The sequence below is a fragment of the Papio anubis genome, unplaced genomic scaffold (genome assembly GCF_008728515.1).
Source record: "Papio anubis isolate 15944 unplaced genomic scaffold, Panubis1.0 scaffold151, whole genome shotgun sequence".
Lineage (NCBI taxonomy): Eukaryota > Metazoa > Chordata > Mammalia > Primates > Cercopithecidae > Papio > Papio anubis.
This window is the reverse complement of record NW_022161481.1, coordinates 59,752-131,840: the sequence shown is the minus strand read 5'-3', so window position 1 is coordinate 131,840 and position 72,089 is coordinate 59,752. Positions and strand designations below refer to the sequence as shown.

General features: G+C 37.6%; 1 protein-coding gene and 1 non-coding gene across 3 annotated transcripts; one reads left to right on the top strand and one right to left on the bottom strand.

Annotated features, from left to right (window-relative positions):
• Positions 1 to 7,567: 7,567 nt before the first annotated feature.
• LOC116272668 lies at positions 7,568 to 7,696 on the bottom strand. The gene has a single exon (XR_004181297.1). It is a non-coding gene; the product is annotated as a small nucleolar RNA SNORA31 (small nucleolar RNA).
• Positions 7,697 to 15,864: 8,168 nt separating this feature from the next.
• Positions 15,865 to 70,624, top strand: LOC116268492 (embigin-like). 2 transcript variants are annotated; one of them, XM_031661428.1, is made up of 10 exons: positions 15,865 to 15,979; positions 29,046 to 29,129; positions 46,937 to 47,123; positions 47,358 to 47,446; positions 58,208 to 58,335; positions 60,612 to 60,888; positions 61,723 to 61,756; positions 64,117 to 64,171; positions 64,747 to 64,805; positions 68,901 to 70,624. In XM_031661428.1, exons 1-9 carry the CDS (start codon positions 15,865 to 15,867, stop codon positions 64,762 to 64,764), a joined length of 987 nt encoding a protein of 328 aa, XP_031517288.1. In that variant the 3' UTR covers positions 64,765 to 64,805; positions 68,901 to 70,624. The 2 variants fall into 2 exon arrangements, with proteins under 2 accessions (XP_031517288.1, XP_031517287.1); XM_031661427.1 differs by having other exon boundaries at positions 64,747 to 70,624.
• The last annotated feature ends 1,465 nt before the right edge of the window (positions 70,625 to 72,089 follow it).

Genomic DNA, 72,089 nt, shown 5'->3' with positions numbered 1-72,089 from the left:
ACCAGCAGAGGTGGGGCCAATGACAAAACATTCTTAAAGAAAGAATTTTCAACCCGGTACCGCCTCCAGCCAAACTAAGTTTCATAAGTGAAGGAGAAGTAAAATCCTTTACAGATAGCAAATGCTTAGAGATTTTGTCACCAACAGGACTGCCTACAAGAGATCCCTGAAGGAAGCACTAAACATGGAAAGGAACAACGGTACCAGCCATTTTACAAAAACAGCCAAAATGTAAAGACCATCGAGGCTGGAAGAAACTGCGGCATCAACTAATGAGCAAATTAACCAGTTAATATCATAATGGCAGGATCAAGTTCAAATGGACTAAAATGCTCCAATGAAAAAAAGACACAGACTGTGGAAACTGGATAAAAGTCAGAAGACCCATCAGTTTGCTGTATTCAGAGACCATCTCATGCAGAGACATACATAGGCTCAAAAAGAAAGGGATGAGGAAGATCTACCAAGCAAATGGAGGAGAACAAAAAAGCAGAGTTGTAATACTAGTCTCTGATAAAACAGGCTTTAAACCATAAAGATCAAAAGAGACAAAGGAGGCCATTACATAATGGTAAATGGATCAATTCAACGGGAAGAGCTAACTACCCTAAATATATATGCACCCAATGGGAGCACCCAGATTCAAAGCAAGTCCTTAGAGACTTACAAAGAGACTTAGACTCCCACACAATAATAATGGGAGACTTTAACACCCACTGTCAACATTAGACAGATCAACAAGACAGAGAAAGTTAACAAGGATATCCAGGAATTGAACTCATCTCTGCAGCAAGCAGACCTAATGAACATCTACAGAACTCTCACCCCAAATTAACAGAACATACACATTCTACTCAGCACCACATCACACTTATTCCAAAATAGACCACATAATTGGAAGTAAAAGGACTCCTCGTAAATGTACAAGAACAGAAATTATAACAAACTCAGAATACAGTGCAATCAAACTAGAACTCAGGACTAAGAAACTCAATCAAAAGTGCTCAACTACATGGAAACTGAATAACCTGCTCCTGAATGACTACTGGGTACATAACAAAATGAAGAAGGCAGAAATAAAGATGTTCTTTGAAACCAATGAGAACAAAGATATAACACACACCAGAATCTCTGGAACACATTTAAAGCAGTGTGTGAAATTTATAGCACTAAATACTTTTAAAGAAAAGCAGGAAAGATCTAAGAGTGGCACTCTAACATCACAACTAAGGAGAACTAGAGAAGCAAGAGCAAACACATTTAGCTAGCAGAGGCAAGAAATAACTAAGATCCAGAGCAGGGAACTGAGAGGGAGATAGAGATATAAAAACTCGCAAAAATCAATGAATCCAGGGAGTTGGTTTTTGAAAAAGTCAAGTGATAGACCATTAGCAAGACTAATAAAAAGAAGAAAGAAGAATCAAATAGATGCAATAAAAATGATAAAGGCGATATCACCACCGACCCACAAATACAAAAAACCATCAGAGAGAATACTATAAACACCTCTACTCAAATAAACTAGAAATCTAGAAGAAATGGATAATTCCCTGGTTACTTACACTCTCCCCAAGACTAAGCCAGGAAGAAGCGGAATTCCTGGACAGACCAATAGCAGGCTCTGAGAGTGAGGCAATAATTAATAGCCTACCAATGAAAAAAGTCCAGGACCAGATGGATTCTGGCAGATTCTACCAGAGGTACAAGGAGGAGCTGTTTTGTTCCTTCTGAACTGTTCAATCAATAGAAAAGGGTCTCTAACTCATTTTATGGGGTAACATCATCCTGATACCAAAGCTGGCGAGAACACAACAAAAAAAGGGTACTAGACCAATATCCCTAGTGAGCAAAACGATGCAAAAATACTCCAGTAAAAATACTGGCGAGCCAAGATCAGCGTAAAGCTTATCCCATATGTAGTGGGCTCATCCCTGGGATGCAGGTTGGTTCAACACATGCAAATCAATAAATGTAATCCAGCATAAACAGAACCAAAGACAAAAACCACATGATTATCTCCATAGATGCAGAAAAGGAAGGCCCTTTGACAAATTCAACGAGCAATGTTGTAAAACAAATAAACTTCGGCATTGATGGAGCGTATCTCAAAATAGTAGGCTGACCGTCACGGCAATATCATACTGAATGGGCAAAACTGGAATCATTCCTTTAGAAACTGGCACAAGACGGGGATGCCCTCTCTCCACCACTCCTATTCCAACATAGTGTTGGGAGTTCAGACAAGGCATTAAGGTAAGAGAAAATAAAGAATTCAGTTAGGAAAAGAAAGAGATCAAATTGTCCCTCTTTGCAGATGACATGATTGTATATTTAGAAATCCCCATTGTCTCAACCCAAAAATCTCCTTAAGCTGATAAGCAACTTCGCTGTAAGTCTCAGGATACAAAATTAATGTGCGAAATGCAAGCATTCTGCTTACTATTAACAGACAAACACAGAGCCAAATCATGAATGAACTTCCATTCACAATTGGCACAAGAGAATCAAATACCCTAGGAATCAAGTGACAGTAATTGATGTAAATGACCTCTTCAAGGAGGAGACTACAAACTACTGCTCAATTGAAATAAAAGAGGACACAAACAAATGGAAGAACATACCATGCTCATGGATAGGAAGAATCCAATATCGTGAAAATGGCCTTACTGCCCAAGGTAATTTATAAGGTCAATGCCATCCCATCAAGCTACCAATGAGTTTCTTCACTGAATTGGAAAAGAAACCTGCTTTAAAGTTCATACCGGGACCAAAACCCGCGTGCCGAGACAAATCACAAATCAAAAAGAACAAAGTTAGGGCATCAAGCTACCTGACTTCAAACTATATTACAGAGCTACAGTAACCAAAACCGGCGCGTGCTGTTTTTCAAAACAGAGATATAGACCAATGGAACAGAACACAGTCACTCGAAGTAACCCGCACACATCTACTGCCATCTGATTTTGACGAAACCTCAGAAAAACGAAATGGGAAAGGATTCCCTGGCCCCAATAAAATGGTGCTGGGAGAATTATTTAGCCATAAGTAAGCTGAGAGCACAGTTTCTTTCCTTACACGCCTTGCGAAAAATTAATTCAAGATGGATTACAGACTTAAATGTTAGACCTAAAAGACCATAAAGGCCCCTAGAAAGGAAACTGGTAATACTATTTAGGACATAAGGCATGGGCAAGGACTTCATGTCTAAAACACCAAAAGCAATAGCAACAAAGCCCAACATTGACAAATGGGATCTAATTAAACTAAAGAGCTTCTGCACAGCGAAAACTTCCACCATCAGAGTGAACAGGCAACCTACAGAATGGGAGAAAATTTTTGCAATCTCATCTGACAAAGGGCTAATATCCAAGATTTACAGAGCTCCAGCTGAATTTACAAGAGAAAAAAAACAACCCATCAAAAAGTGGGCAAAGTATATGAACAGACAGTTCTCCAAAGAGACATTCATACAATAACAGACACACGAAGTAGCAAGTAATGCTGGCATGTAGAAATGCAAATCAAAACCACAATGAGATTACCATCTCACACCAGTTAGAATGGCAATCATTAAAAGTCAGGAAACAACAACAGGTGCTGGAGGGATGTGGAAAAGTAGGAACACTTTTCTGCAGCTGTTGGTGGGATTGTAAACTAGTTCAACCATTATATGGGAAAACAGTATGGCGATTCCTCAAGGATCTAGAACTAGAAGTACCATATGACTCATGTGCCCATTACTCAGTTCATACCCAAGGATTGCATAAACCATGCTGCTGTAGAGACACATGCACCACATTATGTTTATTAGGCACTATTCACAATAGGAAAAGACTTGAAATCCTTAAATGTCCATCAGTGACAGACTGGATTGAAAATGTGGCACATATATACACCATGGAATACTATGCAGCCATAAAAAAGGATGAGTTTGTGTCCTTTGTGGGACATGGGTGCAGCTGGAAGCATCATTCTCAGTAAACTATCGCCCAGGCAGCAGCATGTTCTCACTCATAGGTGGGAATTGAACAATGAGATCACTTGTACTCGAGAAGGGAACAGCTATCATACACCAGGGCTATCATGTGGGGAGGGGGAGGGAGGAGTTGCGCAGGTTATACCTGATGTAAATGGCGAGTTGATGGGTGCTGGCGAGTTGATGGGTGCAACAAGCCAACATGGCACAAGTATACATATCATGACAAAACCTGCCGCGTTATGCATGCCGAGAACTTAAAATTATATGGCAAAATGCGAAATTTCCTTCGGAAAAGGTAGTATCCTGTCATTTGAATCAATGTTTAGAAGATGTTCATAAGCTTTCACCACCTACTATGGGCTTTAGCTTTGTGCTTATGAAGAAAACAATGATTGAAAATAAGGTGGCTGTGCTTCTTTCAAATACCGTGGTGTAACGAAATAAGTTTAATATATATGCCAAGTGAGCTCCACTAACACTGCGATGATAATTTGATGTGAGTCCTTACGAGGCGCGAAATTGCTGCCATGATAGGTAGTGCAGTGCTGTGAAAGAATGTATGGTTTGTGCGCAGAGCACTGAATTTGACGACTAAAACATAACACAACTGTTATTAAATTTTGTAGTTTTATTTTTCTTCACAGTAGTGGTTCATTTGTTACCATTAAAATGCCCACTTTGTTCAAAAATAAAATAAAATGATAAACACGATGTTTAAATTCTCTCATTTGATTAAAAAAAGAAAGAAAGAAATGATGGTAGGATGGTGCATACTGACCTACAGAAAGAAAAATAGATATCAGAAACTACTAAAACACCACTACACATTACACAAACTAGAAAACCTAGAGAAAGAATAAATTCCTGGACACATGCATCTTCTAAGACAGGACCAGGAATAGACATTCCCAGACAGACAGCAAGGAACAAATTGGATCAGTAATAAATATTACCAACAAAATCCCAGCACCAAAGATGAATTCATGGCTGAATTCTACCAGATGTGAAAAGAACTGGTACCATTCCTACTGAAACTATTTCAAAATTAAGGAGAAGGACTCCTCCCAACTCTCCTATGAAGGCATCATCCTGACACCCAAACCAGGCAGACACAACAAAAAAGAAAACTTCAGGCTGTGTATATGAGTAATTATCATGTAAAAGCCCTCAAAAAGCAAAGCACACCAGAGCCAAATCAGCAGCACCACGAAGAAAGCTATTTCATCGTATAAAATAGGGCTTCATCCCTGGGATGCAAGGTTAGTTCAACATATACCAAATCAATAAATGTGATTGTGCAACAAAACTAAAGACAAAGCCACATGCTCACATCTCAATAGAGGCAAAAGAAGCTTTTAATAAAATTCAACACCCTTCATGTTAAAAGCTCAATAAACTAAGTATGGAAGGAACGTACTTCAAATAGTGAAGCCATCTATGACAAATCCACAACCAACATCATACTGAATGGGTCGTCAAAGCCTGAGCGTTCCTTTTGAATATTGGCACAAGACTTGAATGCTCTTTCTTACCACTCCTATTCAACTATATCATTGAAAGTTCTGGCCAGATCAGTCTGAAATAGGGCATCAAAATGGAAAGTGAGAAACTCTAAATATATCTCTTTGTAGATGACATGATTTTAAATCTAGAAAACCCCATAGTTTCCGTAGAAAACTCCTTCCAGCATGGTACTGGTATAAAACAGTCACATAGAAAGTGGAACAGAATGGGAAGGCCCAGAAAGGCAGCACCTGACCATCTGATCTTCGACAAAACTGACAAGAAGCCAGCAATGGAGCCTCTGAAACTATTCCAAAAAGTAAAATGCAGGGACTCATAGCAATTCATTCTATGAGACTGACATCATCCTGATATCAAAATCTGGCGGGAATACAACAAAAAGAAAACTTCAGGCCAATATTCTTGATATACATTGATGCAAAAATCCTCAACAAAATACTTGAAAACCAAATCCTTGGCACATCAAAAAAGCTTATCCACCACAGTCCAAGTAGGCCCTGGGATTCTAGGTTGGTTCAACATATGCAAATCAATAAGTGTGATTAATCATAAAACAGAACTAAAGACAAACAACCACACATGATTATACTTAAGAGATGCCAGAAAGGTACGTGGCTCTAACATTTCGCTGTGAAGCCTGACCAGCCGCTGTGAAGGAACAAACCTCAGAAATAATGAGAGCCATCTGCGTGACAAATCTACAGCCAGCATCATACTGAATTGGTAAAAGCTGTATGCATTTCCTTGAGCTGGCAAACTAAAGGATGCCCTCTGTCATCACTCCTATTCAACATAGCATTGGAATTTCACAGCCCAGCCCGGGGCAATTAGGCAAGAGAAAGAAATAAAGTGGCCTCAAATAGGAAGAGGAAGTCAAACTATTTCTCATTGTGGATGACATGATCCTATATCTAGAAAACTCCCATTATCTCAGCCCAAGCTGTAGCTGATAAACAACTTCAACCGAAGTCCTAGATCCAAAATCAATGTGGAAAAATGCTGTATTCGAAACGCAAAACAGTGAGGCAAGAGTCAAATCATGAATGATATTCCATTCTGAATTGCCACAAAAGAATAAATACAAGGAATACAGCTAATAAGGCAGGTGAAAGATTTCTACAAGGAGAATCACAAACCATATCTAATAAATCTGAGATGACTTATGAACAAATGGGAAAAACATTCCATGTTCATGGATAGGAAAAATCAATAATAAGTAAAGAATCTATTCCCCTTAAGCACCGTAAAGCATCCTTCACAGAATTGAGAGAAAACTATTTTAAAATTCATATGGAACCAAACAAAGAGCCTGAATATCTAAAGGCAATTCTAAGCAAAAATAACAAAACAAACAAACAAACAAAAAAGCAAAAACAAGCAGGGCCATCACTTCCTGACTTTGCCACTACAGGATACAGTAACCAAAGCCAGCATGAGCCACTGGTATAAGAACAGGCAAATAGACTAATGGAACAGAACAGTGAACTCAGAAATAAAACTGCACACCTACAACTATCTGATCTTTGACAAACCTGATGAAAACAAGCAATGTGGAAAGGATTCCCTGTTCAAGACTGGCTAGCCACATGCAGAAAATTAAAACTGGACCCCTTCTTTTACGTATAGAAAAATTAACAAGATGGAGAAAACAATTAAATGTAAAAACCAAATCTATAAAAACCTTGGAAAACAACCTGGGAAATAACGATGGGACATGCAGCACTGGCAAAAGATTTATGAAGAGGCACCAAAAGCAATTGCAACAAAAGCAAAGCGACAAATGAGACCTAATTAAAGAGTAAATATCTCCTGCACTGCAAAATAAACTATCAACAGAATAAACAGAAAACCACAGAATGGGAGAAAAGAGTACTTTGTAAATTATGCATCTGACAAAGGTCTAAGTATCTAGAAAAATGGAACAGAATGTAAAAATTTGTTGTATTTTTTAGTAGAAAGTAATTATAAATTTATGTAACTGTAAAAACAAAACTACATTAATATTTTCAAACATTACATTGCAAAATTACATTATCGATAACATAGCCTACGGCTACAGGCTATAGATGTATTCCCAATTCAATCTGGGCTTGCCCACAAGACAGACAGAAGTGCAGGGGATTTTCTTTTTTGCATCCTAGTGCAAACCAAAACACCTTAACAATATTAACCTTAAGGTGGTAACAAATGGACTAAATGGTCCAATTAAAGACATTGTAGGTGGATAAAGTCCAAGATTACATCAGTTTGCTGTATTCAGGGCCATCTCACATGCAGAGACACATATAGGCTCAAAATAAAGGGATGGAGGAAGATCTACCAAGCAAATGGAGAACAAACAAAAAAAAAGCAAGGATTGCAATCTAGTCTCTGATAAAACAGGCTTTAAAGCCGCAAAGATCAAAAGGGACAAAGAGGCCATTACATAATGGTAAAGGATCAATTCAGCAGGAAGGCTAACTACCCTAAATATATATGCACCCAATACAGGGGCACCCAGATTCAAAAGCAAGTCCTTGAGACTTACAAAGAGACTTAGACTCCCATACAATAATAATGCAGGAGACTTTTAGCACTGTGTATTAGACAGATCAACAAGACAGAAAGTTAACAAAGATATCAGGAGATTGAACTCATCTCTGCAGCAAGCAGAACTAATGAACATCTACAGAGACTCTCCACCCCAAATCAATAGAATATACATTCTTCTCAGCACCATTGCACTTACTCCCAAAATTGACCACATATAGTGGAAGTGAGGACTCCTCAGCAAATGTACAAGAACAGATATTATAACTAACTGTCTCTCAGACCACAAGCGCAATCAAACTAGAACTCAGGACTAAGACACTCAATCCAAAAGTGCTCAACTACATGGAAACTGAACAACCTAACTCCTGAATGACTACGAATTTTTTATAATGAAATAAAGGGGCAAGAGATAAAGTGTTTTGAACCAGGGGCTTCAAGCATCATGGGGGAGGGGGAGGGAGGATACATTAGAGTTATACCTGATGTAAATGATGAGTTGATGGGTGCTGACGAGTTGATAAGGTGCTTGCCACCAACATGGCACAAGTATACATATCTTAACAAACCTGCATTGCCGCACATGTACCCTAGAACTTAAAAAGTATAATAATAAAAAATAAAAAAATAAAAAGTAAAGATATTCTTTGGAAACAATGAGAACAAAGATACAACATACCAGAATCTCTGAGACACAGTTAAGAAAAAGCAGTGTGTAGAGGAAATTTATAGCACTAAATGCCCTACAAGAGAAAGCAGGAAAAGATCAAAAATTGACACTCTAACATCACAATTAAAGAACTAAGAAAAGCAAGTGGCTCAGTCCAAAAAGCTAGCAGAAGGCAAGAAACAACTAAGATGAGCAGAACTGGAAGGGAGATAGAGACACAAAGACCCTCAAAAATCAGTGGAATAGGGAGTTGGTTTTAAGAAAAAGATCAACAAAATTGATGGACTGCTAGCAAGACTAAAAGAAGAAAAAGAGAGAAGAATCAAATAGATGCAATAAAAAATGATAAAGGGATATCACCACCGACCCCACAGAAATACAAACAACCATCAAGAGGAATACTATAAACACCTCTACATAGATAAACTAGAAAATCTAGAAGGAATGAATAAATTCCTGGAAACTTACATCTCTAAAAGACTAAACCAGGAAGAAGTTGAATCCCTGAAGAAGGACCAATAGCAGGCTCTGAAATTGAGGCAATAATTAATAGCCTACCAACCAAAAGAGTCCAGGATTCCAGATGGATTCACAACCCGAATTCTACCAGAGGTACAAAGGAGGAGCTGGTGCTTACTCCTTCTGAAACATTCCAATCAGCAGAAAAGAGAGAATCCTCCGTAACTCATTTTATGATGCCAACATCATCCACAAGTACTAAAACCTGGCAGAGACACAACAAAAAGGAATTTTAGACCAATATCCCTGATGAACATTGATGCAAAATCCTCAAAAATACTGACAAACCAGTAAGCAGCACATCAAAGAAACTATCCACCATGATCAAGTGGAAGCGTATCCCTGGGATGCAAGGCTACAGTTCAATATATATGCAAATCAATAAATGCAATCAGCATATGAACAGAACCAAAGAGACAAAAACCACATGATTATCTCAACAGATGCAGTAAAGGCCCTTTGAGAAAATTCCAGCAGCCCTTCAAGCTAAAAAGTCTTAATAAACTAGGTATTGATGGAGCATTATCTCAAAATAATGAAACTGTTGAAACCAAAATCACAGCCGGCTCATACTGAATAGGCAAAAAACTGGAAGCATTCCCTTTGAAAACTGGCACAAGACAGGATGCCCTCTCTCACCACTCCTATTCAACATAGTGTTGGAAGTTCTGGCTAAGAACAATCAGACGAGAGAAAGAAATCAAGGGTATTGGTGGAAAGAGGGTAAATTGTCCCTGTTTGCAGATGACATGATTGTACTCTTTAGAAAAGCTTCATCATTTCAGCCCAAAATCTCCAGGCTAATAAGAAACTTCAGCAAAGTCTCAGGATACACAAAATTAATGTGCAAAAGTCACGGCAGTTCTTATACACCAGTAACAAGGCAACAGAGAGAGCCAAATCATGAATGAACTGCATTCACAATTTAAAGAGAATAAAATACCTAGGAATCCAACTTAAAGGGATATAAAGGACCTCTTCAGGAGAACACAAACCACTGCTCAGTGAAATAAAGAGGACACAAACAGATGGAAGAACATTCCACACTCATGGATAGGAAGAATCAACATGCGTTAAAATGGCCATATTGTGCCCAGGTAATTTATAGGTCAATGCCATCCCTCAAGCTACCAATGAGTTTCTTCACAGAATTGGAAAAAGAAAGCTACTTTAAAGAAAGTTCATATGGAACAAAAAGAGCCCATATAGCCAAGACAATCCTAAACAAAAAGAACAAAGTTGGGCATCCGCGGCTACCTGACTTCAAACTATATTACAGGCTACAGTAACAAAACAGCATGGTACTTAGTACCAAAACAGAGATATAGACCAATGGAACCGACAGACGCCTCAGGAAATAACACCACACATCTAAAACCATCGATCTTTGACAAACCTGACAAAACAGAAATGGGGAAAGGATTCCCTATTTAATAAATGATGCTGGGAAAACTGGCTAGCTATATGTGAAAAACTGAGCTGGATCCCTTCCTTACACCTTATACGAAAATTAATTCAAGATGGATTACAGACTTAAGTGTTGCCATGTAAAACCATAAAACCCTAGAAAGAAAACCTAGGCAATACCATTCAGGACATAAGCATGGGCAGGACTTCTTGACTAAACACCAAAGCAATGGCAACAAAAGTCAAAATAGACAAATGGATTCTGAAGTAAAGCCTTAAGAGCTTCTGCACAGCAAAGAAACTACCATGAGAGTGAACAGGCAATCTAGAGAATGGGAGAAAATTTTTGCAATCTACCCGTCTGGGGAAAGGGTTAATATCAGAATCTGAGAGAAATTAAACAAATTTACAAGAAAAAAATCAAACAAGCCAATCAAAAAGTGGGCAAAGGATATGAACAGACACTTTTCAAAACAAGACATGTATACAGCCAACCAGACACATGAGAAAAATGCTCATCATCACTGGTCATAGAAATGCAAATCAAAACCACAATGAGATGCTATCTCACACCAGTTAGAATGGTGATCATTAAAAGTTAGGAAACAACAGGTGCTGGAAGGGATGTGGAGAAATAGGAACAACTTTGCACTGTTGGTGGGAGTGTAAACTAGTTCAACCATTGTGGAGACAGTGTGATGATTCCTCAAGGACCTAAAACCAAGTACGGCTTGACCCAGCTGATCCCATTACTGGTATATACCCAAAGGATTATAAATCATGTGACTACTGAAGACACTTGCACATGTATGTTTATTCTTTGACACCTATCCACAATAGCAAAGACTTGGAACCAACCCAAATGTCCATCAATGATAGACTGGATTGAAAATGTGGAATATATATACACCATGGAATACTACATGGCCATAAAAAAAGATGAGTTCATGTCCTTTGTGGGACATGGATGAAGCTGAAACCATCATTCTCTCAGCAAACTATCATAAGAACAGAAAACCAAACACCGCATGTTCTCACTCATAGGTGGGAACTGAACAATGAGAAAACTTGGACACAGGGTGGGGAACATCACATACCAGGGCCTGTCATGGGGTTGGGGGATAGGAGGGATGGCATTAGGAGAAATATATGTAAATGATGAGTTAATGGGTGCAGCACACCAACATGGCATAAAATATACATATGTAACAAACCTGCACGTTATTACATGTACCCTAGAACTTAAGGTATAATAATAATTAAAAGATATAGTAACCAACTAATGCAATAATAAAGACATGGGAATCTATCAATTGCTTATCAATTGGTAGACTGGATAAAGAAAATGTTATTACATATACACCATGGAATACTATTAGTTCATAAAAGGAATGAGATCATCCTTTGTAGAGACATAAACCCGGGGGCTGGAAGCTGTTATCCCTCAACAAACCAAGCGCGGGACAGAAAACCAAACTGCATATTCTCACTGGATAGGCTGAATAGTGAGACCACGTGGACACATGATGGGCCTGATATTGGGGTGCGGGTGTTGCAGGAGGAGAGCATCAGGAAGAATAGCTAATGCATGCTGGGCTTAATATATCTAGGTGATGGGATGATGTGACAGCCACCATGGCACATTTACCACTTAAAAATCTGCAGGGTCTGCATGTACCTAAGACTTTGGCAAAAGTTAAAGATAAAAAAACTGCAAGTAATCAGGTATAGAACTGGCAAGAAAACAGACACATAGACCAATGAAACAGAATAGAGAACCAGATATAAATCAATGCGTTGACAACCAATTCATCTTACAACAACAGTGCAAGAGCATGCAATGGAAGAGCCAGAGTCTATTTAATAAATGGTGCTGGGAAAAGCTGGGTAATTACATGTAGAAGGATGAAACTAAACCTCTATATCTCACCATACACAAAAATACGGTTAAAATGGATTAAAGGTTTGAATCTAAAGGCCTGCAACTATATTTCTGAAATGATTAGATGAAAACTTCAGGAAAGTGTTCAGGACGTTAGTCTGAGAAACAATGTTTTGTGTAAGACCTCTAAAGCACAGGCAACCAAGAAAGAATAGACAAATGGGGGATTGAATCAGGCTAAAAGCTTCTGCAGCAAAGTAAACACTCCTGGCGTTTAAGGTCCTGTATGGGGTTGTTAAAGTAGAGTCAAAATGGAGGACACATTATATCCACTGGGTCAACCACTCATAGCCACATAACAAAATTTAAGCTATCTGATTTCCCTGAAATGCAATTTCACAAACATTAACAAAGTTAAGCTTTCCTTTCTTGTTAGTATGATGAAGTGAACAAACTGTTAGAGACAAATAGCTTATACAGCTCTACTTGCCCAAAAGGAATGTAAGTTTTTAATAGCCAGCCACAATGAGGTCAATGCACTTCCCTTACTGATGTTTATAAGCTGCACTGTGACTCTCATGTCAAGTTTCTTACTACTTTTGATTTGAAGTCTTCGGTTTGTGAACTATTCTTTTGTATGTATAATAAATCTTCATACTCCTTTTTTACTTGACCTGACTTTATTTTTAGGGGGTTCCTCCATGGCATTTGGGTTTCTCTGGCGTGTAGTCATAAGGAGTAATACAGTAGTACTTTTTACCAGAGAACTGTCTTCTGTGAGCAAGGTCTCCAAGAAAGGAAGTGGAAGCTCCTGTGGTCTGGAACAGAAAGCCCATACAATCTCTCTCTCTTTTTTTTTTTTTTTTTTTTTTTTTTGAGATAGAGTCTTGCTCTGTTGCCCTGGCTGGAGTGCAGTGGGCGATGGCTCACGCAAGGTCTGCCTCCCTGGATTCATCCAATTCTTCTGCGTAGCTTTCCCAAGTAGCTGGGATTACAGGTATGTAGCCACCATGTCCAATAATTTTTATTTTTGCATTTTTAGTAGAGACAGGGTTTCACTACCATATTGGCCAGGCTGGTCTCGAGCTCCCTGACCTTGTGATCCACCTGCATCCCAGCCTCCCAAAGTGCTGGAATTACAGGCCCTGAGCCACCACACCCGGCCAGCCCACAATATCTCTTCAGCAATATTCAGTAGGGACAGGGGAGTCACAGAGCTCACTAACTCAAGGGGAAAAGCAAGGACACTTATTCCCTTTTATACACTTTATGATGATAGGTGTCAAAGTGCTTGTTGCAATATTTATTTCACCAAGGAGGGAAAGGTCAATTTGGACCAGAAAGGTCAGAAAAAGTTATATAGGAAGAAGGTAGTTGATAAGCTGTTTTAAAGGATATGGAGCATTTGAAAAAGTGGAGTGCAGATAAGGCTGGAGAAATATCAAATATCTCAATATAGAACAGGAACAATGATGAAAAGACTTTTAAATGCTTAGCAAAATAGAAATTATATTTCTTTCTCAACTTTTTGTTCTAACAGCAAAAGCAACGAAGTGGGATCAGCAGCATCAACCTGGGCAAGTAAGTTTTCTGGTCATGTCAGCTGATTCGACTGAAAAATGTTTATTTAAGTAGAGTTCAGCTCATTAGAAGAAGGGTGAATTTATTATTAAGGATTTTAAGAGACTAACTGGGAAAAGTCAGTCAGAGTTTGGTTGAGGTGAGAAGTGCTTACTGTGACACTCTACCTAATTATAGGGAAATGTGTTCCAGTTAGTTTGAAGGACCAGATGCAGGGTAGAAAGAAGTGATGTAGTTGCCATTGATTTAGGCAATTTGGGTTTGGCAAAGAGTCCCTGTGTCAATGCCCTGAGAGGGTCAACAGTGTATTAGATTTAGTCCTTGAAGGCATGCTAAAATTTCATTTGAACAATATTGAGCCGCCTTTTCTGAGAAGGGGCTTTCTGAGATTTGTCATTCACTGATAAAGCAGTTGTCTAATTTGTGTGTGTGTGTGTGTGTACATGTGTGCATGCATGCATTTTGTGCATGTGTTCCTATCCAGCCTCTTTTGAACACAATGGCTAGCCTGGTAGATGATATTGTTGTTGAATGAATTGTATTATTCATATTCTCACTGCCAATTTGAAGAATCTACATTGTTTCCAAGTTTTAGCATATATTACTAAACCAAGCGGACATGTTTGTGTCACATTACCAATTAAAAGTCAGCATTCTGCTGGAGTAAGCATAGGTTTTGTTAAATAGTTCTATTTTCAAAATTTGTCTCTACGTTATTTCCAATCCTTTTTTTTTTTTTTGGCTGATATACTTTAGTTTCTGAGAATGTGAAAGCTGAACTGAAATACAGGAGGAGGAAACAAAGCTGTTGAAAAATCTATAAAATATCTTTTAATGTGTTACATCCGAGAAGTAAATCAATGTGTTTCAATGTTATAACATAGATTTCTCCTTCCCTCCTAGGATGGCATAATTGTTCAGAGCTTTTATTTAATTTGGTTCAAACACTGAAATTTCAAACTACAGCCTTATTGGGTAGAGAGAGATAGCATTATCTTAAACGGTAACAGGTTGTAAGATTCAGCGTCTTGTGCAGTTTACATAGTATCTACTCTCAGTAGCTTTGCTTCTTGAGCTCTAGGTGACTCCCTCAAGCTGTTAGGCTTAACAAACAAAAATAAAGTAAAAATCAGACACGGTATGGGGCCGGGACTCAACCACTCACCCAGAAAACCGGTGAAGCCATTGAGAGGCTGAAGAGAGGTGTGTGTGATTGGTAGGCAAAACAAAGTATTAGTACAAGTTGTCTGGCAGCTGGATGGGAACGCTACACCTGCGTAAAAAACAAGCCTCCCCTCATAAGAAAGTCCAGAAGATGTCTGGGGTCGGGGAGGAGAAAAGTCTTCTATACTCTCATGTGTCCAGTAAAGCAAATTAGTGAAACACCTCAGGTGAAGTGCAAAGGCCAGCCTGCAGGGAGGACAGCCTCTCCAGCAGATGGGCTGAGGCACAGCCTGCCCAAGCTCTCCCGACCTGGACCTGCTAGAGCCGAGAGGGGCTGGAGGCAGAAGAGCTGCAGCCGGGAAGTAGCACCGCACATCCGGGGCGCCAGCAGCAGCCGGCTGGGGGCGCCGCCGGTGGTGGAGGGCCGGGCGCGGTGAGCCGTCTCGAGGGAGTAGACAGGCGGGCCTCCCAGTTCCGTCTTTGGCACCGTGCGCAGGCGCGGCCGCGGGCGCCCGTGCCCGGCGAGAGTGTGCACCGGGACCCGGACACCCACGGCAGCAGCTGAGAGAGCAGTCTCCCACGAGGACCGAGGCGGACCCTCCCGGCGCCATGCGCGCCTCTCCCGGCCTGCTGGCAGCCGGGGCGCCTACGCCCCAGTGCTCCCTCCTCCTCCAGTGCCTTCTCGCCACCGCGCGCCGCAGCTCGGCGGACGGCAGTGCCCCAGGTGTGATGGCTACAGGGGCCAGGGTAGGGAGGGCGGAGGGCGCGCAGGGAAGGGGCGCGAGGGGTGCAGGAGGGAATAGCGCTGGCCCCGCCGGGCAAGGGTGGCGGGGAGAGGCGCCGGGATGCTGGTAGGGTGCGTTGGCGGTGTGGCGGCGGCTCGGTGGCCACGTTTGTGGCCGCTGGCTGGGCCTGGGCGGGCAAGCGCTCCTGCACTTCTTTGGGGCGAGTCTTTGAACAAACAGCGCCCTGGTCGGGGAGCGTAGGTAACGGGGAGAGTGTGGTTTTTCCTGGGAAGAGGTCAGTGGGGTGTGTGGGTGATTGCAGGGACCAGCTGGCGAGGCAGAAGCGTGCAATGGCAGATGAATTTTGAAGCCACATTTTCCCCAAGGCCTACTCCCTTTCTTGATTCCAGTGGAGCTCCCCACCTCCTTCCCTCCTCTTGGCAGGTGGGTTGGCTTTGAAAATTTTTTTGAGACAGTTTTGCTCTTGTTGCCCAGGCTGGAGTGCAGTGAGTGATCTCAGAAGCTCACCATAGCCTCGCCTCCGGGTTCCAGAATTCCTCCTCTCTCCAGCTCCAGAGTAGCTGCGATTACAGGCATGCGCCCACCATAGAATTTAATTTTATATTTTTAGTAGAGGCAGGGTTTCTCTCCCACATTGGTCAGTCTGGTCTCAAACTCACACCCTCCAGGTGATCTGCCCGTTCGGCTCCCAAAGTGCTGGGATTACAGTGAGCCACCTCACCTGCCAAGGATGTTTTAGGCAGAGGGAAAAAACTTCCTTAACCAACCAACCAACAAGATCCACAACTTACAGGATAGCGTGTGTGTATCTTCATTTTACACTGTGATCTTTGAAAACAAAATATTATTATTATTAGCGTGTGATTATTACTTGCTGTTTTATTGTTTAAGACACTTTGACAGAGGGATTACATTTGGTATTTACCAAAGCCAACGAAGTTGCCGTTTTACCTTACCTGTTTATAATTACTTTTCTGTTGAAGAATTCCATGCAACCCATTGCAGGTTTCTGTGTCTAAATGTTAGCAGCCAGTAAAGGTGTCAAACACCCACCACCACTCAAGCCTCTCAAGGTAAATATTGGCCACCAGTAACTAAAATTGGGACATTATTCTACAAAAGTTTCAAACTCATGGGAATTTATTTTAGGTGGGCTTGTAATATGTGGAATTTTGTAATACACTATAGAAAGAAGGATAATCAAAGGTAAGACTATTAATTTTATAAATGCCTTTTAAAGGTCTAAGTTGTTAACAACTTGGACAGAACATCTTAGGTTGCTCAATTCTAAATTTCCTTATTGCCACATCTCTTTTCCATCATACCACTTATTGTCCAGGCCTGTAATTCCAGCACTTTTGGGTGCTGAGGGTGGGAAGGATGGCTGGAATCCCAGGAGTTCAAGACCACCCTGGGCAACATAGCAAAGGGTCTTTCTTTATTAAAAAACTTTTTAAAAAGTGTGGTTGTGGTGATGTACACTTGTAGTCCCAGGTACTTGGAGACTCCAGAGACAGAAAAAGATTGCTTCAAGCCCAAAGTTTGAGGCTGCAGTGAGCTATCATGGTGATGGTGCCACTAAAAGCTCCAGCCTGGGTGACAGCGCCAAAACAGTCTCAAAAAAAAAAAAAAAGAAAAGAAAGAAAGTAAATGAAACAAGAATTGTCGGGACATTTTCCCCTTCTGGGTATCTCAATTCTTCTATCCCTGGTTCACCTCAGAGTGTGCAGTTCCTGAGAACCAGTGCATTCTGGATTCATTGTAAGTTTGCTTCTCTACTTGACTGTATGTCAGAAACACCAGAGCTTGAATTCTGATACCTGGATCTTTCCCTCTGAGAACTCTGGTTCATTTGGCTTGATATTCAGTGTGGGCATTAAAATTTTATCAGCTCCCTGTGTAGCTTTAAATGTGATTTTAAACGGTTAAAACCACAACTTTAAAAATGATATGGTCTAGAGTGCACTGTTAGGTAAATACTTATTCCATAGGCATCAGGGTTAGGGTGAGTATGCAGAGAATATCTCTAAAGAGAGAGAGAAAAAAGGAAACAAATGAAGTGGAATAAATGAAGGTGTAAATCAATAAGATTAATGGGGGAAAGGATGTCCCTCTATGTATATGGTGTAAGTTCTGTCCTTTTAGCTCCACTTAAACTAAGTATGTCTTTACAAGACAAAGTTATGATATTGCTTGCTCAATTTAAGCCAGAATTAAAATTGTCAGGCACTCTCAGCTTGTTTTCTAGGAACATGTTATTGATCTCTGTGAAGTGTAGTTTCTCTTTGCCAAAGGATATTATGAGGTTTACTGGATATTTTTACCTAGATGTATAGACCTACATGCGGACATGGGTTTTCTGTTAACTAAGACTTTCAGTCAAATTTTAATAATAAGAATAGTTATATATATATATAGCCCTATGAGTTAGCATTTTTTAGTTCCAGCTGGGAAAAAAAAAAAAGAATTGTCAGGACGTTTTCTCTCCCTTCCTAGTTATCCTGATTTCTTCTATCCCCTGTTTCACCTTTCAAAATTAGGTCTGAGAGTATGCAGTTCTGAGAACCTCTGCACTCCTGGGGGTGTAACTCTGTAAGCTCAGGCTGGAGGGCAGAGGCACATTCACAGCTCACAGCCTTGACCTTCACTGGGCTTGATGAGAAATTGGGGCTTAAGTTAATGTGCCAAATGCAGCATGCTTAGTTAAGCAGTAGAGAAGGAGATTTGTGGTCCATCCAGTGCCCGTTTCTTAAACACAGTGCTTAGAAAGCACAATATCCAGTTGTCTCTCTCTGAGCTAATTGGAAATGTCTATGAAAGTTCAAACTGCCCAGCAGCATAGCCTATGCATCTAAATGTCTGACTTGCACTGAATGGCCGTTGCTGACACAGTTTGAGTCCTAGAATAAGAGTGGGGTACAGGGACTCTTTTAAGGTTTTTGATTAAATAAGACATGTAGCCTATGCTGTAAAAGTTACATCAATTGGGAGTATTTACATATCATTGTGTACTATTACATGTACGAATTGGAGAAAATGGGTCATGTTTATCTTTTTGAAGAAATGTTTGCAGTAGAATCATTTAAATGATCGCTTAACTTCCAGAGGGACATGGCTTTTGCATTCCCTTTATGAACCCCCTTCCCTACTAACCCCTCACCCCAAACACAGCAGCTTTCTAGTAATAAATATTTTTGAAGCAAATATTGTTGAAGCACCCACATATGTCTGACATTGTTAGTCCATATCTCAGTAGAACGTACTAGCAGTTCTATCTTTAAGAATTTATTTAAAAGGGGTTCCCACTGGACAAATCTGGGACAAATTGAGCATCAAATAAATGATAATATTAGTGAATTGCAACTCATTTTGTAATAACATGGGAATTTATGAGTACCAACTGATGTAGATTAAAAATGAGTCAATGAAAAGTTTGATGGGGAATTTTAGTATTGAAGATTCAAAGTAACTCTTCAGAATGTGCTTATTAATATCAAAGGAAAAAGTAACTTATGGTGGAAGCTTGGCAGATTAGCACTTTGATCAAATGATCAAGACCAAAATCTGTTTAAGGAACAGATTAGCCATAAGCCACCTTTATTTATTTATTTATTCATTCATTTAATTTTGAGACAGGGTCTCATTCTGTCCCTCAGGCTGAGTATCAAGGCACACTCATGGCTCACTACAGCCTTGACACTTCTGGGGTCAAGGGATCCTCCACTTCCAGCCCCTCCCACATGGCTGGGACTACAGGCATATGCCACCACACCAGGCTAATTGTTGTATTTTTTTGTAGAGATGGATTTCACTGTGTTAGTAGCCTGGCCTTGAACTCCTAGCTCAAGCAATCTTCCTGCCTCGACACTCCCAAAGTGTGTTGGATTATAGTGAGAGCTACTGGTAACCCCAACCCTATAAGCCTACCTTTAATAGTGATGTTTCTGATGCATGAACATTTTTTGCCTAAGTTTATCATCACAAAAAATTATATGTTTAAAACATTTTGTTAGGAGTGGGGCCAATTGACTCTTTCCTCATCTTCTGTCACCCTCATTCTCTTCCCTCTTCGTCTCATCTTTCCTCGATAGATCCTATGGTTATTTGGTGGGGAAGAGCAGGGGAGACATCACTTACTAAAGTGGATGGAGCCCAAAGGGGCTCAGATCCAGAATATCTGAGGCTGACCCTGGTAAGGATGGCATCCAGGCAGGAGGGCAGCCTGAGTGCTTGGTGGTAGGGCCTGAGCATGAGGTGAATGGGGTGCTGCAACTGGCAGCTTGACACAGGGTCCCAGAGTTGATTTAACAAGGCTTGTGCAGGGCAGCAGATAGGGTGATATTTGATCCCAAACAAGATGTGGAGAAAGCATGTAGGAGGGTCAGACCAGCGATGGAGGTTGGAGCAGTGGGTAGGAAGACATCTCTGTGGGGACAGGTGTGGCAGTGGCAATGAGAGTTTAGCCATATACAGGGGTGGTGGAATAAAATAATTAAATCTAGGAGCGATAATAGGATCCTACAGGTTTTTCACTAGAAGAATGAAATAAAGATAGGGAAAAAGTAGAATGAACCCTGTGGTGTTGGATTGCGATTTGGCAGTATCCCTGTGAACCATGACATTAAATCCCTGTCTCTTTACCTATGTCTATATAGGTATATAGATTTAAACAAGTATATGGTAAAATATATGTATGATGAATACATATGCATGTCATATACATATATGTGTATGATATACATTATAAGTTGTATGTGTGTGTATCACGAATGTGTGCACATGTATTCTTAACAGTGATTTCCAGTAGTGATAGGTATACTTAGCCCTCAGATCTTGGATTCTAAATACCATTCTTTACTAATAGTAACCAAGGCTTCTTGGAAATGGCTGATTTCAGGCCTTGGTGGGAGAAAGTAGCAGATAAGCCTAGAACATCTTGTGCCCAGAAAGCAATGGGTGCTCAAGGATAATGAGTCATGTCAAAGATACAGGAGCCGACATGAGAAGGGGTTCCTACTGGACAAATCTGGGACAAAATTGAGCATCAAAATAAATAATAATATTAGTAGTTACTGACATCTAATAATATGAGGATTCATGATTACCGACTACTGCAAATTAAAAAAATGAATCAATGAAAAATTTGATGGGGTACAAAAGTACTAAAGTTCAAAGTAACTCTTCAGAATATGCTTAGTAATATCAAAGGGAAAAGATACGAGCTTGGCGGGTGGCACTTTAATCAAGCGATCAAAGGCCAAAAATGGTGTGCCATCTGGGGTGATCTGGTGAGAAAGAGTACAGCATCACTTCCTATATTCCCTGCCGTGTTTCCTCAAATATAATCATATATCAAGCAGGCTGTCTTGGAATTTTTAATAAGTGTCAAGGTTATGAGATCAGAAGAGACTGTCCACAGTTCCAGAGTGAAGCCACATTAGAGAGAAGGCATGTGACAATGTTTGATTCTGAGCTGGAACCTTTTAAGTGCATTATAGGGTTTTGAAATTTAGATGGGGTATAGGGACGAGATAGTTGCTTCATATATATTCATTTCTTGATTTTAATGGCTGTATTGGGATGGTATGGGGGAATGTCCTTTGTAGGAAATAGATGGTAATGTTTTTATTGGGGCATGAAACATCAGGTCAGAAACTTACTCTCACATGGTTCAGAGGAAAATGTTCTGTTCTTGAAATGTTTCTGCTACTTTGAATTGTTTGAAAAGAAACAAAAAGAATTAGTTTGCGTGAGAAAGGTTCGAGTTTACATAGGCATTAAACTAAAGGCAATAGTTGAGAAATCTGTTAATGTTGTTGTTATCATTTTCCAAAGGTGTATATGCCCTCCAACGAAACCAAATCACATGTGTTGAGGCTATTTGTCTAGGTGTAATCTTTGACATTAACTTTGTACAGCTGGTCTCACGTGTGCACAATATAAGGTGAATGTTAGAAATTAACAACACCTGACATATGCTGATGTAGAGACAAACCTCACAGCACTTTGCTAAAATAAACTCTACTCCTGATAAAAGTGCCACTATTTAAACATAGAATATCTCAAATAATGTTAGAATAGAAATAATGGGCTGTTGTGGTGGCTCAAGCCTGTAATCAGCACTTTGGGAGGCCGAGGCAGGGAATGGGATCACGAGGTCAGGAGATGAGACCATCCTGGCTGACCGCGGTGAAACCCGATCTCTACTAAAAATACAAAAACCCGAGGCCGAGGTGGCCGAGCCTGTTGTCCCAGCTACCGGGAGGCTGAGGCAGGAGATAAGAAGTGAACCTGGGAGGTGGAGCTTGCAGTGAGCTGAATCCGGCCACTACCTCCAACCTGAAAGGCGACAGGCGAGAACTCTGTCTCAAAAAAAAAAAAAAAAAAAAAAAAAAAGAAAAGAAATAATGATGTTGCTTTAAAAGTTGTTATTCTTTTTTTTTGAAAATAGCATTTTCCTGGCATTTTTGAAGTTATTGAGGTTATTGTACTAATGTGTCTCTAATCCCAAATAATGTTAGAATAGAAATAATGAATGTTGCCTTTAAAGAGTTGTTATTCTTTTTTTTGAAAATAGCATTTTCCTGGCATTTTTGAAGTTATTGAGGTTATTGTACTAATGTGTCTCTAATCCCAAGCCAGAAGCTTTTAATAGCCTTACAATTATATACTTCTGAGAAACTGAAAGGGAATTTAGATACTTCGTTTGATTGATCTTGAAGCCCAAAGTGCTTTTCTAACTTAGCCAATAGCAGTGAGATAGCTAATAACTATAACCGTTTTCCTGGTTTGCATTTCAGCGTCCATCCAGCATGTGGTTTTCCTTCATAAAAAGTCCTCAAAATAGACCCCTGGCAGGAGGGTGTTCATGGGAGGGAAAGGTGGCAAAAAATGTTCACACTTTAAAATGTCTGCACCTAAACTATGCAGCACAGGAATTTAGGGCCACAGGGCCATTGAAAGATTATTAAGAATCATAACATTGAAGAATCAGGGTTGCCGATTTACCTGTTCAAAATCAAGGTTTTTCAACTTTGGTACTATTGGCATTTTCCGTTGGGTAATTCTTTGTCCTGGCAAGCTGTTATCCTAAAATGTTTAGCAGCATCCCTGGCCTCTACATATGTGGTGGGTGAATTGTACACCCCAAAAAGATATGTTTAATCCCTGATCTTTGGTACCTGTGAAAGTGACCTTATTTGGGAGTAGAGTCTTTGCAGATGTAATGAATGAAAATAAGGTCATACTGAATTAGAGTAAGCCCTAAACCTAATGACTGTGGTCTTTATAAAAGAAAGGAAAGGGAGATTTGGATGGAGACATACACAGAGGGAAGATGATCATGTGAAGACAGAGGCAGATGTCAGACTAATGCAGCTACCACTAGCCAAGGAATGCCAAGGTTGCCAGCAACTCCCAGATGCTAGGCAGAGGCAAGGAAGGATTCTTCACTAGAGAGTTCAGAGAAGGAAGGCCCTGCCAACACCTTGATTTCAGACTCCTGGCCTCCAGAACTGTGAAAGAATATACTTCTGTTGTTTTTGCCACCAAATTTGTAGTCATTTGTTATGACACCTAATTTGTGGTAACTTGATGTGGAAACTAATGTAACCTACTAAATAAATGTAGTAATCTTCCCCCAATTGTGACAAGCACAATGCTTTCAGACATTGCCAAATGTCTCCTGTGGGGCAAAACTACCCTCAGTTGAAAGCCACTGAACAAAATCCCAACTCTTACCGAATAGACTAACAATTGAAACATTTAACAAATCTACAGTCTTTAGAAAGAACGGAAATCTTAGTAGTTAACTTTTGGGGTTTATTTTTTAATAAGTTTTTATTTGGCATAAGTTTGACTGTTAAAGTATCTTAGTGACCCATGTGGAGGTGGTTTGAAACATGAGAATTTTTACATTGCCCTTTGAAATGTATATTATTGCCAAAATTATATATTTTTTAAAAAGATCAGTTTATTTCCATTCCTATACCATCTAGTTTTTAAAATAGTTTTACAAGACTGGCAAAAGTGTACATTGTACTTGTCAGTAGGCCTTAAAAAAAAACTTGTCTGTAAAGGCTTCTTGTCCAATAGTTTCCATACTATGCAGAAAATATCAAGAGTTCTTTATGTGGAGTATTGTCTGTCCCTGACTTAGAAAGTCTGACTTATAAATGTCCCCATCAGGATTAGTGTGTGTGTGTATATGTGTGTATATATATATATGTGTGTGTGTGTGTATATATATGTGTGTATATATATATTTTTTGGAGATGGAGTCTCACTCTGTCATCCAGGCTGGAGTACAGTGGTGCGATCTCAGCTCACTGCAACCTCCGACTGCCGGGTTCAAGCAATTCTCCTACCTCAGCCTCCTGAGTAGCTGGGACCACAGGCGCACGCCACCATGCCTGTCTAATTTTTTATATTTTTAGTAGAGACGGGGTTTCACCTTGCTGGCCAGGCTGGTCTCAAACTCCTGACCTCGTGCTCTGCCCGCCTCAGCCTCCAAAGTGCTGAGATTACAAGCATGAGCCACCGCGCCCAGCCCCGATAACTGGAATTTTTTGACAAGGTTTTTTTTTTTTCCCCTTGTTTTTCTTCCTTTTTGGATGAATCTCTCTGGAGTATAACTTCCAGGACTCAGATATGCCTTATTTCCTTTCTTCTCCTTCTGCTGCATTTATGGACAGGGGATAGGACTACTGTGTTCCTAAAACCCATAATTCTCCATGTGTTGTGTATAATCAGTATTTTACTTAGTAATGGGGTATTTTACAGCTAAGGTTTAACCATATCATGGCTTAAGTGGCGTTTACAATTTGGCATGGGATCACATGGTTATATATAATATTGCTTCCATGAAGAAATATATTCTTATTTCCAAATCTCCGTTTTATGAATAATATATAATCATTCCTATCAGTGTTTCTGTAACTGGGTTGCACGTTTATAATGCTGTATATCAGAATGTTAAAATTAAGCTTCATTAAGTACTGCATGTTGATAGCAATCAGTATAGAGGTGAGAAAAGTAAAGAGAAAGAATAATACTCATTTTAATAGTAGTTGCTTGTTACACTTTTTTCTTAATTCAGTTCGGACACTTCCAAGATTTTTACATATAATAAAGGGATTTGGGAGGCTTTAGAGAGAATGTTTATTCTTAATCAGAGATGTAGTTGCATTTATTTACTGATTTAAAAAAGCAAGTCTTAAGACCCAGTGCAGTTTTCTAGTGTTAATTATTTTTCTTTCCAACTTCAATTAAATGAAGCCCTCAAAATGAAATATGTGAAAATGTTACCTTAATATCTTTAAGTAGAATTATAGCATGTTTATTTCACTTGAAAGTCTTAATGGAATAAATTATAAGCCCTTCTAGCAACACATATTTTAAAATATAATATGTGAAAAACTAAGTAGAGACCATTTTGCTATTTCACAGAAAATTATAACAGGTGAAAATTAAGATGTTACTCAATTCTTTGATGCAGTAGTCTCATGCCTCATCTGCCCTGCAAAGGGAGAAAAAAGTCTTTTGACTTCTTGAGCAACTATTTGATGTTACTCTTTCATGTTGATATTTTTGTCTCTACCTATAAAAGAATGCTATATGGAAGTTTTCCAGCAATGATTAAGAAAGGGTGAGTTTGATAACTGAGAAATACATGTTATGATCTTGGCATCATCACTCATATTTATACAACTTTTCTGATCCTCATTTTTTTCCCCTATCAGGTGAGGTTTACAGTGGAGACATATTTTCAAAGCACTGAGCTGGGCATACTGCGTTTGGAAACCCTAAGTAACAAGTCAGTGACAGAATTTGAATTAAGACCCCAAATTCCTTCCTCTCCATTTTATACTTCTTTTTGTGACTCAGCCTAATCCTTTTAGGGAAGTATTCAAACCACATCTGCCTGAGTCTCCTGCCAATTTCCTTTAAACGCCAGTGTTCGCTGAATCAGCCTCCTGCCAGCTGTCCTCCAACTAAAAGCAATAAGGTTTACATTCTCACTTTCTTGGTTAAAAAATATCTTGCCTAAACAAAGAACTTCTTTTACTATCCTAATACCTTCTGTAGGCTGTCCTGCTTTTCCACTTAAAGCATTTCTGTATATTGCCTCTTTAAGGGACTTTTCCCAAGGCAAAAACCACACAGCAGTAATATATGTTCTTTTGCACTTGGGGCGTTTTCAGTGGAACCTGAAGCTTGATCAAGATTAATGCTTTAAAGGGAATATGAAGTTAAGGTGCTGGTGTTGTTTGGTTTATGGATGTCTGATTGCATTTTTAATATGTGAGCCTGCAATTGGAAATGGCCTCAACAGCTTGTATATTCTGGAAATACCCAGACTTCCCTACCTCCGGAAACTTGGTGTTTCCTTCCTTTCCGATTCCTTCAACTGTCATCAGCTTAGATTCTGCCAAAGCCAAACTTAGACTCATTTTCTCTCCTTGTTCTAACACAGGTCCCTGTTGAGCCTATCCATGACAAGTCCTAGTGATCAGTAAGGGAGAATAGCCCCAGCATTGGAGCTCATCTCCCTGAAATTATCTTCACCCTCCTTCCACCACCAGGCTCAGGCTTCACACTCTAGCCCATGTCCCAATTTGTATAAAATATACTGACTAATTATAGTCTATACTATGCATTAATGGGTGCTGCTGTGAAATTTTAATGACTCTCAATCTCAAATTGTGGGCCTAAACCCCTGCTATTATGATCCATATAGCCCTTTAGGGACCAAGTTTGCCCAGCTTCATATTCCCCATCAGTACCAAGTGTGCATCAGATATTGTGTATCTTCACTTACTTAAGTGGAATAGGAATAAGAATGACAGAACACATTTTTTCTTTAGTGTATGTCACTCTTATTGTTACTGATACTGTGAACAATAATAATAAATGATGCTGGAAATCTCAAAAAGGTTATGGGCTTGTTACAGGGATAAAGAGTATAGTAAGAACCCTTAAGATTGTATTCTGCTCTGTAGTTGGGGTATCCCTGGGGAGGAAAGCAAAGATACCAAAGCTTACGTTTTGCAGGCTTCACAGAACAGATGATATAGTAGAATAGCTGTTTCCTTCTCATCTACCCCCACCTGGCTTCCTGTCCGTAAGTGAATATCATCTGCCTTGATCTTCCTGAAATATTTTGTCTTTAATATAACTTCTAAGTATGCTAGCCCCAAGAATGGAAACAAGGAATTTTCATTAGGAAAATAACATTTATGGGAGCCTTTCTTTTAAGCAGTGTGTGTGTGTGTGTTTGTGTGTGTGTGTGTGTGTGTGTGTCTGAGAGAGAGTTGGGGACGGTGGGAGGGAAGAGAAAGAGAGAGAAGGGGGAAAAGACAGAGGGAGGGTAATGGGGGGAGAGGGAGAATGGGAGAATATGGGTATGAATATGAATGAATAAATAAGTGAATGAATGAATGAATGAATGAATACTAGATGTGACTGGAGGAAAGGTCTTGTATACTTGATAGCCCAGTGAGAAACTCCGTACATATTTTCCTATGTAATCATTGTAGTCTGATTTAATACGTTATTTAAGGACTTTTTTTCTTCTTTTTTGAAAGTATTATAAGTTCCGAGATACATGTGCAGAATGTACAGGTTTGTTACATAGGTATATATGTGCTATGGTGGTTTAGGAAGTGCATTAAACTTCGGAAGCTGTTTTAGAGGTGATTAAACCTTAGGAACACAGCCTGTTGGAGAGTTAGGTTCTGCCAGGTACGTTATTTTATTAGGCAGTATTGTAAAAGCCGTGTTCTAAAGCTAACGTAACGAAAGGGATCACCAACTTTGATTATATTTTTCATACATATAAGAAAATGAAAGAACTGGAAATCTAATATTGTACTAGAAATAACTTTCTGAACAGATTATTTTTAAAAAGTGCAATAAAAATGGCTCAGGTTTCATTTAAATTGAATGGGATTTAATTTAAATAATGCTGCCAAATTTATAATAATAAGCCTTTTTTCCACCTTCTCTGACTTGTTTGATATATTTGAGTGGTTTCCTGGAAGGTAAGGTCTGGTACTGTAAAATAAAAGGAATAGTAGGCCATGTTGTCAGCTGGGAGCGGTGGCTTATGTCTGTAATCCCAGTGCTTTGGGAAGCCGAGGCAGGCAGATCATGAGGTTAAGAGATTGAGACCATCCTGGCCAACATGGTGAAACCCTGTCTCTACTAAAAATACAAAAATTAGTTGGGCATGGTGGCGGGCGCCTATAGTCCCAGCTACTCAGGAGGCTGAGGTAGGAGAATCGCTTAAACTGTGGAGGCGGAGGTTTCAGAGATCTGAGACCACGCCACTGCACTCCAGCCTGGGCGACAGAGTGAGACTGTGTCTCAAAAATAAATAAAAAATAAAAATAAAATAAAATAAATAAAGTAGCTTCAAGGAGAGTGAGAGAGGTGGAAATAGAAACCTTGTTTCTTTAATGAAAATTCAAAAGGAGAGAGAAGTGACAGAGGCAGAGGAAACTGAAAGTCAGGTGATAGAGAGCATGCCTCTTGGTAACCGTAGCTGGAAAACAAATAGCAACCCAAAGTGGCCTGTCAGCCATTTTATCTTCTCTGTTCCTTGATGCCCATTTTTTTTTTTTTAATTCCCTCTATTAAGGTCTGCCTGTCACTCTTCTTTCATCTTCTCTCTCTGCCTCTTCATGTCTTTCCATTTTCTGGCTCTCTCATATAATTCTTTGTTATCTTCAGTTTATTTATGTTTTGTAAAGAAACTATAATAGTGTAATAAAAATGGAAGGCGTTATTTTTTTAAAAAAAGCCATCTGATGTAAGTCAGTAGGGATTTTTAGGTTAAAAAAGAAAAAAAAATCAGAAATTTTTTTCACATTTAATAGTCTAATATATCTCTAAAGGTCTTTGAAGTATATAAGACTTTGAGCTTTCTGAAAACACGGTTTTTCATTAATAGTTCTCAACAGTATTTTAGCTGTTGCAAAGTAGTTTTTAGATAATAATTTACTTTTGGTAAGAGTGTGTAATCACGTGTTCTTTCTCTTATAGATTTGCCTTTTACAAGTCTACCTCTCGGAGAAGAAATGATGGCAAATAACTTTTCCTGGGAGAGTCATAACATATCACTGACTGGTAAATGTATCATGTTTCAAATAAGGCAATTCCAAAATAAGGGTTTAAGCAATTTTTCTTAAACAAAGCTGCTGCTTTTTGCTTTGTGAAGTGGTAATCCCTGTTCCTGGCCTGGTGGGAAAAACATACCAGTAGTGTGCTGGGAATCTCATGTGGTGAGGATGTTTTACTGGGGGCGCACAAAGGAGGAAAATATTCCAGACATGCTAGGGCTAAGAATGGCTCCCCAGAAAATGGATACCTGAGAAAAGGGAGAATCAATTTTGATTTGCGGATACTCTTATGTTTTCATTAATTCCTGCTGGTACATCCATTACATCACTGTAGGTCAAGAAGAGAATTTGTGTATCTATTGGAAGACCTTTAGCCAGAGAAAGTAAAGATGATATCAAACGAGTCACTGTGCTAAGGAGAAGCAAGAAAGGAACTCCAAAATTAAACCTAGCCCTGCTTTCTCTGCTTTTTCTTTCACAGTTTTGGATTCCATGTTTCCAAAGTAATCTCAGTCTTTTAAATTCCTAAGAGTGATTAATCTGGTTTAGGAACAATATTAAAATTGTATAATTAGAATTTAAAACATCACAAACCTAGCTATTAAATCAATAGTTAGGTTTTTCCAAATACACATCTAGTTTTTAACTATCCTCTAGTCTTATGAACTGTTTCTCTATTTCTGTTTAATATGAATAGAAAGTGTGTGTGTGCGTACCTGTCTGTTTCCAAATCTGATAGGAATGGAATGTTTGCATTGAGCTTTTTGAGGGAGCATTTTTGTAACTTTGTACAGCTTTTGTTTGTTCCCAAATGTATGGAGTTTTGTTTGTTTCCAATGTATGGAGTTCATTATTGTAAAAAATAATTATTATAATTTTCCTATGTTCTTTTACTTTTTTCACATTCTAGTTGTTGGTTGCCTCTGTTATGATGAAATGTTTCTTTAAGAGACTCATGTGAGAAAGTAGTTTGCACATTCTTTAACCAGGCTGGCAATGTCGGCAGCAGGGCACCCCTTACTCAACCAGTACAGCTGTGGCCTGGAAACAAAACGGTCAATGCTCAGGGCAGGAACAAAAAAATGGACTTTTTAATTGTTACCAGGCTGGTTATTTACTTACTTAACCTGTTTGGAGGGTTTAACTCCTATTCTTTTATTCTAAATAGTGCTATTTAAAGCCGTATTCCCACTGTTATAAAGAGACTAATTGTTTGCCATTATCCATTACTTACCTCTGTCTTGGCTTGATTAAACTTTAGTCTGTCCTTTTTCTTCCTTACAGACCCGTGAAATGTGGCTTGCCCTAAGTCCGAGCAAGCATTAAAATAAAGAACATCTTGAGAATTGGCTGACTGCAGCCCGGTCATACTGTCTGTGTACACTCTTTCATTTGCCCAATTTCCCTAAAAAGTTCTTGCTTCGTTGCTTATCCCATATTAAAAAATAACCTTTTTCTGTTTACTTTTGGGAGGCTTGCAGATCTTAAGTTTGGAGCTTTTTCTCTATTGCAATAGTCTTTTATAAAATAATGTCTTCAGTCTGGGCATGGTGGCTCACATCTGTAATCCCAGCACTTTGAGAGGCCAGGGCGGGTGGTTCACTTGATGTCAGGAGTTCAAGACCAGCCTGGCCAACATGGCAAAACCTTGTCACTACTGAAAATACAAAAATTAGCTGGGCATGGTAGCGGATGCCTGTAGTCCCAGCTGCTTGGGTGGCTGAGGCAGGAGAATCGCTTGAACCCAGGAGTTGGAGTTTTCAGTGAGCTGAAGTTGAGCCACTGCACTCCAGCCTGGGGAACAGAGTGAGACTCTGTCAAATAATAATAATAATAAAAATAATGTCTTCATTTAAGTTTGGATTTGTTTTTGACAAAAGAAAAGATTTGACGTTAATTTAGAAACATTAGATCTCAGAGTCGGGCACTGAACGGTTACATTTCCATGTAGGTTGTTGCTCTAGTTGCCTTGCCATCAAAAAGTTTGGTTTTAGAAGCTATCTTTACTGAACTATGGAATTTAAATTTGAAGATACATTTATAATTTTTAGTGTCAATGTAAAATAAAAATATCGAGATGAATCTCTAAACAAAATGTTCTGTTTGGTAGAACAGAATTGGAGTTCAGGGCATACACAGAGAGTAGAATGGTCTTCAGTATGACTGAAAAACAAAGAGAAGCTTAGAGGTTTTATTAGAGAGAAATGTTATATATTGTTTTGGAAGAAAACTCATTATTAGCAGTAACAAAGTTTTTGGGAGCTTACAAGCTCTGACTGGTGAGTGATGGAGGTCGGTAAATTAGTCTTAGAGTCATGGTGGTTTGTTTCAGAAGCTGCTAGGTAAAACTGGTTTTAAAGTTATACCAGGTCATTTCAGCAGCTGGCTTGCAGTATTAGTCCCAGGCAGGTGCTTTGTGTCCCAAGTGTGTGTTTTTTTTTTCTTTATTACCAGGTCTCTGGTCTAATTTAGTTGAATATGACAAGGTAACTCCAATTCCTGATTATCAAATTTCACCTTATCAACTATAGACTTTCTTCATACTGTTGTTAAGATTTTTAACTTACTATTTGTAAATGGAGTGTTTTCATATTTTCATAATGTTGTTAGATATGTATCAATATTGATTTTATTATTCGTGTTTGTCTATAAACAATAGTTACGACATTTCTATGTTGTTACTTATTATTTTCTTTTTCTCTCTGGCCATTGTTGAAGTTAACCTCTCTGTTAGGATAAAATGTTTCTTGTAGAGAGATTCAAATACAATATGTTAATTGTAAATTTTGGACTTTGGTCTGGCTCTTTACATATATACTTATCCAAAGATTCTTGAGACTGGAAAACATATGAATTCTTGTGTCTGGGAGAATGAAAACATGGCCTTTGATTCATAAAAGCTTAGTTGTTTACTTATTTTAATATTTTTAAAATATTGCTAATTATTTACTTAACAAACTCATGATGTTGACTATGTACCATGTTTGTATTTCTAAATAACTTAATTCTTATAACAGCTCAATGAGTTGGGTACTGTTATTATTTGTAATTTGCAGGTGAGGAAAGAGAGGCACAAAGAGATGAAGTGAACTGACCAGGATCACAGTTCCTGAGCTGGAGCTTACAGTTTTAAATGCAGGCAGCTTCGTGCCCAGTCTGTGCTGTTAACCATTATGCTTTGCAGCTTTTCTTAATGCCCAGTTACTTGTTTCTTTTAACAGCATTATTAAATCAATTATATTTATTTTAAGAAGAATGACATTAGTTTTGAAATGATGTAGTAAACTACGAAAATAAAGCTATTTTCTAGATTTATTGCTATTTCTAGGTTTATTTAGTAATAAAGCTATTGCTTCATAAGTTGCATTTGCTGCCTGCAATTCCAGCACTTTGGGAGGCCCAGGCAGGCGATCACCAGAGGTCAGGAGTTCGAGACCAGCCTGGCCAACATAGCGAAACCCTGTCTCTACCAAAAATACAAAAATTAGCCAAGTGTGGTGGCAGGCACCTGTATTCCCTTCTACCTAGGAGGCTGAGGCAGGAGAATCACTTGAACCTGGGAGGCGGAGGTTGCAGTGAGCTGAGATTGCGCCACTGCACTCCAGCCTGGGTGACAGAACAAGAGTCCATCTCCCTTGCCCCCCAGAAAAAAAGAAATTGCACTTGCTTAATCTTAAATTTGTGAAAGTAATTGACTGAAACTAAAAGTATTTTTTTGTGCTCTTAGGGGTTTTAAAACAGAGCTTTTCATAATGGACTATTTTTATATCACTGTACTTAATTTTTGAATGTCCATAGTATTTGGAATTCATTATATTGTTTGTATTACCACCATATATTTTTATTTTTGCTTTTTTCCTCTCTGCATGTTAGTGTTTAGTTTCTCAATCCATGTGTTATAATTTAACGGAAGACATTGAAATAAAAATAAACAGCTGCCAGTTACCTTGACCAACTTGTTAACGTTGGAATCAGCTCGCCTGTGATGACCCAGTGGCACATTTTATTTACATGTTGAGATGTGAGCAGCTGTCCCACAAAGTCCTTGTGAGCCAAGGAGGTAATATAAGCAGACATTAGAGGTGCAGATGTGCAAATTAAGGCACAATGTAAGATTCGGGAAGATTAGTCAAGATAAGGAAAGACAACCACATAGTCTAAATCTAGGCCAGCAAGAGGTCTAGGTTAGGACCACCCAGATTCTAGGGGCAGGTGATTGATAAGATTGAGAAGAAGAAAATAAGTGAAAATACTTCATTGCAGAAAGGATCCTAGCATGACTCCAGTGCTGCAAATGTTATAATATTTTTCAAAGGCACTCATCAAACCTGATATGTAGACTGTTGATGTACAGAGAAAAAAATTGAGACCTAACATTCGTAGAGAGTCAGAGAAAGCAAAGATGGAAGAGGGATCTACCCATAGCAACACAAGTGGCAGTGGCTGTGATCAACTTTTGTTCTATATCAGGTGCTTGTTTGTTTTGGTTTTGGTTTTTATTAACAGAGGTATTGATGTTTGGGGCTGGATGATTCTTGGTTGTTGGAGGTTGTTTGCAGGATTGTAGGCTGTTTAACAGCATTCCTAGCCATTGCCCACTAGATGTGAGTAGTACCTGCTAAGTTATGACAGCTGGATATGTCTCCAGACACTGCCAAACATTCCCTGGGGGACAAAATTTTCCCCATTTGAAAATTACCCCCACTGTTCTACACGTTAAAAATGAGAGCCCTGCACATGTTTCCCATCCCTTTATTGTGGGAATACACTTGATTTAATAATATTGTGATTAACATTTAGTAAAGAATCTCACCATAAAGTTAGATGATGGTGCTGAATCACAGGCACAGGACCTCACACTCTATAAGTGGGACCTGTCTCTTCCTTCCCTCCTACTGATGTTCAAATCCTTCCTCTCTTTAAGAATGGAGCCAAGAGCCCATCTTCAATAAAGCACATAGCAGAGAAGCACATATGTTCCTGCTTCTCTGATATGTATTTACTGTATTTTTGTTAATTTTTAGTTGTGTAAGTAAAAATGAGTTCCGTTTTGAAAATATTAAAACATTATTTTCAGCATTAGAGTAAATTAGAGAATCTGAAAACCCTCCTGCCACACCTAAACATTCTTTTAAATATATGGCTATCTACACAGAAGTAAAGAAGTTTCTACTGATCAAAATTGGTGATCAGGGCATGAAGCCCGTTAACTGAATATTGTGTTAGGTTTCCTGTGTTTGTTGCCAAGATACTTGAGTTTTAAGAGCTACAAAAATATAAAAAACAAGGCCTTGAGTTCATGCAAGGAGGAAAGCTGGACCTGAAAACCTGCAGAAAGCTATCATTCCTAGGCTGTAAATGTAGGGAAAGGTTTGATTTAGGGAAGAAAATCAGCAAACAGCACAAGATGACAAGTTGACTTCTTTCTTTTAAAGTTTTGTCAGGCATTTAAACCAAAAGATTTCCAGTGTTATCTGCTAACTAAAAATAATATGGATAAAAATAATTTTAAAACAAGAAACCTCCAAACCCCCAAAGATTTCCCTTATTATTTAAAGACACGGGCGTGTCCTCAACACAGTTTAAATTGCAAATTTACATTACTTGCATTATACTGTACAGGAGCCTCCCAGCTGAGAAATAACACAAAAATGACCCTGCCAGGTAGTACTTCCACAGGGAAGCAATTAAAAACTTCTGTGGAGGAATGTGTTGTCCATCCTGGTGACATAATCCCTACTGTTACATGTCTCAACATATTACAAAACAAAAATATATAAAACAAACACACAGTCCCTAACAGAGCTAAGGAGAGGTAGGATTAGACATTCTAGAGCTTCAGATTATAGAAATACTAGGTAGAGAAATAAAAGAAATATTAAAAACATGAGAATGAATATTATACTGTTTTTTAAAAAGATAAAGCAGGTTTGAAAAATGTCCAAATAGAACTTTAGGAGGTGAAATAAAAAACTTGACTGATGAGGTTCAAGTTTAATTGAATTACCGCCATTTCTATCTCTGTTCTCTCTCCTCTTTTCCAATGGTAAACTCTGTTCAATGTGTTTCTTTCCCATGCTGAGTGTGGGTGTGTGTGTATGTGTGCATCTATAAAAACTATGTAGTATTGTTTGTATTCTTTAGTTTTAGTGGTATTAGTCCATATATATTGTTCTGAAAATTGATTTTTGTCATTCAACATTAGTTTTTGGAGATCTAGTCATATTGCATATGAATATAGCTTTTTTTTTTTTAACTTGTATGCACAGTATAAATACACCAGCTTACTTACAAGTTTTTTTCCTAATGGACCCTAGTTGGCTAATATATTTTTGCTAAAAACCATATATTAAGGGACACCCTACATATATCTCTCTGGGCATAATTGTGAATGTTTTCTCTATGATAACTATCACAAAGTAGAATTGCTCAGTGAGAAATTATGTATATCTTTATTTTATCATATACTTCCAGATTGCCCTTCAAAACATCTTGACAGTTGGCCCCTTCCCCCGACCCACATAGTAGGCTTATATTTTATGTTGAATTGATTTAAATGATTCAAAACAATGAGGTAGGCGTAAATTTTGGTTACTGAATTTTTACTTTTTATAGAAGTTGCAAATATTTTTTCCCACTTGTCTTTAAAGTTTTATGTGGTGTTTTTTAATTGTGAAGAAGTTTCATTATGTGTTTCCTGCTATTATTTGCATACTTTTCCACTTTTCACTTTTTAACCCATTTATAATACAGTTTTATGTTTTGTATGTCAGAAGGAACTAATTTTGTGGTTATTATTTTGTACTGTTAGCCAGCGTCTCAATGCTTTTAACTGAATAGTTCTCTTTTTCCTGATAGCTTTGAAATAGCACTCTAATCATATTTCAGTTCCCAAACTCTGTTCTTTTTACAAAGTGATTAAAGTGCTTCCTAAAGTAAGAAGTACATTTTACTTTGTAACCTAATGCACCAACTGCATTTTCACACACATATGAAACAAAATATTCATCAAATAACACTTACACCTAATAGGTTTGTTATGCTCTGATAATTTCTCTTTTACTCCAATCCATTAAAAAACAAATCTGGTGATAACTATGAAATTGATTTCCTGATCCACTAATGGATTTTGACTTGCAGTTTGAAAAGTTTTGCCTGTTTTATTTCATTGATTTATTGGTATTTTATCACATCATTAACATGTTAGTATTATTTTTTAAAACATTATATCTTTTTATGTCTCTTCTTTTAAAAAACCAGATTTTCTTTCTTGGATTTTCATTCTTTCACATGCACTTCTCTAAATTGGGTTCCGTAAAAAGTACTTTTGGAATTTGGCTGATTCTCCACTGACTCTGTAGATTTATTTTGGGGAAAATTAATGTTTTATACTGTTGTATTGCCATCTGTGATTTAGATCTCATTTGATTTAGAGTATCTGTTGCAGTTAAACTTAATTGTAGTTATTTATGCTTGACTTATATGTCCCCTGCTAGATTAATAATTTTTTAAATCACCTCTGTATCACATATAGCATATAAAAGTACTAAACAAATTTGTTTTGGCCAATGGATGAGCCAACTGTGTGAGACAAGAACTTCTTATGCATTTCTTGCATATCCTCTAAAGTACTTTCTGCCTAGAATTCCTCATATAAATCATGGGGCAGAATTTTAATATGCTTGAACCTTCAGTCTAAGGCAAGGTGCGTTATCTGTCTAAAGAAGTGATTGGTTTTTTAAATACGATATTCCAGGAGCTACAACCACTTCAACAAAAATTTATTGAAAGCCTGCTTTACAGTGGTGAACATGACAGACTTCCCTTTCTGCCCTCCTCCCCCCATGTCATACAGTATATGTTTCAGTGGGAGAGGCAATGAATAAGTAAGTAAACAAATTAATATGAAAGGTGAAACCAGATGGTGCCAAATGCTAGGAAGTATATAAAGGAAGTGTGACAGAGAGAGTCTGTTGTTAGCAGTGTTGTAAGGTTAGAGGAGCCCTTTCTGCAAAGGAGGCATGTGACCTGAGACAGTCACTTGGGGTGTGTACAAAATGTATGTACTGACTCTCTGAGTGTCTGCATGGTTTGGAAGCACCGTAGAAGTTGATACCATGAAACATAAACCATTGTTATAAGACTTAATCTCAAGGACTGGCGTCAGGGTGTAAACACTTGCAGTTTGGACAAATTCATTACCAAGGTAGCGGGCCATGCTTTCAGTTTACATTAGGTATTTATGACCCCTTATCTTGATCTGGTGTGTACTGAGGCTTGTGTTTACCTCTCCTTTGCTGAAATCCAGTTACTTTTATTGTATTTTATTTTTTAGATTCTGGGGTACATGTGGAGGATGTGCAGGTTTGTTATGTAGGTAAATGTGTGCCATGGTAGTTTGCTGCACCTATCAATCCATCACTTAGGCAGTAAGCTCAGCATGCATTAGCTCTTTTCCCTAATGCTCTGCACCCCCTGCCCTCCCTCGACAGGCCCTAGTGTGTGTTGTTCCCCTCCCTGTGTCCATGTGTTCTTATGGTTCAGCTCCCACTTATAAGTGAGAACATGTGGTGGTTGATTTTCTGTTCCTGTGTTAGTTTGCTGAGGATAATGGCTTCCAGCTTCATCCATGCCCTGCAAAGGACATGATTTTGTTCCTTTTTTATGGCTGCATAGTATTCCGTGGTGTATATGCACCACATTTTCTTTATCCAGTCAATCATTGATGGGCATTTGGGTTAATTCTACGTCTTTGCTATTGTGAATAGTGCTGCAATGAACATATGTGTGCATGTGTCACTTTTAAATCCACATTTTCTTTATCCAGTCTGTCATTGATGGGCATTTGGGTTAATTCTACTTCTTTGCTATTGTGAATAGTGCTGCAATGAATATACATGTGCATGTGTCACTTTTAAATCCTTTGTTCCTTGAGATGTAACCATGATGGGTAAAGAAGATGAAGGGATGAAGAAGCCAATCTTGAATGCTTTCCATACCTTCTCCAGTCTTCACTAATTGTAGCAACATTTTTTTGTCAGTTTTATACAGTTATCTGTGTGTGTGTGTGGTGGTGGTGGGGGGGGGGTTCTGCTTAAGTTTTCCTCTGATTTATTTCTGAAATAATTTTGCTACTAAAATAATTTTGAAATCCGTTAGAATAATCCATTTCAAAATTTAAATGGTTCTTGTACCAGGGAATCAAATGATATGACGTTGTCATTTGCTGTTCCTTTCTTCCATTATATTGAAGTGGATATGTGAAAAATGTTTCAAAATAAATGAAAGCTTTTTATCAGGGTAGAGAAGGCAGAAATTAGAAGTAAAGATCGGAGGCAAGTTGTTATGGCTTGAGATGATTTTGATTTGTAAATGTAGAAGAGATGGAAAAAATACTAAAGTGTGATTTATAGCTCCAAGAACAAAAGGGCAGGACTGGACATGGAGGGGAGCATACAGGGCCAAGGACTGACTGTTCTGAGTCCTGGACTGCTACCTCAGCCTGGATCTTGTCCCCTATGTAACCTCAGGTATTGCCTTTCAGATGTACTGAACTGGTACTATGATTACCACTTTGTAGAATTTATTCTGGAGACCAAATATTATATGTTCTAGATATTTGTGAGCTATCAAGTGACATCAGTGCTATGAAATTTTAATCAAATGGAAGGAGTGCATAAATGAAGTATCTAGTATAAATCTTGATAGGTATATATGGATTAGGTTAATGATCTCAAGCCCAGAAACAGTCTATAGCCAGTTAAGCAGGAAATAATTTATTGAATAAAGGATTTTGGCTAGCAGAATTGATGAGAAAACTGGAAATCAAGTTCTGGCAATGCCGGGGACCTCAGGATGACAGACAGCAAGGATTACTGGAAGAGTCTGCTTGATATATTTCTGCTGGTACTGGACTCTTGATACTAGGGCCTAGAATAAAGGCACGTAATATATTTTTAGTAAAATTGTTGAACGAGTGGATACATGAAAAGCACGTGGTAGGTGTTCAGTAAATAAGTGTTAAATGAATGATTGAAGGAATAATGAGGCACAATCACTGCTAGACACTTGCCATTGCTATTGTGATTAATTTCTCAATTCTGCCTAGGTCCTTAACTCCCTCCCTCTAACTTTAAAACCCTGAGTAGGAGGTTATAATTAAAGTGGCCAAACCCTAGTGCTCAGCTGGGCAGAGAGAAGAAATACCTGTTCCTAGGTTTCCGCAGTGAGTGAGTACTTTGCCTGTCACCGAACTTTCAACTGATAGGAAGGGTGTTCGGATTCTGGTTGTCCAAAAATATGATCAATAGCCCCCACTATAGTGTTGGATTAACTTCCTGTTAATTATTTGGAAACAGTGGCAACAAATGTATTTGGTTACTAGAACAATGTAACCATTTACTATAGTTTTCCTGTAACTGATGTAAACAATAGTTGCAGTGTTGTTCTCTATGTTGTAGAAAAATATATTTAATTATTGGATTATTACCCATTGTTATTGTCTCAAATTAAGTACTACATTGTTGAAACAAGAGACATGCAATTCTGGAATTCAAGTAGAATTGTTTTTGCTTTTCTTTGAAATGACATTAAATCAGTTTAGAAAGTAGAGAAATAACCATTACATGCCTTAATTTCTGTTACTAATTGAAGTGGAGGAAAACAGTGACTAATAGAAGCTTTGTTTAGTAAAATTCAACTAGCATCTCCTCTTAGATAATTTTAAATCTTTGATGAATTATTTTGGAAAACCTGGCTTCATTTTCTGGTGTTTCTCTTTCTTTTGAGGATATCTGTGTAAAAAGAAAAATCTAAAAGTTTGAAAATAGGCTCAGCTCATAAACGCCAGCCACATAGTTCACAGGTCTTGAGGGAGTCTCCAGGGAGTACTTGGAGATTTTATATAGATATAAAAAAGTGTATCAAAGTATATGTGTACTACATTTTACTCAAGTTGGGTTTATGTAATTTCAGGCTTCTCTGTGCACATTGGTGATTTCACATTTTAAGTTTATGGGATTCAGGAAGCACACGTGTTTTAGGTTGTATCACATTGGTATGGCACTAATCAGATGGCATGTAAATAACTTGTTGATAGGATTACTTAATAAACTGTCATGATTCTTCAATCAATATGAGACTTAATTTGGGAGAGTGGTGAAATTATAAGAATCAAGGGAATGGTATTATGTTTTATAAATTTTGGATATAAACTTTGAGAATTTTATTCTTATTCAGAGGAATTATAAGTTAACTCCATATGTTTAAGACGCACAACATTAATGATAAAAATAAGATCCATTGTATCTTTTTTTTTTTTTTTTTTTTTTTTGGAGACGGAGTCTTGCTCTGTCGCCCAGGCTGGAGTGCAGTGGCTGGATCTCAGCTCACTGCAAGCTCCGCCTCCCGGGTTTACGCCATTCTCCTGCCTCTGCCTCCCGAGTAGCTGGGACTACAGGCGCCCGCCACCTCGCCTGGCTAGTTTTTTGTATTTTTTAGTAGAGACGGGGTTTCAGCGGGTTAGCCAGGATGGTCTCGATCTCCTGACCTCGTGATCCACCCGCCTCAGCCTCCCAAAGTGCTGGGATTACAGGCTTGAGCCACCGCGCCCGGCCCCATTGTATCATTTTTATATAGGGGTGTTGGCCTCATGTTAGTGTGGCCTTCTGTTTCTGTAAGGATTCTGGATGTTTAATAGACATTTTGGGTTGCATCATGATGCCTTATTGACTTTTATGGTGAAATTGTTACAGGGCAGGTGAATCCCAACATTGGGGTTTAGCCGGAGAAGGTTGGCTCAGGAAAGAATTAAAGAGTGAGCTGATGGTAGAAAAAAGCGGCTTTATTGAGGCAGGGGTGTTACAGCTCTGTGACTTCTCCTTCAGAGCAGGGGTACACCCTGGGCAGTGTGTCGTGAATAGCAGCTCAGGGGCAGTTCTGCAGCCATGATTATACCACTTTTAATTATGTGCAAATTCAGGGGCAGGCTATTCAGAAATTTCTAGAAAACAGGAGGTAACTTCTGGGTCATTGCCATGGAAAGGGATGGTAACTTCTGGGTGTAGCCATGGCCATGGGAAACTGTCATGGTGCTGGTGGGTGTGTCTTGTGGAGAGGAGCTTTCGATGTCTCTTCCTTGTTTCTGTCAGTCTTCAGTCTGGTCCAGAGTCACATTCCACCTCCTATCTCATTATGAATAAAGAAAAGTCAGGCTGATGGGGCTCTGTGTTTTCTATCTTGGCTTCTATCAGAGTTGTCCCATCTAATCTGTTGTATATATCACAGTTCACTTAATTGTTTTTAGTAAGAGTTTCTGTCTTTAAAGCATGTTTGGAAACACTATCCTATGCAATAAATTTTAATTGGCTTCTTCCATATTTTCTTTTTCTTAATAAATAACAAAGCAGACTTTTATTTGTAGTGAAATGGTTTAAAAGATTGGGTCCTGAATAGACCCAAGAAAATCTAAATGTCATTTCTCTGAAGACTGCAAATGTTATCTATGAAAATAAGAAATTTTTTAGACAGGTATAAATTACTATATGGTTTTAAGAACAGTCTTAAAAATATGTTTCAGAAACAAATTGCTATGGTTTTAGAAATGCAGATGTCATAGATGTTTTTGCAGCACTCTAAAGCGGCAAAAATGCATTGCAGTTGTGCAGTATTAAGGAAGTTGAAACATTGTCGACTGAGCTCATATTAGTTTGTTGGCTAACCATGAAATATGTAAAAAGGTAGAGCTTTTTGCATATTTTTGATGCTGTGATTTCTTGACAGGAAGGAAAACAAACTGCAGAAGCACAACAAACTGCAGAAGCACCTGCAAAGTATTATAGGGAACAGTGAGACAAGGATTAGGGCTTGGAGGATGGCCTACCAATAAGAAAAGCTGCATTGCATTTTAAGTTATATAAAACTGTGTTTAGTTGAAAATGTGTATTTTAAAAATATTTTGATTGCACTGTTCATTTATCATCACATTCACACTGATATATAGCTACACTGTACATTTCTTTAATCTTCTATTAATATTTTCTTTTATTTAAAATCTTGGTTCAACAGTTTGAAGGTAATGAAGTTAATTCCATTGTAATGAGAATTTAATATGTTTGAGAGTTGGTATAGTCTGTTGGTTATCACAATCTGGACTCAGGCATACCTAAATCTAAGATTCAGTGTTGCCTTTGTCTTGATGTGTGATCTTAGACAAGACAGGCAGCCTCTGTTTGCCTCATTTCTAAAGTTGGAATGGTAACAGTGATACTTACCTCATAAAGCTGTTGTGAAGATTAAATGATTTAATCAACATATAACCCTTAGCACCATATATGATAGTTTTTATAATATTCCCCAGTGAGATAATGGTGAGAAGAAGTAAATGGGCATTTATTAATTGCTATATTATATTACTGTTGCATTTCTTTTGATAGAACTTTCTACAATCTCATGAAATATGTATTATCCTGCCTTACAAATAAGGAAATGGATGTCCAATACAAAAATACTTTGATTTGCAAATGCGAGGTATAGAATCAAGGCAGTTAAACAATTTGAGTTTTGCTCAAATTGCTCCAACCAAAGGACAATTTTGGCTGGAGCAAGAGAAGCTGGCCAAGAGAAATTAGGTAATTTGCCTTGTCTTGGTGAAAGATAATGAAGGCCAATAATAGGAGGGTTGGATAAAACTGGACAAATTTGTTTGATATTTTAACGGTAGAATCAACTAAATACTACTGCATGTGATTCAGTGTTATAGGTCAGCACAAGGGAATATTAATGGATCTCTCTTGGATATTTGGAGTTTGAACTTCCCATGGGATATCCAGATTTAGATGCTCCATAGACAGCTGGAGCTATAAAATAAAAAAAAAGACTTCAGTGGAGGTTCTAATTTTGCAAGTAAAGAGCATTACGGTTAATAGTTGAATCCAACAAAGGAGTGCCAAACTGAGAAGTAAAGAGACCAGAGAGCAAAATCCTGATGGGCACCAACAATTGAAAGGTAGTTGGAATAATTTGGTGTGGCTAGCAAAATGTTTAAAATATACTAGGATAGTGAAATAGAGCACAGTAAGGGGAACTGCAAGGAATAAGGTAATCTCTGGCAATATATGTATTCTAGAGACATCAAATGTTATTTTTCTTTTTGAGCATTAAATTCAATTCAGCAGTTTGCAGTCATACAAGCAGTTATTTCAAGCATGTGCTCACAAAGTGCTTCGCACGAGCTATACTTCACTATCTGCAAACCTTGTACCTGGTCTTTGCTTATGGAAGCATTTCGTAAAGTTTCAAATGTAATTAAAAGTGATAGAATTTTTTTTTTTTTTTTTTTTCGGTGAGACAGGTCCCTGCTTTATCATCCTGCCTGGAGTGCAGTGGTGCCACCTTAGCTCACTGCAGCCTCAACTCTTGGGCTGAAAATATCCTCCCACCTCTGCCTACGACTAGATGGGACCAAAGACATGCACTATGAAGCCTGGCTAATTTTTTCAATTTTTTTTTTTTTTTTTTTCCAGAGATGAGTTGTCACCATGTTGCCCAGGCTGGTCTAGAACGCCTGTGCTCAAGCAATCCCACACACCTCAGCCTCCGAAATTACTGGGATTACAGGCGTGAACCACTGCACCTGACCATTTTATTTGAGTTGTATTATTTTTCTTTCTACATTTGGCTCTGCATAGTCCATTTAATCATACTATACCATTGTTGAGAATGAGAAGAGCTTGAGAAATTTGTTTGTATGATGCACTACCGTCTTCCAAACACAACTCTTTCTCTTCCCCTTAAGAGTAATTACCACTATTCTGATTTTTATGTAGTTACTTTCTTGTTTTTCTATATTGTTTTATTACCCAGGTATGCATCCCTAAATATTACAGTTCAGTTTTGCTTTTCTTTTAATGGAATTTTTTGAGTATCTTATAATCTTCAGGTGCCCGAAACATAGCACCTGACGTCCAATACAAAGACATCTCTCTCCCTTTTAAAATTTATGTGTTGAAAAAACCAGGCTGGGTGCGGTGGCTCATGCCTGTGATCTTAGCACTTTGGGAAGCTGAGGCAGGCAGATCACGTGAGGTCAGGAGTTCAAGACTAGCATGACCAACATGGTGAAACCCCATCTCTACTAAAAATACAAAAAAGTTAGCCAGGCTTGGTGGCGGGTGCCTGTAATCCCAGCTACTTGGGAGGCTGAGGCAGGAGAATCTCTTGAATCCGGGAGGTGGAGCTTGCAGTGAGCCGAGACAGCACCATTGCACTCCAGCCTGGGCAACAAGAACGAAACTCCATCTCAAGCAAACAAACAAAAAAGACAGAAAAAGAAAAAAAACAGATAATTTATTTTGTAGAATTTTCGCAGAATCTGGATTTTGTTGATTACTTTCATGAAATGTAGGTTAATGTGTTCTTCCATAATCCATATTTCCTGTAAACTGGGAATTGAATCCAGAGACTTAACCAGTTTGAAGAACCTCCTCAGCACTTTTTCTGACAAGACCATATCCTAGGTAGTGGGGTATTCTTCCTCAAGAGAGACATAATTCTGTTTTTGAAATTATTGCCCCAGTTGATGCAAAATGCCTAGATCCATGATTCACTAGGGATTGCATCATCATTATGGTATATTTGTATGATTTCTTTTTTATTCATTTGCTAGAATTTTTCTATAAAGAGAACATTGACTTTCTCTACTGTTTGGTTAGCCAGTGATACAGTTAGTGTAGGACAAACAAGGTACATGCTGAATTTTTTTTTTTCTTTCTTTTTTTTTTTTTTGAGACGGAGTCTCGCTCTGTCGCCCAGGCTGGAGTGCAGTGGCCGGATCTCAGCTCACTGCAAGCTCCGCCTCCCGGATTTACGCCATTCTCCTGCCTCAGCCTCCCGAGTAGCTGAGACTACAGGCGCCCGCCACATCGCCCGGCTAGTTTTTTTGTATTTTTTAGTAGAGACGGGGTTTCACCGGGGTTTCACCGGGTTAGCCAGGATGGTCTCTATCTCCTGACCTCGTGATCTGCCCGTCTCGGCCTCCCAAAGTGCTGGGATTACAGGCTTGAGCCACCGAGCCCGGCCTGAACATTTTTTCTTTATTTGCCACTGTTCAAAATTAAAGTAAGCTTTTTTATGTTTTCCGTAAGAGTGTGTGTGTGTGTGTGTGTGTGTGTGTGTATGTGTGTGTGTGTATTATCGGAGAGTTAGTGGTTGGGAACCTGAGGGTTAAACTGAAGAAAGAAAAGACAAGTAGAGGCTCTTACCGCTCTTGTTCTAGTGTACCCCTTATTTTATTTTATTTTATTTTAACCAGTATCCCAGATTGGATACTGGTGAAAAAAAAAAGAGCTCGTACTTACCTGCTGGGTCAGAGGTCCTGAAATCTCAGGCTTTGGAAATGGGGTTGGAGTGGAAGGATGGGGAGTCCTAACCATTCCATATTCCTTGCCAAACTGTCAAGGAGAAACTTTTTCTATATAATTTCAGGCTCAGTGAATTAAACTGACAAAAGATAGATTAGCAGAACAAAAAACATACTTAATCACATGTGGACAAAAGTTAGAAAAACATGTAGCTCAAAGGGGCAGTTAAAAGTAGGGGCTTATATACCATCTTAGTAGGGTAAGAAGAGGAGGAGAAAGGCCGTTTATGGAAAAACAAATGAGTTTTAGGAAAGATAAATGAGCCCTTTAGATAACAGGTGGAAGATATGATAGTTTTGTGACAGTGTCTGTTTAGGTGTGGTGTGAAGACTTCTCATCTTCAGTGATAAGAGTCCCTTGTCCCTATTGCTCCTAGGGAGGGGATTTATGACAATAGAGGTTTTTTGGAGTTGCTTTGAAAGGCTCTGCTTTTAGTCAGAGTAGCTATTTTAGGAACTCAAATGCCTTCTGCTCAAAATAATTTGTATGCTATCCTGGCATATTCTGGACCCCTTCAGTGTGTGTGTGTGTGTGTGTGTGTGTGTGTGTGGTGTGTGTGTGTGTGGTGTGTGTGTGTATTGTTTTCCTTTTAAGATAAACACTTCAACTTCCCTAAAGCTTCTCTAAGGGTTAGCTCCTTCTCTTCCCACCTATAGATGGGAAGAGAAATTGAGAACCTTTCAGACTACTTTTTAGGTACAAGTTTTAAAAATTTGCTAAGAGGGAAGGTCTAATGTTAAGTGTTCTTATGATAATCAATCGATCAATCCAAAATAAATAAGATATCTATTTTGAAAATCAAAAAAAAGATAAACATCTCATGAATTCATACTGATACTGAAATTCAGTTCAAATTCAGAACTACAGGATGCTTATTTAAATTCTTTGTCCTGTACCTATGTCTATATCCAGTCCCTACGGGTTCTTAAGAAGACTAGGAATGGTTAGAATATAATATATCACTCAAATCCATGTTATACAAAAAACATTCTCGTAATAACTGCCAACAACATGATTACTCAAAATTATTGAAACAGGCATTCCATTCTCACCCATGAGTGTGTTGTATTTACAGTTGTGCTGTTTTTACACTGTCAGAGCATACAGCACACGTTATTGAGTACTCTCTACCCTATATTCTGCTTATTACAGAGTTTAAGGAGATAACTATCACAGCTTTAGGTTTTTTTTAATTGTGTTAATGTTGGATCAAAACATTTCTTGAGGTGTGCATATAAAAGGGAATAAGAAAGGGAACCAACTATGTTGATAGAGGAATAATTCTTCAAATGAATGAAATTGTCAATGAAACACTTCAGTTAATAATTTAAAAGGTTTTATATATTAGATTCCTCTGAATATAACTTTCACATTTTGTCCTCTTTTGTGCTAATAGAACATTCTAGTATGCCAGTAGAAAAAAATATCACTTTAGAAAGGCCTTCTAATGTAAATCTCACATGCCAGTTCACGACATCTGGGGATTTGAATGCAGTAAATGTGACTTGGAAAAAAGACAGTGAACAACTTGAGGATAATTATCTTGTCAGTGCAACAGGAAGCACCTTGTATACCCAATACAGGTGAGTATACAAATTTTAACCTACCTTGCTTGCCAAAAGTAGCTTAATTCTAAATATTTTTGCTGACTGAGCATTCTTCCCTCTGCAGCCACTTGAATGTTATGCTAATATTCTAATTTGCATATTTACAGAATTATTTCTATTTTAAAATTTTGATCAATGGCTAAGTCTTTTCATTTTCATTAAGAAGGTTTTGAGAACTAAGCCTATGTTAATAACTTCAATTATCTTTAGGTTCACCATCATTAATAGCAAACAAATGGGAAGTTATTCTTGTTTCTTTCGAGAGGAAAAGGAACAAAGGGGAACATTTAATTTCAAAGGTCAGTATTAATAGCTTGAGGAATAGTTAATAACTTCAGCACTATGTTCTTAGATTTCTCAATCCTGTAATTTTAAAATTATTTTTACAATAATAAACATAATGTAGCTGAAAGTAAGTCATATGCTTTCCAGAGTCACAAGAGGTAACCTTGAAAATGGTCTTGTATCCCCAAGTCAATTTCCTTTCTGCTTCTGTTCCTCAGCTTAAAGCACAGGTTTTAGTTCAAAAGGATAGCCTACCACTTTATGAGTGAATTATGAGAGTCACATGAATTTCTTTATTTACACCTCTAAATTCATAGTTTTTATAATAGTCCTCCACATTTCTAAGTTATTGTGGTATCAGCCTCTGAGAGCGTGGGTGGATGTTCTATATCCATAGCTCCATGACATGGGATTTTTTTTTATTATTATTATACTTTAAGTTCTAGGGTACATGTGCACAACGTGCAGGTTTGTTACATATGTATACACATGCCGTCTTGGTGTGCTGCACCCATTAACTCGTCATTTACATTAGGTATATCTCCTAATGCTATCCCTCTCCCCTCCCCCTACCCCAGAATAGGCCCCTGTGTGTGATGCTCCCCTTCCTGTGGCAAAGTGTTGTCATTGTTCAGTTCCCACCTATGAGTGAGAACATGTGGTGTTTGGTTTTCTGTTCTTGCGATATTTGCTGAGAATGATGTTTTTGATTTGAAATTGTGGTTTTGATTTGCATTTCTCTGATGGTGAGTGATGATGAGCATTTTTTCATGTGTCTGTTGGCTGTATAAATGTCTTCTTTTGAGAAGTGTCTGTTCAAATACTTTGCTCACTTTTTGATGGGGTTGTTTGTTTTTTTCTTGTAAATTTGATTGAGTTCTTTGTAAGTTCTGGTTATTAGCCCTTAGTCAGATGAGCAGATTGCAAAAATTTTCTCCCATTCTGTAGGTTGTCTGTTCACTCTGATGGTAGTTTCTTTTGCTGTGCAGAAGCTCTTTACTTTAATTAGATCCCATTTGTCAGTGTTGGCTTTTGTTGCCATTGCTTTTGGTGTTTTAGACATGAAGTCCTTGCTCGTGCCTATGTCCTGAATGGTATTACCTAGGTTTTCTTATAGGGTTTTTATGGTTTTAGGTCTAATATTTAAGTCTCTAATCCATCTTGAATTAATTTTCGTATAAGGAGTAAGGAAAGGATCCAGTTTCAGCTTTCTACTTATGGCTAGTCAATTTTCCCAGCACCATTTATTAAATAGGGAATCCTTTCCCCATTTCTTGTTTTTGTCAGGTTTGTCAAAGATCAGATGGCTGTAAATGTGTGGTATTATTTCTGAGTGCTCTGTTCTGTTCCATTGGTCTATATCTCTGTTTTAGTACCAGTACCATGCTGTTTTGGTTACTGTAGCCTTGTAGTATAGTTTGAAGTTAGGTAGCGTGATGCCTCCAGCTTTGATCTTTTAGCTTAGGATTGTCTTGGCAATGCGGGCTCTTTTTTGGTCCCATATGAACTTGAAAGCATTTGTTTCCAATTCTGTGAAGAAAGTCATTGGTAGCTTGATGGGGATGGCATTGAATCTATAAATTATCTTGGGCAATATGGCCATTTTCACAATATTGATTCTTCCTATCCATGATCATGGTATGTTCTTGCATTTGTTCGTGTCCTCTTTTATTTCACTGAGCAGTGGTTTGTAGTTCTGCTTGAAGAGGTCCTTCACATCCCTTGGAAGTTGGATTCCTAGGTATTTTATTCTCTTTGAAGCAATTGTGAATGGAAGTTCATTCATGATTTGGCTCTCTGTTTGACTCTTATTGGTGTATAAGATGCTTGTGATTTTTGCACATTGATTTTGTGTCCTGAGACTTTGCTGAAGTTGCTTATCAGCTTCAGGAGATTTTGGGCTGAGATGATGGGGTTTTCTAAATATACAATCATGTCATCTGCAAACAGGGACAATTTGACTTATTCTTTTCTTAATTGAATGCCCTTGATTTCTTTCTCTTACCTGATTGCCCTAGCCAGAACTTCCAACACTGTGTTGAATAGGAGTGGTGAGAGAGGGCATCCCTGTCTTGTGCCAGTTTTCAAAGGGAATACTTCCAGTTTTTGCCCATTCAATATGATATTGGCTGTGAATTTGTCATAAATAGCTCTTATTATTTTGAGATACGTTCCATCAATACCGAATTTATTGAGCGTTTTTAGCAAGAAGGGCTGTTGAGTTTTGTCAAAGGCCCTTTCTGCATCTATTGAGATAATCATGTGGTTTTTGTCTTTGGTTCTGTTTATATGCTGGATTACATTTATTTATTTGCGTATGTTGATCTGCCTTGCATCCCAGGGATGAAGCCCACTTGATCATGGTGGATAAGCTTTTTGATGTGCTGCTGGATTCGGTTTGTCAGTATTTTATTGAGGATTTTTGCATCGATGATCATCAGGGATATTGGTCTAAAATTCTCTTTTTTTGTTGTGTCTCTGCCAGGCTTTGGTATCGGGATGATGTTGGCCTCATAAAATGAGTTAGGAGGATTCCCACTTTTTCTATTGATTGCAATAGTTTCAGAAGGAATGGTACCAGCTCCTCATTGTACCTCTGGTAGAATTCAGCTGTGAATCCATCTGGTCCTATACTCTTTTTGGTTGGTAGGCTATTAATTATTGCCTCAATTTCAGAGCCTACTATTGGTCTATTCAGGGATTCAACCTCTTCCTGGTTTAGTCTTGGGAGAGTGTAAGTGTCCAGGAATTTATCCATTTCTTCTAGATTTTCTAGTTTATTTGCCTAGAAGCGTTTATAGTATTCTTTGATGGTAGTTTGTATTTCTGTGGGGTCAGTGGTGATATCCCGTTTATCATTTTTTATTGCGTCTATTTGATTCTTCTCTCTTTTCTTCTTTATTAATCTTGCTAGCAGTCTATCAATTTTATTGATCTTTTCAAAAAACCAACTCCTGGATTCATTGATTTTTTTGTGTCTCTATCTCATTCAGTTCTGCTCTGATCTTAGTTATTTCTTGCCTTCTGCTTGCTTTTGAATGTTTGCTTTTCCTTCTCTAGTTCTTTTAATTGTGCTGTTAGGGTGTCAATGATAGATCTTTCGTGCTTTCCCTTGTGGGCATTTAGTGCTATAAGTTTCCCTGTACACTCTGCTTTAAATGTGTCCCAGAGATTCTTGTGTGGTGTATCTTTTTTCTCATTGGTTTCAAAGAACATCTTTATTTCTGCCTTCATTTCGTTATGTACCCAGTAGTCATTCAGGAGCAGGTTGTTCAGTTTCCATGTAATTGAGCAGTTTTGATTGAGTGTCTTAGTCCTGAGTTCTAGTTTGATTGCACTGTGGTCTGAGAGACAGTTTGTTGTAATTTCTGTTCTTTCACATTTGCTGAGGAGTGCTTTACTTCCAACTGTGTGGTCTATTTTGGAATAAGTGCGATGTGGTGCTGAGTGGAATGTATATTTTGTTGGTTTTTGGTGGAGAGTGGGTAGATGTCTATTAGGTCTGCTTGGTGCAGGGTTGTGTTCAATTCCTGGATATCCCTGTTAACTTTCTGTCTCGTTGATCTGTCTAATGTTGACAGTGGGGTGTTGAAATCTCCCATTATTATTGTATGGGAGTCTAGGTCTCTTTGTAAGTCTCTAAGGACTTGCTATGAATCTGGGTGCTCCTGTATTGGGTGCATATATAGTTAGGATAGTTAGCTCTTCTTGTTGAATTGATCCCTTTACCATTATGTAATGGTCTTCTTTGTCTCTTTTGATCTTTGTTGGTTTAAAGCCTGTTTTATCGAGACTAGGATTGCAACCCCTACTTTTTTTGTTTTCCATGTGCTTGGAAGATCTTCCTCCATCCCTTTATTTTGAGCCTATATATGTCTCTGGATGTGAGATGGGTATCCTGAATATAGCAAACTGATGGATCTTGGCTCTTTATCCAATTTGCCAGTCTGTGTCTTTTAATTGGACCATTTAGTCCATTTACATTTGAGGCTAATATTGGTACGTGTGAACTTGATCCTGTCATTATCATATTAGCTGGTTATTTTGCTCGTTAGTTGATGAAGTTTCTTCGTAGCCTCGATGGTCTTTACATTTTGGCATGGTTTTTCCAATGGCTGGTACTGGTTGTTCCTTTCCATGTTTAGTGCTTCCTTCAGCATCTCTTTTAGAGCAAGCCTGGCGGTGACAAAATCTCTCAGCATTTGCTTGTCTATAAAGGATTTTATTTCTCCTTCACTTATGAAGCTTAGTGTGGCTGAATATGAAATTCTGGGTTGAAAATTCTTTTCTTTAAGAATGTTGAATATTGGCCCCCACTCTCTTCTAGCTTGGAGAATTTCTGCCGACAGATCTGCTGTTAGTCTGATGGGCTTTCCTTTGTGTGTAACCCGACCTTTCCCTCTGGCTGCCCTTAACATTTTTTCCCTCATTTCAACTTTGGTGAATCTGACAGTTATGTGTCTTGGAGTTGCTCTTCTCGAGGAGTATCTTTGTGGTGTTCTCTGTATTTCCTGAATTTGAATGTTGGCCTGCCTTGCTAGGTTGGGGAAGTTCTCCTGGATTATATCCTGCAGAGTGTTTTCCAACTTGGTTCCATTCTCTCTGTCACTTTCAGGCACACGAATCAGAGGTAGATTTTGTCTTTTCACATAATCCCATACTTCTTGGAGGCTTTGTTCATTTCTTTTTACTCTTTTTTCTCCAAACTTGTCTTCTCGCTTCATTTCATTCATTTGATCTTCAATCGCTGATACTGTTTCTTCCAGTTGATCGAGTCGGTTACTGAAGCTTGTGCATTTGTCACGTAGTTCTCATGTCATGGTTTTCATCTCTATCAGTTCGTTTATGTACTTCTCTGCATTGGTTATTCTAGTTATCCATTCTTCAATTCTTTTTTCAAGGTTTTTAGTTTCTTTGGCCTGGGTACATAGTTCCTCCTTTAACTCTGAGAAGTTTGATCGACTGAAGCCTTCTTCTCTCAACTCATCAAAGTCATTCTCCATCCAGCTTTGTTCCATCGCTGGGGATGAGCTGCATTCCTTTGAAGGGGGAGATGCACTCTGAATTTTTTAATTTCCAGCTTTTCTGCACTGTTTTTTCCCTATCTTTGTGGTTTTATCTGCCTTTGATCTCTGATGATGGTGTCGTACTGATGGTTTTGGTGTGGGTGTCCTTTCTGTTTGTTAGTTTTTCTTCTAACAGTTAGGACCCTCAGCTGCAGGTCTGTTGGAGTTTGCTTGAGGTCGACTCCAGACCCTGTTTGCCTGGGTATCAGCAGCAGAGCCTGCACAAGATAGAATATTGCTGAACAGCAAGTGTTGCTATCTGATTCTTCCTCTGGAAACTTTGTCTCAGAGGTGTACTCAGCTGTGTGAAGTGTGAGATGTTGGTCTTCACCTAGTGAGGGATGTCTCCCAGTTACGCTGCTCAGGGGTCAGGGACCCACTTGAGCAGGCAGTCTGTCTGTTCTCAGATCTCAACCTCCGTGCTGGGAGAACCACTGCTCTCTTCAAAGTTGTCAGACAGGGACATTACATCTGCAGAGCTTTCTGCTGCTTTCTGTTTACCTATGCCCTCTCCCCAGAGTTGGAGTCTATAGAGGCAGGCAGGCCTCCTTGAGCTGTGGTGGGCTCCTCCCAGTTCATGCTTCCAGGCGGCTTTGTTTACCTGCTTAAGCCTCAGCAATGGCGGGCGCCCTTCCCCCAGCCTTACTGCCGCCTTGCAGTTAGATCTCAGACTGCTGTGCTAGCAATGAGGGATGCTACGTGGGCATGGGAACCCTCCGGGCCAGGTGTGGATTATAATCTCCTGGTGTGCCGTTTGCTAAGACCCCTGGTAAAGCGCAGTAGTAGGGTGGGAGTTACCCGATTTTCCAGGTGTTGTGTGTCTCAGTGTCCCTTGGCTAGGAAAAGGAATTTCCTTCCCCCTTGCACTTCCCAGGTGAGGCAATTCCTCGCCCTGCTTCAGCTCTTCCTGGTTGGGCTGCATCCACTAATCAGCACCGACTGTTGGACATGCCCCAGTGAGATGAACCCGGTACCTCAGTTGAAAATGCAGAAATCACCCATCTTCTGTGTTGCTCACAATGGGAGCTGGAGGCTGGAGCTGTTCCTATTTGGCCATCTTGGGTGCCCTTGACATGGGATTTTAGGATCCATAAAACTTGAAAAATAATACGGAGATGCATAAAGGGTTGCCTACTTTTTATCTCAGCAAGTAAGGATGTTTACAGATATATACAAGCCCCAGAATATCATTTCTCTTCCTTGGAAACAAACAAATTAAAATATTTTATTGTTACCATTATTAAACCAAAACTCAAGAAGGTCTCAATCTCATAATAAAGACTGATTGTTTGAGTTATATAATTATCATTATGAAAAACCCAGTATTTTGTGGTGATTAATGAACCATAGTATCGTGCTGGTATTTGGGAAATGCAATCTGTTGCCATATTAACTACCTTGGACTCTGCTTTGCACTAATTTCCCAGGAAACATGAAAATTGTTGTAACTTTTCCTAAAACTCCTAAAGCCCGACTGTCTGCTGTGACAGAATGTGGATGCTATTCTGAAGGCTCCATCAATAGCATAATAGCATGCTTCACCATTGTCGTGATCTAGTGGTTCATTCCTGTGTCCCTCACTGTGTCCCTTCTCCACTCACAGAGTCATTTTAATTTTATGGCTTTGTAATTGTTCCAATGTGGTGAATATAATAAATTATTGTATTTATATATCTTGATCTCTCCAAAAGCAGAAACTAGTATCATTCTTTGATTATTTTAGTCATGTATATTCTTTTCTTAACTTTTTCCCCTCCATTTGCCTTTAACTTAGTGAAGGACTAGATAACACCATATACATTTCCTTTCAGTTTCCTTTTCCTTCTGTGTTTCATTTTTCCCTCCTCTGCCCCATCTTCCCTTCCCCTCCTCTTTCCTTATCTCTCTTTTCCTTTCCCTGTCTTTTTCTGTCCTTTCTTCCCTCCCACCTTTTAGGTTCATTTCCTTCCCTCCCTTCCTTCCTCCTTCCTTCCTTTTTTCCTCCCTTTCTCTTTCTTTTTGCTTTCTTTCTTTTTCTTCCCAATGAGCTAAAATAATGTTGAACACACAAAATTTCAGTGAACATGTTTTATTGAGTTTTTAATAAATATGTAAAGAAGGCTTACAAATTCTGAGGAAATGCTCACAGAATCTTGTGACTTAATGTGCTCCCAAGATACTCAACTTTAAACACTGTTTTCCTTTTTTTTTTCTAAGACATTGTACTCTGGAAATATATACTAGTCATACCTGCTTTCATTATTGAAGATAACACATTTTTCTCATTAGTTTTGATGGTTACTTAAATTATTATGTGGAATTGATCATTCTTGTGTCTAATGTGAAGATTAACAAGCATTTTACTTTCCAACATACCAATACGTTGAATTGCAAGTATTCACACGGAAGGTCTCTTGATCCTCCAACTGTTTTGACATAACTAAGCTGATTTTGGCTGGTGTCAGCAGCGTTGACCCAAGGCCTAGGATTTAAATCAAGGCTTTAAGGAAAGCAAAGAATCACTGAATATTTACTTTTTTTCGTTTTCTAGTTGTCTTGAAGCAGTTTAGGTTAGCTAATTTATTTTAATGCCCATTTAACATTAATGTAACTTTTAAGTATGTATTATATCTTGAAGATATTTATAAAATTAATAAATTGGGTCCTTTCAAATCTTCCTTGGTAAAATAAAAATTCTCTATAATTCATCTAAATTGAATATTGCTTAGAGAAATAATTTTACTTGAGTAGTATTTAAAGACATCTGTACATTATTCATATTATAGTTATTTAATAGGTCTGAAAGGCTTATAAAATGGTATATATTTTTATAAATGTCCTATTATTTCTCCATATGGTTTACTTAATGTTTTTTCCTAAGAAGAATAATCTTTTCTTAGAAGCCTTACAACTGCATGTAGACGAAAAGCCTGTTTTATTCTCTATTTTAAATTGAGCCAAAGATAAATTTTTCTGCCATTGACTACATGAGCCACCTATAGTGCATGAGCCTGAGTCTTCAGAACAATTCATCAGCAAAGACCCTGCTGCTGTCTTTATGGGTGCTGGTTGATTTACTACTACAAGGTTGTAAACGTCCCTCAAGATTATGATTAGCTCAGTGCACAAAAACCTGCTGACTTTGTGTTTCACTGTTGATGCCAGGACAGAGGAGACAGCAAAAGTGTACACTGGGAGTTTGTGACTGCTAATATGTTGCTGATTACTTGCCACCCAAGAAAGAGAAAGATGAGTGATGGTCTATAGTGTTTCTCAGTAGTGGGTCAAATATTCTGAGTGGTTGTTGAAAGCTTCCATAATATTTATCAGTGTTACAGTCTCTTAGTAGAAAGTATGCAGAAATATAATTGGTAAAGAACAAGAACTTTTTGGAAGTCATGATGAGATTTTGATAGTACCAAATGCAGTGAAGCCTGTCATAGCTCAACTATATGTCTTTCCCTGGAAGTATCTAAACATTCAAAGTATGAAAAGGTAGCATAATAGAATCAGCTGGGACTTCAGCTCTGGATCCCAATGTTGAAGTATAGTTAGCATTTTTTTACTACATGAAGTAATCTTTTTTCCTAATTTGGTGATACCTAAAAGTCTTTGAACCAATATGACATTTAGGCCAGTTTGTTCTAGTTCATGAATATATGAATATAGTTTCCAATTTTACAACTCCAGAGAGCTGTTACTTTCACTGGGTATATCCAAACCCCGTCTTCCTAGACACTAGCCTGAATCAGCAATTTCACCACCTTCAAACCTGGTTTATTCCAACCCCAGCACTCTTATGCATCCTACTTTATGCAAACTCTTAAAAGGTCAACAGGGCACATTCGAATACTGTCTCACTGTCCTTATATTAATAAATATTTCCAAACATAAGCTATGGCCCCAAATCCCAGAATAGTCCAAACAAATGTCATGTTCCCTAAACATAGTGTATTTTGTAATTTAAATCCACACTGCTGTTATTAGCCATATATAGCAGAACAAAAGCATGGTTTATGGTATTTTAGTCATTAGTCTAGGGGTTAATCAAGAAAACTGAAGAGATGGCAAGAAAACAGAATTTTGGTTTCAGCTTTTCCATGTTGTCACTCAGTCATTGTCAGTTTCCTGCAATTTACAGCCTGATCTTAATATTTAGTTGGGATGGTTTAATAACATAATCATATGTTCCTTATCAAATCTCATAGAATACTCAACTTTCTTGAAAAGCCCCTTGCAGATTCCAGTATGCTTCCCAAGCAGGTGGCTCTTCGAGGAATACTGAAAAACAGTGTATATTCTGCCGATTTTTTCCCCAAGAATTACCTTTCTTCCACATTTTATTTTTAGCCTGTGGGTAAATTTTGGTATTTTGAACCTATTTCAACACATATTTTCCTGCTAAAGCATGACTCAATTGCCAGAAAGAAACGTGGAGATTGAGAAATAGGATATCTGGGAGATAAACAACCTGAGAAAGAGGAAACTGTGTCCTTAACTCTTTAGTGTCTAATACAAAGCCTGCACTCCAAAGCAGCATTTGTTTTAAGGTGAGCCTAACAGGGCCGTAGAGGTCGTTGCCCTTGTAATGCACTAATGCATCTTGTGCCTCTTCACGTGGAAGTCAAGAAGTGTGGCTGCTCTTCCTTTCAGGTTATAGGGAACCTTGTGACTTCAGCAAAGAATCCCTATTTTAGCAAAGCTCCAATCTCTGCTTATCTGCAGGTCTTTAGTTGACATAATTTCATCCATTCTTTCCCTACTGGCAAACTAAACATATAAATGAAAAAAGTAAACACACAGACACACGCATATGGCACACACACAGACATACAAAACCAAAAAAAGCAAAATCCTGCTAAAATTTGAAGAAGTAAAAGAAAAAAATTAAAATAATCTTAGTTGATGAGTCTATATCTTCAATGTAAGTGTACCTTCTATAATGCATCCTTCTAGGTCAATCAGAAGGAACTGATTGCACCATGTAGGCTTTTCATTGTACTGTTTATGCTCTTACGTTTTACTATTCTTTACCAAGTTATTTACATCCTTAAAACTTATTTTTTTTCTAAATTCAGTGCTCATTTGTATTCTGTTTCTAATGGAATCTACTTCAAACTTCCTTGACTAGGAAATTTATCATAATGGATATTAGTGTATATATATTTTTTACAAAATCACATGAAATCATTTTTAAATCTTATTTTCTGTTTTACACTGTTCTCTTTTTGTCAATTTTCCTTTGTTCCTTGTTCCCACCTTCTCTAACTCTTTGCTGGCTTTTAATAAATTAGTATCAACTAAAGATTTCCTATCCTGGAAATTTTATCTTCTCACTCAAAGGCTACCTGAGGTTAAAACTTTGAAGAAAATAATTACTCTAAGGTAGCTTAGTAAGTGGGAAGAAAGAACAGGGCTTTGAAAACGTGAAGCCTCTTTTTTTATCCAAAACATGTAACTTATCCAAAAAGGAACAATACTTTTGTTGTTAGGCTCAGTAATAGAAGACCTTCCATTTCTATACATTGGAGACAATTATATTGAATCTGTCTACTATTATTATTACTGCTAACTACACCCTAACTAGTATAAATTAGTTTCATTTATATATAACTGAAAGTATGTAAAATAATGTAATGAAAAAATGAAAGGTGACAGTATCTGCACATTTAATGCATTTCCTTTACCTAAACTCTTTCAGTAACATACATTTCTCTATTTTATTCTCAGTCCCTGAACTTCATGGGAAAAACAAGCCATTGATCTCTTACGTAGGGGATTCTACTGTCTTGACATGTAAATGTCAAAATTGTTTTCCTTTAAATTGGACCTGGTACAGTACTAATGGGAGTATAAAGGTAAGATGGTTCCTTGATTTGAAGAAAACAACAAAAACAAAAAACATTTATTTAATAACAAGATTGTAACAGACTCAACATTCCTAAGATGATTTATACTTTTGTTATATTGTTCTTTAGCTTATGTTCATAAAGAAAGAGCAGTGACAAACGGAGTTTTCATTTGATGGTTTTTGGCATGTTTACATTATACATATGAAGATACTCTTAACGTTTCATTAGCTGGTACTTTGTTTTTTAAGTTTAACAATTTAATTACATTCTTTGAAAAGAAATTACATTTTGTGAATAGTTGCCTAGTTTAGAAATAACTCCATTAGAAAAGATTCTTTTTAAAAATCATTCCGTGAAAGTAACTAGAAAAAACGCTAGCCACCTTTTTGGGATTCTGTCTCCTGAAACATCTGTGATAGAATGGAAAATAATGGCACTATTTGAGAAAATTATGAAAACTTTGTAACTTAATATTACATCTTGAGTTCTATCAGTAATTGTCATTGGCCTTTTCAAGATACCTGAGAGAAGCCAAATACTTTTAATTCCCTTTTTACTAAGAGAAATCACTATTCAGAGAGCTGATATTAAGAAAAACATGAGTATTTTGTAAATAATTTCTGGTTTCCTTTCTTCTCCCCAAATAGCCTCTAATGGCAGGAAAATGTAGGACATTGTCCTTTAGGAGACACCCTTCCTTTGCCCTGGCACTAATAAACATTACAATTTGAAGTCCCGTTAAAGGCAAGCTATAATTGTAGAAGGAACATGTGAGACAGTGTAGATGTTACAATGAAATATTAAATTCTTTCTTAGACAAAATTGGTGTTATTATAGACTATTGAAGGATGACAGATAAATGACTCAGAAGGGAGTGTGACTTATTCTGTGCTAACAGGTTCAGTTTTTCAATGAAATAGCTCCAACAAAATCCCGTAGATGCAGACTAAAGCCATTCCTACTGCTGCTTGTCTTCTGATGGATGATGAGGAAAGGCAATCATTGTGTATATGTAATTTTTTTAAAAAAGTGTAATTTTGTAAAAACAAATGTCAACTGTGGTATTTGAAATACACAGCTTTATTTATTGATCTGTACGTGGTACGACAATACGTGAAAAACATTACCCTTCATCTAATTATATCCGATGTTGAAAATGTCATTTTAGACGTACTGGTGCTTCCGTCTATAATGCTATACTAGTCATTATCCTCTTAATTTGACTCTAAGCATGAGTCATATTAGGGTGTGAGAAAAGTGTGGGGAACAGGGGGCAGGTCAAAACTTGAGCACAAATGCCTTTTCAAAATGTAGACCAACCATGTGCGTCAGAATCAGCTGGGTACTTATTAAAAATATGGTATTTTGATTGATTAGCTCTGACCAATCTGTACCAAACATCCCAGGCAGTGCTGTGCACATGGTGCCAGGTTGCTGTAATTTTTTTTGCACAAATAATATATTCATAGACAGTTCTTCCTTTGATAAGCTCTGAGAATATTTGTATGCAGATTACCACTTATTGAACAGTGCGGTTGAGTGATGGAGCAGGGAAAGCATCAAATGGCTTGGGAATAAAATTTAATTTAAATAGATTAAATAAAACAGCCCGAAATAGCTTAGTATGTCACCTTGTGAGGCTGTGGAAAACCCAGCAACTCTTAGAAGCCAGCTTACCTGAGAGAGAAAGAAATTCGGATATGAAAAGGCAGAAGGTGTACAGTTCACTTTGGATCCCAGGCTCACAGGGGGTCCCCTCCATTCTATCTACATCACCTCCAAAGGCCTGAAAGTTTCATCTTCATTTCTAGCCTGGGGAAATCACATTGTCGGAGTGAGCAATTTTCCTTTATAGGAATTATCAGAAATAGTAGCTTTCAGGGTGGTAGTTGTTTAAATATGTGCCTGTGCTTGTGAAGGAAAAAGTACTTTGACTAAAGCACTAGGCAAGGATAGGAATGTGAGACTCAGATGTTTGGGATTTTTCTGTTTTTAGTTCTTCTATAATATTTAGCCATGATGACCTACTTGCTTCTTTGTAGTTTTAAACATTCACCGCTAAATCCTTATAGCAATGTATACATGTTTTCTTTGTTTGTTCCCTGGGAGATCAAACTCTGATAAGACTTAAGTCTGTTATAGATAACCTCTCATACATTTTAATATGCTTTTCTCTAGTAAGCAATATTGTTGGCATTATCTTATAGCTTTCACTCAGAAACTACATCATGTATCTTTTATGTACTATGATAGGAATGGATTTTAATGTCTCCTTATATTAGGTTCCTGTTGGTGTTCAAATGAATAAATATGTGATCAATGGAACATATGCTAATGAAACAAAGCTGAAGATAACACAACTTTTGGAGGAAGATGGGGGATCTTACTGGTGCCATGCACTATTCCAAGTAGGCGAGAGTGAAGAACACATTGAGCTTGTGGTGCTGAGCTATTTGGTGCCCCTCAAACCATTTCTTGCAATAGTAGCTGAAGTGGTTCTTTTAGTGGCCGCCATTCTGCTTTGTGAAAAGTACACACAAAAGAAAAAGAAGCACTCAGGTGGGATTACTTTTTGTTTTTTGTTTTTTTTAGAAAGTATTATCAGTTAATTATAAGTATCATTTACTTATATGGATTATGATTTGATACATTGCAATGACTTTAGGATTTTTGGGGAAAATCTTCATTTTCTTATTTGGAGCAGTATTTAGGTTTACAACAATGGTGACAGTGAGGTAGAAACATGTATCAATGGTCTTCCTGTTTCAATTCCTGAAAATAAAAGTGCCTTTTTTCTTTCTCTTCCCCACCTCACCCCTAACCCCCCCGCCTTTTTTTGGTGCTACTGGTACCTAAGTACCAGTTAGGTGATATGTATTCTGGCCCTGGATTATTAGAAAAATCTATGATTTTAATATAAAAAGTCTCAAAGAAACAGTTTTTCTTTCACTTAGATTATCATTTAAAAAAAATATTTTATTAACCATTCCAGAGTTCTCATTGAAGAGAGACTGTCCTGTCATTTCCTATTTTTGCAGCCTGTGCCTGATGGGTTACAGGTTGATAAAGCAATAATCCTCGAGAAAATTGACCTTACATCCTGTTTTCTTTCCTGATTTTGTACTAAATTTTAATGATTTAAGTAATGACAAACTAAGCAGTCATGTTTTTGAAAATACCAAGCCACTAAACTATGTTTGATCAGAAATGCAGATAAGGTCTGTAGTGCAGATGAAGGAGGTATAGGTGTCTAAGGTAGCATGTCTCTCCTTCATTCCAAACAGGAGAAACAGCATAGTACTTTCTTACATAGGAAGGAGGTTTAATTGAGCATATATGTTCCATAAAAATGACAAACCAACTTCATAGTCAAATTCTTCTTTTGTTACACAGATGAGGGGAAAGAATTTGAGCAGACTGAACAGCTGTAAGTATTATTTTTTACAGATTAATTTTCACTTGAGTAAAATATAGGGAAATATAAAATTGAATGAAATGTTTGCAGTTGGGGGAAAAAAAGCAGAGGAGTATTTTCTGTATATGTCCATGTGGTGGTGAAAAGTGGCATTCCAAGTCTGCCTGCCTCCGTGAGAATTCTTCTTCATCACTTACTACCTGCACTTCTCTGTACTTCAGCTGTCTTCTCTACAAAATGGATTTAATAATAGTACTTACCATATGAGCTTGTTGGATGGAATGAATATTATATATGTGTAAATGCGTAGCATAGGTTTTGGTGCACAGAAGGTGTACAGTAACCATCAGAAGTATTTAATATTATTTTTTTAAAGCAATGGTTCTCAAGCCTGGCTATTTTTGATCACTTAAGAGTCTCTTTAAAGATACAGTTGCTCAGACCTTGCTGAATCTCCTGGATCAGAATCTCTTGGGTTGGGGCTACGGCATCTGTATTTCTTGAAAACATCTACGAATGGTTTTGATCTTCTGTCTGTTGAAAATCACTGGCCTAGAATTCTCTTAGTTATTCAGAGAACACAAATTGTGCCACAGGTTCTCTTACACAGCCTTTGTTTAGAGTTAAGCATGAGGAGATCTGGAAATAAAATCACCACGGATGTAATTTAGTTTGGCAAAGATGGGAGTTCCGAATTCCTCCAAGCCGGAGAACTGAGTACGGAGGCCAGTGACAGAGGTGTCTAACACTGGGATTAACGCCTGAACAATAGAGCCAAGGGCTGGGGGCCAGGAAAACGAGGCTAGATTAAAGTTGCCGCAAGAAACTTGAGAAGTGGAAGGCCCGAGCAACTATTACCAACACAAAATGGCACTTAGAGTTTATCAGCCAACAGGAGCTCTATGGAGAGAGTGTTACAGGCACAAATAGCAGGAGTGGAGTAGACAGTTGTCATTTAGATGTTTGTAGACATTATTCAAATAATCATGTTCACTCAGTTCACATAGGCTGGTAAAATAAACCAATATGATATGAGCTTCCACGTTAAGGGCACAAAATAACTACATCAGAAATCCTATAACACCAGATAGAGAAAAGCAGCATTGTCTTAGAATCATAGACACCTATAGTTGGAAGGGAATTGTATCTCTCCCAAAGGAATCCCTTCTCTTTCTGGAGAGCGTCGACATTTATGTTGATTTGAACTTTTAATCTTTCCTATTTCCATGTGTTGGCCTTTTTCTTGTTCTTAGCATCATATAACAAACGTGACAGTCATTGACATATTTGAAGACAGAACCTTGCTCGGGTTCCTTTATTCTCTGAGCTCTGCCTCCCACTGTCTCTAACCATTCCTCTGAGCTCACATTTGGAGGTTGCATTCTGATTTAAAACACACTCTGAAAGGATGGTGCCAGAACAGTGTGGAATGGACCATCACTTCTGAACAATGTAAAATGGATTCAATCTGTAGTGTAAAAGATGAATTTTTTTTTTCTGAAAATTGGGTTAATATACTTCATTTTGCTCATCTTATACAGCACCATAAGGATCACTGAAGGTGTTTAGTTTTTCTTATCTTTAGGTTATTTCACTATCTTTAGATTGCATACAAATATCAAGGGCACTTGAACTCATTCAGAACAATGAGCTTTTTGGTGCCCCTCAAACCATTTCTTGCAATAGTTGCTGAGGTGTTTTCTTAGTGGCCATTATTCTGCTTCTGAAGAGTACACACAAAAGAAAAAGAAGCACTCAGGTGGGATTTCTTTTTTTTAGAAAATATTATCTGTTAATTATAAGTAACACTGTCTTATGATATGCATTATGATTTGATAATTGAAGCCTGCCCCCAAGACCTTGAAGGGCAATGTATTCATTATGCATACTGGTTATTTAGTTTTAGTCAATCTTTAGAATCTGAGGCCCACATTTGTACTCCTGCTGTGATAAACTTTGGGTGGAAAAAGAACCATTTTTAACCTCTAATTCAGTGTAATAAGCACACAAATGTATAGCACCAATATCACACATGTTGGCTGACCTCCTAATTGGCTATTACCTTGCATGTTTCCAAAACCACACATAAGTTATGGTCTTTATGCCCAAGTCCTCACTCATGCTTAGGCAGAAGCAATTCTCCCTGTGCACAAAATCAACAAGCCTTTATCACTATCATTTGTGGTTACGGCTCCTCTTCAAGCAATGCCATAAAAATAAATTCAACATTGTAAGTAAAATATTTTTAGGAAGAAAGAATTCTGTCTGTATTGACATTTTACATTTTAACCTGATAGCCATATCAGTGATGTACTTACTTAATTTTATATAATACAAACATTTAGTAATTTTCTTTTTTGTTTTCTGTACAGGAAATCAGATGATAGCAATGGTATAGAAAATAATGTCCCCAGGCATAGAAAAAATGTAAGTTACTTCTGAATGATATTCCAAATAAAAGGTAAAATTCAATATACATAGGCTACCTATTAGTTACTTTTTTTTTAGTTCCGTAAAAGATCTGGTCATTTATGATGTGCTCAAATATGCTTATTTACACTATTATAGGGGAATATGTACAGTATAGTTGTACAAAAATAAATACTTTCCTTTTCCACCAGAGGACACATAGCAACCAATCTAGAAGTAAATCTTTTGCACTGGCTACATATTTTATTTTATCACCATGGGCTAGTTTCTTTTACAGTTTTTCATGTAGCTGTATTTGTTTTCCTCTCAAATTTTCTGGATTTTCTGTTACTTTAGTTTCATCTATTCCCATATATTTGGGGGTGTAAACTTATGCATATAATATGCTAACTTTCTTTGCTGATTAGATTCAAAATTTTTAGTTCATCAACATTAGAATAGGAGATCTTTGTTTTGGCAGTAGATTGGATCCCTCACTTCCCAGTATTTTTTGCTTTGCTAAAGTGATAGTAAGTTACTATAAAGTAACCAGAACACACTAATTATATTTGATTATACTTTATTTAACTCAGGAATCTCTGGACCAGTGAATGCAAAACCTCATGTCGAGAATCATTGGAAGATATACAGAGTTCGTATTTCAGCTTTCTTTATCCTTCCTGTTAAGAACCTCTGAGTTTTTAGTTTTAAAAGGATGAAAAGCTTATGCAGCATGCTCAGCAGGAGAGGAGCTTCATCAATAATACATGCTATCTCAGATCTAAGGGTATATTTTCATTCTGTAATTATGTTACATAAAAGCAATGTAAATCAGAATAAATGTGGTAGACCAGAATAAAATTAATTATATTCTGGTCTTCAGAGTACACACGGAACAGATATCAGCAGAATCACTTAATACTTCATAGAATAAAAATCACTCAAAACCTGTTTATAACCAAAGAATTCATGAAAAAGAAAGCCTTTGCCATTTGTCTTAGAAAGTTATTTTTTTACAAAATCATGCTTATTATTAGTATCTATGGAAGTATATGTAACAGTTTTTATATAAAGGTCATCTTTCTGGGATAGTGAAAAAATATGTCTTTACTAAGTTGAATACTTTCTGCCTTTGCTAATGATAGTTATTCTACAATCTCCACAAGAAAAACATACCTTTTATCCAGAAATATTGGCTTAAGGCAGATAAATAAAACTGTGCTTACTCTAAAGCTCTGTCACTACAAAAGCAAATTTTCCAGTCTTTATTCCACTCATAACCACTACTCTCCCCACCAGGCTAAAGTGCTTATTAGTCTTTAATTAGGGTTTTGAACTTCATAAGGTATACCATTGTTTATGTTTTAGAGTACAGGTCCATATAGTTGTAATACCTAAAACACTCCTACACTGATGCTTTTGTGGCTCATGGTTTCCTGGTGTCTTTGATTTAACACCTGGCTTCCTGGTATCTATGGCTGGTTAGATATCTAAACTTGTATTATTAGTGCTTTACAATAATAATTCCCTCGACTGAAGTCCAGAAGTACTAAAGTACTTCTTTTTTATTGCTGTGAATGCCTTAGACTTATCTTCAAAAATAGGATGCGTTGTTTCTATTGCGTATATAACTGAAATATTTTATAAACTCACTGTAATCAAATCTTATAAAATCTGAATCGACATGAAAAGTTGTCAGTGCTTGAATGAAATACTAAAATCATGCCACAGGATGCTAGATAAGGTAAATGACCATGATGTGTCCTTGGAACTGGTGGGTGCAGTGTTGGCACTGCTCGCAGGGCAACAACTTTAAGAACAGAAGAGTGGTGGTGTGGAACCCAAGATTCTTGGCGACTAGGGGATTTAAAGGTTGGGGAGGAGTAATTCAATGATTTGAAAAGAAATACTTTATAAAAATTTACTCCATATATTGGCTAAGAAAAATGTAATAAAATTTTGGTAGTGAAAATTATATCACTAATGTTTACCATTATTACTAGTATGAATAATACACATAAGGTAGTGACTTGGAAGCTGGTGAATTCTTTGTTGGTATAACAAAATGCAATATTCTGTTGTAAAGCATCCTAACTACACATGTAAGTTTGCTGAACTTGAATACATCCCAGTAATGGCAAACTTCATTTTATTCTTGGTTTTCATTTTATTCTGGTCTCAGGTCCATGCATTTATTTTAATTTAATTAATTATTATTTTGACATTATTTGGGTGATATCTATATAATGGTAGATAACCAATCAGCTTAATTAATCTAAACTATTTGAATTCGGGGAAATATTAGTCAAATCTGCTGTTTGACTAAATACAATTCAAAGCAGTATATTTGTGACTGGGAATATAGAACACAAGGAAACAAATGTGTAGGCCAACAAATGTGTAGCCCATCTGCAGTATGCATTCTTCCATTTTGCCACCACTAACCTTCAAGGCTGATACAATTTTCAAGCAAGAAGCATTGCTTCCTGAAGGTAAAATAATCAGAAATATTTCAAGAGTAAATTGAATTTTTAATTGGCAATACTGTGTTTTTTTGTTTGTTTGTTTTGTTTTTTGTTTTTTGTTTTTTTTTGCAAAAATACTTTATTTCAGTAACCTTAAATAGGAAAAGTACTCAAAAATTAAAGTTGATGTTTGGCTTTTTATAGTCTTTCTAGAGGACTTCTAGAAAATTACCACTGTTGGATTTTAATCTGCTTCCATTAACCAATCTTATAGTGATGATAAATGGATTAACTAATACTGACCAACTGTAAATTGACTGCAAATAATAAGCCACATAAAAGCTGAAGTAGGAAAACTACTCAAGTTTATATATTAGGCACCTTGGGTAATTCTCTTAGTCTTTCCAGCTAACAAGGATTTTCAGCATAATAAGTAGATTTAATGATGGCATAAAATTCTCAGATACTTTCATACACATTTTTTTGCCAAAGTGTAAATCTCCTTTTGCAGTCTTTTTGTTATTATCCCAACATCTAGCTTCTCAGACCCCGATCTAGAACTCATTGTGATATTTTCTTCTTCTGTGTTAATTAACACTTATAGGTCATGAATCCCTGCTCCTTTGACCTTTTTAATAGTTCATGAATCCACCCCATTGCCTTCCCAACTCTGCCCTCACCAGCTGCAACAGCTAATGCCTTGATTTTGCTACCTCAGTCTCCTTTTCTATTAATCCCTCTTTTACATGGCTGCCTGAGTCCACTTTCTCAAACACAAACCTCACTATGCAACTTTGGAATCTCTGTAGGCTCACCTTTGCCATTTCTTAATATTGCATTCTCCAAATTGCTAATCTCTATCCAGTCTCTTGAACTAGACTTGGCACATGGAGATTCCGCTCAGAAAGTGCTCTTCACACTTCCACCTGCTTGACTAACCCCAGGTTATCTTTCAAGACTTTAATCTGATCTTGTGTCTTAGAGAAGCCCCCATACCTAGTAGAGCAATTACCATCTTACATGCTTAAATAACTCCACATTTATTTGTGTTTATTACTCTGTGTTATAAATACACATTTGTTGTTCTCTCTCTTGGATTATTTTCTTTCTTTGTCCTGTAACTACCAGTGCAAGGGTGCAATAGAGATGTCTTAAAATGTGTATTGAATGGATGAATGTATAAATAAAAATTAAATTTTGTAAATTTCTACTTATTCTTAGAAAAACAATCTAAATTGTGACAAATCATAATTGAAAAAAAATTATAAAGAAAAACAAGCTTTTATAACTTCAGTATTTGCTTCTTTTACTTTGAAAAAAACATAGAATAGTATAAAGGTCCAGTCATATTTTCTTTAATAATGAATTAGTGTCTTCTGAGCAAAAGGAGTCTAATTCCTAAACTATTACACAGATTATGTTGCATTCAACTTACTTAAATTTCCCTTGTTCTTCGTGTTTCATGGACAGTACAAATGCAAACCTTATTTTTATCCTTTATTCTAATAATGCATTGATTTTAAATATAAAGAATTTTAGGCCAGGGATGGTGGCTCACACCTATAATCTCAGAACTTTGGGAGGCCAAGGAGGATAGATCACATGAGGATAGGAACTTGAGACTAGCCTGGGCAACAGAGTAAGAAGACCCTGTCTCTACAAAAAATAAAAAAGAAATTAACCAGGCATGGTACTTGCCTGTAGTTCCAACTAAGCTGAGGCGGGAGGATTACTTGAGCCCAGGAGTTTGAGGCTGCACTGAGCTGTGATTGCCACTGCACTTCAGCCCGGGAGACAGAGGAAGACCCTGTATCTGTTCCCTCCGAAATTTAGCGATTGTATTCCTTTACATCGTACTGTAGAGAGTTGATGTTTGTGTTCACTCCCTAACCTCCTTCCACTTTCCCCTGCCAGTATACTTCAGAGTATCTCAGATCCAATTTAAAATTTAATCCTAAAACGTATAATTATTTTCACAGTTTCATAGTTTAGTTTTGATCACTGAAAGCGTTTCTTTCGTTTTGTCTAATTGAACAAATTTATGCAAGGAATTGGGGACCTATTCCTCATTAGCATTGTTCATCTATAGGTGGAAATCAAGTATGTGTCGCAGTATTAATTAAAGGCAAAGTGACCTATTTGTACTACATTCTGAATAAATACTCATTAAATGAATGAAAAATAGAAGTATGACTCAATTATTTTAGAATCTTAAGTTATACAGATTTATGTAATGTCTATTTTGATTTTTATTAATTAACCATGAATTTATCCTACTCTAGTATTGAGAAAAAGGAAATGGAATTATGGATCCTTCTTTCATATGATACTTAGGAATGTATCTGCACTGTATCCAGAAGGTCAGTTACATGCCCTGTTTACCAATTGAATTCTGCTTCACTAAGAATAATAATAACTGACATTTAGTACATGGCATATGATGGGCACTGTACAAAATGCTTTGACATGTTTTGTTCATTTAATCCACACAATGGTCCTATGCTGTAAAAACAGTTAATATCTACTTTTTTATAAATGAGGAAACTCTAGCTTAGAGAGATTAGGTAAGCTGCCTAAAGTCACTCTGTCTGTTAAGTGTTTAGAGCTGAGATTCACATTCACGGAGTCCTCCTGAAGAACCTAGGATTAACCGCCATGTTGAACAGCTTTGGCCTGCAAATTACATGCTTCTTAGAAAACAAGGCTATTATCTGTAATCTGTATTTTTTAATATCAATTTTATTCCTTTCAACTGGTCAGTTATATCATAAATTCCATGAAATTTTTATGGAACCCATGCTTTGCCACTCTTATATCCCTATAGTGGTGCTGGGGAATCAGGACACATTTATTTGCCTTAGCACTCTTTCTTTCTTTTTTCTTTTTTTTTGTAATTTTACGTATAAATTGGGAGGGTGGCCTTAAAATTTATCATCCAACCACTGAAAGTGAAAGAAGGTGCTTTTTATGATTTCACCAGGATAACAGGCAGAAAATACTCTCTGGTCACACATTTAGCCTGCAGAGAGCATTTAAGTATGTTATGGATCGTCTGCCCTAGACACAACAGTGGCATCTGCAACAAGTAAATGATAAACAAAAATCAACTTTCAGAGAAATAGCTATTTTTAGTAAACATAGGGAAATAGCCATTTTAAGTAAATGTCAGGTGAGTCTCACTATATAAACTGCCTATAATGAAACAGTTTAGTAAGCTTAAAGTTCTATAATCTCCAAAAGCATCTAACAGGTTGGGATTTATTGGTATGCAAAAGTATCATTCACAAATTGTAAGAGAAGCTGTCAAAGTCATGTTTTTGCTGGCCTATGGAATGTACTGGAGAATTCTTTGGACTTGCATATCTTCTGATTCATGTATCATAATAATGTCTGTGTGATTCTCAGTGAATCATCAATGCGTGATTGTGCTTTTACAATAAAATTTGTTTATGAAGTCAGTGAAAATAATTCATGAATAACATTGTCAAAATTACTTTTAGTCACATGATTAACCTGCAACACTATGTTTATTATTTTTATGTGTTGGCTTATTACATTTAAAAACTTTGTTTGTAAAAACTGATTTTGCTATTTAATTTTTAATTTAGAAAATAATGTAGCACAATGTTAGATTTATTACATATGTAACTGTAATACTATTTAATGCTGCAAAATCATAGCACGTAATGTTTATAACTTTAGCATTTTATTAACTGTCTTTGTACCTTTAAAGAAAGAAATATGATCATAATCTTTAGTTTTATTTAAATCAAGGATCATGGATTTATTTTGTCATACTTTCTAATAATTATAATGTTTTCCTTTGTAAGCATATGTGCCTAAATTCTCATCGAGGGCTTTCTGTACTGTGTAAATAGCACAAAATGTCTATATAGGAATGTTTAAAAAACATTTTCTATTTCATGTAACTCAAAAGATACATCTAATATGCAATTAAATTGAATAAAATGATACTTTGTGAATTAAAAATTTAAGTATTGGAAAACATTGTCATACTTTTTATTTTTTAATAGTTTAAAAGAGAATATAAAGGCACTAAACAGAAAACATTAGTTTTTTTTTTTTCTTTGTGTATACTCACAAGTAATTTAAATCATGTTGAACAATATGTCCTTCTCAAGCACAGTGAAAAAGTGCACCTAGAGCTGGGATTCTAGTTTAACACATCAAACTAGAAGTCAGAAGTCTTTCAGAAAGGAATTTTCAAAGTATCCCAAAATATATTTGAACAGTTTAAAAGGCAGTAATGAACTTCATAAAAATAGATATAGTTTTTTTGCATATAAGAAATAGTTTTTATTACTATAAAGAAAATAACTTTTTAAATGTTTCACTGTAATTTATTTATTTATTTATTTATTTATTTATTATTATAACTTAAGTTCTAGGCTACATGTGCACAACGTGCAGCTTTGTTACATATGTATACATGTGCCATGTTGGGGTGCTGTACCCATTAACTCGTCATTTACATTAGGTATATCACCTAATGCTATCCTTCCCCCCTCCACCTACCCACAATAGGACCCAGTGTGTGATGTTCCCCTTCCTTTGTCCAAGTGATCTCATTGTTCAGTTCCCACCTATAAGTGAGAACATGCAGTATTTGGTTTTCTGTTCTTGCAATAGTTTGCTGAGAATGATGGTTTCCAGCTGTATCCATGTCCCTACAAAGGACACAAACTCATCCTTTTTTATGGCTGCATAGTATTCCATGGTGTATATGTGCCACATTTTCTTAATCCAGTCTGTCACTGAGGGGCATTTGGGTTGATTCCAAGTCTTTGCTATTGTGAATAGTGTCGCAATAAACATACGTGTGCAGGTGTCTTTATAGCAGCATGACTTATAATCCTTTGGGTATATCCCTAGTAATGGGATGGCTGGGTCAAATGGTATTTCTAGTTCTAGATCCTTGAGGAATCGCCACACTGTTTTCCACAATGGTTGAACTACTTTACAATCCCACCAACAGTGTAAAAGTGTTCCTATTTCTCCACATCCTCTCCAGCACCTGTTGTTTCCTGATTTTGTAATGATTGCTATTCTAACTGGTGTGAGATGGTATCTCATTGTGGTTTTGATTTGCATTTCTCTGATGGCCAGTGATGATGAGCATTTTTTCATGTGTCTGTTGGCTGTATGAATGTCTTCTTTTGAGAAGTGTCTATTCATATCCTTTGCCCACTTTTTGATGGGGTTGTTTGTTTTTTTCTTGTAAATTTGATTGAGTTCTTTATAGGTTCTGGATATTAGCCCTTTGTCAGATGAGTAGATTGCAAAAATTTTCTCCCATTCTGTAGGTTGCCTGTTCACTCTGATGGTAGTTTCTTTTGCTATGCAGAAACTCTTTAGTTTAATTAGATCCCATTTATCAATGTTGGCTTTTGTTGCCATTGCTTTTGATGTTTTAGACATGAAGTTCTTGCCCATGCCTATGTCCTGAATGG

Excerpts from the sequence above, each read along its gene's own strand:
- LOC116268492 (XM_031661428.1), top strand. The coding sequence starts at position 15,865 with ATGCGCGCCTCTCCCGGCCTGCTGGCAGCCGGGGCGCCTACGCCCCAG. Across the intron at positions 58,336-60,611 it reads GTACTAATGGGAGTATAAAG|GTTCCTGTTGGTGTTCAAAT; the intron begins GTAAGATGGTTC and ends TCCTTATATTAG. Across the intron at positions 60,889-61,722 it reads AAAGAAAAAGAAGCACTCAG|ATGAGGGGAAAGAATTTGAG; the intron begins GTGGGATTACTT and ends TTTGTTACACAG.